Source organism: Crinia signifera, chromosome 1 (genome assembly GCF_055691185.1).
Source record: "Crinia signifera chromosome 1, ASM5569118v1, whole genome shotgun sequence".
Classification (NCBI taxonomy): Eukaryota; Metazoa; Chordata; class Amphibia; order Anura; family Myobatrachidae; genus Crinia; species Crinia signifera.
This window is the reverse complement of record NC_139217.1, coordinates 460,891,017-460,963,105: the sequence shown is the minus strand read 5'-3', so window position 1 is coordinate 460,963,105 and position 72,089 is coordinate 460,891,017. Positions and strand designations below refer to the sequence as shown.

At 46.8% G+C, this 72,089-nt stretch overlaps 2 protein-coding genes across 2 annotated transcripts in view; both read right to left on the bottom strand.

Annotated features, from left to right (window-relative positions):
• Positions 1–6,480, bottom strand: part of GRP (gastrin releasing peptide) — an 11,031-nt gene extending 4,551 nt beyond the window's left edge. The window contains exons 1-2 of the mRNA XM_083155275.1: positions 5,912–6,480; positions 855–1,099 (exon numbers count right to left, since the gene is read on the bottom strand). Coding sequence (XP_083011401.1) covers positions 855–1,099; positions 5,912–6,074 — 408 coding nt within the window. The 5' untranslated portion in view covers positions 6,075–6,480. The remainder of the gene's footprint in view (positions 1–854; positions 1,100–5,911) is intronic.
• Positions 6,481–31,279: 24,799 nt separating this feature from the next.
• Positions 31,280–62,236, bottom strand: SEC11C (SEC11 homolog C, signal peptidase complex subunit). The gene is made up of 6 exons (XM_083155274.1): positions 62,077–62,236; positions 50,806–50,915; positions 45,913–46,062; positions 44,593–44,712; positions 38,098–38,155; positions 31,280–31,562 (listed from the first exon to the last, which is right to left on the bottom strand). Exons 1-6 carry the CDS (start codon positions 62,116–62,118, stop codon positions 31,509–31,511), a joined length of 534 nt encoding a protein of 177 aa, XP_083011400.1. The 5' UTR covers positions 62,119–62,236; the 3' UTR covers positions 31,280–31,508.
• Positions 62,237–72,089: the final 9,853 nt, after the last annotated feature.

The window sequence follows — 72,089 nt, the reverse complement described above, 5'->3', positions numbered from 1 at the left end:
GGAAGATAAACGCCTGTTATGCCCAGTTACTAACACTTCCGTCTATTATGGTACACAATATGGTTACTGGTCTCAGAGATCCAGAGTTTAAGATCCAAATTGACCCTTTAACACAGGAGAAAACCCAGTGTAATAGAGCAACTCTCCTGGTCTAAATTTAAGACTCAGAGATTTGCTCTCCTGTGTGAAAGGGGGCCTGACAGTGGCGACAGAATAAACCGGTGTTTCAAAAGCCGGGCAATTGCCGCTAATTACTGGATTATTCGGTTGCCGCTGTCTGAAAGACCCATGTCAACATTTTCCCATGTTGACCGAATGACTGTCAACCATCATGCTGTAGACCATATGACCGCATCCCTTCTGGAATTAGTATACGTTATATTATTGGGGCATATTAAATACTGTGTGGGAATGATGTGTAAAGGGGCACTAGTACTGTGTGGCATGATGTGTAAGGGGCACTACTGCTGTGCGGCATAACATGAAAGGGGAACTACTGCTGTGTGGCATACCATGAAAGGGGCACTATTGCTGTGTGGCATAACATGAAAGGGGCACTGCTGCTGTGTGGCATAATGTGTAAGGGGCACAACTCTGTGGAGTAATTGGAATTAGAGGTACTACACTATGTCCATGCCCCTACAGGACTATTCCCCCTTTTCAGCAGGCATGCTTTCCTTTTCCAAATGGGTGGGGGAGCAGCAGTCCCCTATACGGACCCCTAGCTATAACCTTGGTTTCTACTCTACTTTTTGCCACTCGTCTTCTGGCAGCTTTATGTGTATAGTTCTATTGGCTGTCATACATTGCACACAGGCATTTCTGATCTCCACTGACATGAAAGGATTAATCACCTCTTTGTAGTTGTTGTTGTTGTTGTCCTCGGAGTCCCAGAGCTTCCTGTTATATAACTTTGTGTCTCTCATTGTCTGAGTGTTTCTGCTGTCCCTGGCCTCATACATCCTCAATAAACTGAGAAGCGCCTCTTTCCATTGTTGAGAGCCATCCATTGGCTTGTCCCCTTCGGAATACCCAGTGGTCCTGTCTTCATCATACATATACGGATATTCCTCTATACTCTTTTTACCCATCAGGTGACCTGGACAATAACAGAAAAGAAAGACAGTTAAACCCTCCATTAATCAATATTAATGGCATCACTCCATGACAATGAGAGCGCAGTGTAGACCGACTTGTGAACTACAGGAGGTACAGTTATCAAAGGCCAATTTCTATTGATTTTAAATAACAAAAATCTATGAAAATGATCTTTAGTAAATAAACTTTCAGCTCCAATCCCAAGTGCCCTGAACAGGACATGTTTTCGGGATGTGCAGATGCTGGGTGCAAGCAGCCATGGCAAATTACATGTTCGCAGTACCCACTTGCACCTAGCAGTGCAGGCGGTGGATGAGGGGCGGTGGCTGGGGGTATAGCGTTTCATCCACATGCAAAGCTGCGAAAATCGCAGCTTTGTGTGTGAACCAGAATAAGGTCCCAACCACCTTTAACCACCTGTAAGTCACTAGGTATTTTTAAAATTAGGACACTGCTGGAGGGGAGGGGAAGCTTAAGGACCAACACTTGGGAAATACTGTTATTTAGGGTCTGATTCAGACTTGCTGGCTAGGCTGCTTATATTTGGAGCCTAGCAAGCCGGTTAACGTCTCCCCGGCGACCGCACGCCCCCTCCCCCTGCTGGCCGGATCCCCTGTCAGCGCTGTCAGCTTACACATCTGCTCGGACAGAGGATAAATCATTGGATGGTTGCTCTCCTCTGCTCGGGTGTGGATCAGAAGGTCAACACCCTCAAAAGGTCGCAATGGGGTCATTATGTTGATACAAGCATTAGGTCGACATGGGGAAAGGTCGACAGGCAAATGGTTGACAGGGGTTTTTCAGGGGTGGGGGGGGGGGTGTTTGTCCCGAATATCAACACAGTCGACATGGACACCGTATCGGTGCACTGTGTCCCCTCGTATGGCTGGCTGCACTCACCGTGCTTTGGGCACGATGCTTTGCTGGGTCCCTGCAGTGGTCTGAGCCGTCAGCGGCGGGGTCCCTGCAGCGGATGAGAACTACTGTAGTAGCCAATATCGCTACTAGTTCCCATCTGCTGCCGGGACCCCGCCGCTGACTTCCCATACACTGTCTGCAGGGACCGCGGCGCTGACTGCTCACTCAGACCACTGCAGGGACCCCCAGTGCTGCCCAGGTACCAAGGGGGGATGTGGTGTCTGCGGGGGGGATGTGTGTGGGGGGGGGGGGGTATTGTGTCTGCGGGGGGTGGTGTCTAGTGTGTGTACCTGTGTTTAGAGTAGATCAGATGTGCCTAATTGTTCTTATCTGCCTTTCAATCCTGTGTCTTTAAATATTGGAGCAACACACCTACTGCAGGACCAGGTCCACACAAAAAAACAAAATTGTCTTTTGGCATATTTAAAGGTTGGAAGGGCAGACAAGGAGGAACCTCGAAAGTGCTTCACACTCTTTTGGCAGTGTCAGGGAACCTCAACAGCAATGTCTCCTCTAAACTGAGTAATCCAGATAGGACCCAGTAAATAGCCCAATCTAAGCAGGACCATCCACATATGCTGATGACTTTTCCCTATCTGCTCCAGATTAAACCTATCATTTCCAGGTTGCTCAAATTACAGGGACAGTAAGATAGAATGGGATATGGTTGTTAGGTCGACATGGGAAAGGACGACATACATTGGGTTGATAACTGAAGGTTGACATGGTTAGGTCGATGCCTGAAATAGGTCGACATGCTTACGGTTGACGTGGAAAGAAGGTCAACACAAGAATGTGGTTGACACTGGCTAGGTCGACAGTCAAAAGGTCGACATGGGGTTTTTCACTTTTTTTGAGCCGACATGTGCTGACAGGCGGTATTTCATGCCCTACCATCCACTAGGGTGTGGAGGCAGAATAGAATAGTGTGCCAAGCGTAGCAAGTGTCCACGTCGACTGTGTTGACATTGGGATAAAAAAGTGTAAAACCCATGTCGACCTTTTGACTGTCGACCTAATGCTTTTGTAGACCTTCCATCTATGTCGACCTTAAGCATGTCAACCTATTTCAAGTGTTGACCTGACCCATGTCGACATTCAGTGATCGACCCAATGTACGTCGACCTGCAGTTGGTCGACACATACCGATAGAACTTATTTTAACGTCAGCAATTTGAAATATATTTAAAAGGGAGCACCAGCCTGTTTTAAATATTTTTACTACTGCATGTTGGACTATTGGATTCGATCACCTTGGATATACTGGTCTAAGCCTGACTCTACCTGCATAATCAGCCGTGCCAAATACTTTATACACAACTGGGATACCACCACCTGCTCAACTCTTGGATTGGACTGAGGATACCTCATTACAAACCGAGGACATTTCATATTCCTCCAGCGCGCATGAACCTTCCTGCCAGGTTTATGGATTCCCAATTTCTTTAAGCACGGACTGCCTCAGGAGTCACTTGGCATCATATAAGCAGGGATCGCTAACAGTGCATAAGTATAATATATCCAACTGTCCCACATGAATTTTAATTGAATTTTTGCTGATTTGTACCAATGTTGATATAAAATTGTTGAATTTTATTCTTTATATTTTATTAATAATAAATTAATTGTAATACCCAATTGATCCAATTAGCTCATTAGCGCTACACACCCTTGTTGTTTTTAGAGCTGCTGCACATGCCCAGAGTACCAGCTTCTACCACATTTACTGTATGTGTGGTTCTGAAAAACATCGCAATGGACCAGATAGCAGCTGCCAGGAGGAAGAGACAGGAGCCTTACAATTAAGTGGGAGATTGTGAACTTAGAAAGTGCAGTACTGGTTCCATTATATTTGTGTATTTATTTATTATGTTTAACTTTTTCCTGACCACTTATCTTATTTAAATGTTTGAAACAGCCTGTACTATAGACCATATACAGTATATATACTGTTAAATATTATTCCATACAGTATTCATATGTATAAAAATACCAATTTTCTGGGCAGTTACCGCTCCCCCAGACTCCCGTAGGCTCTCCAATGCGCTGCAGATTGAGAGATTCGTTTTATTATATTTGGAAACCCCCCTCTTAAAATCCTGCTGGCGAGTTTTGGAGGAAAAAAAAAATATATATATATATATATATATATATATATATATATATATATATATGTATATATAGAGTGCGAGAGGGATAGCACACCGTATACTTAGTATACTGTGCTCTGGTGCCAATCCTGGGAGACCAAGTGTAGGTCTACCGTGTATACGTACAAAGCGGCGCCACCCAGAGGCAATAATGGTCAAGACTGCAGATATGATCAAACGTTTTCGATGTATTACATACACATCTTCATCAGGATGAATATATATATATGTATATATATATATATATATATATATATATATATATATATATATAGTTATATAACACATACACACTTGTTCTATATTTCAACATGGCTTAGGAGAGAGATTGAGAGTTATTTTTTGCTACTTACTGTGTATGGAAGAACTGTCCCTATATGGGGAAATTACAATTTCTACACTTAATTGTGCTGCCAATAACATCTGTCAGAGCTGACAATGCTGATCGGGCGATACTGCTCTTACAATGTAGCATTGCTTTATGTGGCAGATCTGCTGACAGCACTCACACAGATATACAGAATGCTGGATGTTTGTGTCCGATAACTGGGATAATGGGACGGTATTCACCACTGCTCGCCTTGTACCTTCCAAGTGAGTTATCATTACTGGGCGATGCCTCGTTCTAATAGTTACTACAACTACAGTATAACACTGTATAAAACGCTTATATTAGATGATAGTGTTACTATAGTGTGTGTGTGTGTATATATATATATATATATATATATATATATATATATATATATATATATATATATACAGTATTAGTTATGTACGCACAAAAAAAAAATATTGACAATAAATATATACTCAAACAAACAAAATAAATTAAAAGAAACAAAATAAATTGAAAGAGTTACTAGATAGGGTGCCGATAGCGTCAGGAGTATACTGTATATCCCCAATAACTGGGTTTCCTAAATGTATTTCTTGCTTTTGAAAAGTAAATATTTCTCTCTCACATTCTCTCTTTAGTCCCCTTGTTATAATACAATACATCTACTTGTATATAAAATATACAGGTGGCTCTGTAACGTCTTCAAACGCAGTAATTAATGTGTCATTAAATCAAAGAAGCGATCATTTGTATTTCCTTAATGCATCTATAATATCTGTAGCAACCATCAGTTTCCCTTAGGGTTTGCCCTGTTTGAAACCGATGTTACAAGGATCTCCATTAATACCTTTGGTCTGTTTCCCTTTGTTCAGAGAGTCTCTGTACAACGCGCGCCTACCTATAGCGCAGCGCAGTACATCCGTAGTCAGGACGGTTCCTTACTGCAAAAAGCCAGGGTACGTCCTGTAAGATGCTATATTCAGGAAAAATATCGCTGAGAAGTTCACATGTTTGACACATGCTTGTACAAACTGTATCCCCAGAGAGTCTACAAAGTCCCATGTTTCCTATGCACTCACTGACTCTGTGTGACATACCTACCCTGTTACCGCAGTCATTTTACGCATATGAGCATCAGGCAAATGTGCCAGAATCATAAATACTATCGTTAATTCCGTTAGTGCTATAGACAACGCTTATTGTACTTGTACAGACTTTCTACTTAATCCGGAGATGCAGGCAATCTGGCTCTCCAGAGGCTGATGAACTACACCGCTCAGCAACAAGGACCTGCTGGGACTTTTAATTCAACAAAACCTGTTGAGCTGCAAAATTGCCAAAACCTGCTTTAATCCACTAATATAATAATAGGAATAAGTAAAGAAGTTGTTTCTTGTGCACTTACCCACAGCCCAGTGGCTGCCCCGGGGATATATTTTGGAGGAAGGAGCTGTCTCTGGATGCTGCTGGGAAGGCGCTGCCTGGGAATGCACCTTGAAGAGGATCAGGGTGCAGAGAATGAGGGAGAAGAGGGTGCGGTATCTCCAGAAGACGAGGGCTCCTTCCATGGTGGCTGCTGCTGTCCAAGGTTACTGAGTTTGGGTGGTTAGACAGGACGCAGGAGCTGTCGGAGGTGCTGAAGCCGAGTACAGGAGCTGTCCGGGGTCCTGAAACGGGTCACAGGCGCTGCTGTCCTTGATGCTCAAGCTGGGGGACAGTCGCTGTCCAAGGTGCTGAAGCTGGATACTGGCGCTAGCCAAGGTGCTGAAGCTAGATACGGTCGCTGTCCGAGGTGCTGAAGCTGGGTGATCTGCTGTCTGGGGTGCTGAATCTTACAGTCTCTGCAATTGTTGCTGAATGTGAAGGCTTCACTTGGACTGACTGGGAAATGTCTATTTGGAGATATTGCTATATCCCCACTGGAATCTGTGTTATTCTTGTACCTAGCTCTCACTGAGCATTTATAGTGAAGGAGGAAGGACTTGTGCCAGATTTTATCAGGTTGCCACCTACTGCACATGACCCTCTCTGACCTCAACAATGCCCCATCTGAGTCACCTATGCCAATAGCACCTATAATCCATGTCAATCAATTCTTATTACTGTTTCCTACCAATAATAAATCTTCCTCTTCTATCCCCTTCCGTATTGAGGTCAGATTGCAACCTCCTATGTAAAACCTGACACCTTTCACCAAATGTTCATCATGCTGGATGGCAAATGTTTGCTTGAATGACACAGCGCTAATAGTTTAGCTGTTGTTAGAAAACACAGAATTTATGAATGAATAAAAAAGTTTACAAGTGATACTGTAGAGATACCCTGTGACATTTTGTAATTAAATTAGCCTCACTGACTCACTGGAACACTATACACACAACACAGGCTTTATCTCCGCATACACATTCTTCATTCTACGTCTGTCAGTGGGAAATGTCAGACGTGTCGATATCTCTCCGGAGTAATATTGTCTCCAGAGTGCGGTTATGTGTTTTTCTCTGTGCTAATATTAGGGAAATGGCAAAACACTAGAAAGAGAGGTTAGTTAGTTGATGATACGGTACATTAGACCACAGGTAGCTCTTAGAGGTTTTTGGAACAGCAATTCCAACATAACTACAATTCCCAACAAAAACTAGCTAAAACACACACTATAAAATAAAAATATAGTTTCACTGTCTGAGTTGAACCAGTTGTCAGTCTGTTTTTGTGCCAAATACAGCTTTAGTCAATCATTACGTCAGGTTGTATGCTGACAATTCACTTCTGTTTCAGTTCATGTTTTAACCTTATTTGGCAATTTTTACATATTTGCTTTTGTATACAATATAATCTTCAGAAGTATGTTGGGTGTTTGTTACTTGAATAGAATAATATGATGGTTTTAAAAGGACAAGAAGGGTAAAATATACATATATTATCTTATAGGGTGATTTAAAATGTTTGCTCCTGACAAATATTTTCTCAAAGGACAAAGGCCATGGGACCTGGTTCTGTTTCAGTCGCGAAAGAAAATTATTTCAAATGGACAAAACCATGTGCACTGCAGGTGGGGCAGATGTAACATGTGCAGAGAGAGTTAGATTTGTGTGTTATTTTGTTTCTGTGCAGGGTAAATACTGACTGCTTTATTTTTACACTGCAATATAGATATCAGTTTACAGTACAAACCCCACCTAAATCTAACTCTCTTCGCACATGTTACATCTGCCCCGCCTGCAGTGCACATGGTTTTGTCCATTACAGAGATCATTTGCTTTTGTAAGTGAACCAGAATCAGGCATATTGTCTGGTTACATGAGACCAAACCAGACAACTGGTGCTAACATGGGGTCTGATTCAAACATGTTAGTAAGGCTGCAATTTTTGCAGATTTTGCAGATTTACAAAGCCATGCTTCACGGCAGGTGGGCAGATGTAACATGTGAGAGAGTTAAATGTGCAGAGTAAATATTGGTTGCTTTATTTTTACACTAAAATTTAGATTTAATTTGAACACCTCACCCAAATCTAACTATGTCTGCCTTGCTAACCCGTCTTAATCAAGCTCTATGTTAACATTAGAGTCATTGGGCCTTATTCTAGTTCACTCTTTCTGACAAAATCCTTCTTAGATGGACAAAACCATGTGCACTGCAGGTGGGGCAGATGCTACTTGTGCAGAGACAATTAGATTTGAGTGGGGTTTTACTTCAAAGTGAGATCTATATTGTAGTGTAAAAATAAAGCAGCCAGTATTTACCCTGCACAGAAACACAATAACTCACTTAAATCTAATTCTCTGCACATGTTACATCTGCCCCCCCCCCCCCCCCTGCAGTGCACATGGTTTTGTCCATCTAAGAAGTATTTTGTCAGAAAGAGTGAACTAGAATAAGGCCAATTGCTTCATAATCTAGGGAAAATATTGTTCACCTTGTGTCTTAAATCTATATAATCTATATAATCCATGTTATACCTGGTATTTAGATGTTATTTCCAACATTCAAAATTGAGGCAACAGTGCTCCCTAATGGTTTTTAATACCATTTATTTTACATTACAATTTAAACTTTGGAACTATGAAATAGCTTAATAAGGAGTTCTGCGACCAATATAAGATGTACTCTGTCAGTGTTAGATAGCCTCATTGTCTGGATGAAAAAACTGACTGCACAAGTGCCAGGAAGACCTGAAAAAAACTCAGCCTCTTGACAAAGAGGGTGGGGCTACTGAGGTTGCTGATGTGAGTGCTGTATTGGACATCTGCTGAACCAAAAACCTTAGCTAAGTATTCAATGTATTCATATTTTTATATTTAAGTTATTTGTTAAGTACTATTTTCTAGAATCCACCCATCTGGCTTCTCCTCAAATTTAACCTACTTGAAACACAAACGTAAATGCCAAATATGTGCCTGGGGAATGAAGAAAGCACTTTACACTTTACAGCTTTGACTCCAAAATCAGAGTGTCCCAAGCAGTCCACTAGTGCATGCAACTGTCACCTTTATCATCATTATCATCTTTATTGTATTTGCAGCTGGTCCTGACCAACCAGAAATAGTGTTGTATCTCTGTATAACTAGCAATTGTGTGCACCCTTCCTGCACTCTTTTTACAGATGGGTGGTGTACATATCCCTGCACCATTTGCTGTGTTTCATGCATGCCACATGGTCCAATGCTCTGGAGTTTGAACCATTCCAACTTTCGCTCAAGCTGAAGTAAACCACTCAGTGTGCTTGAACACCTTAAGGCAGTGATTCCCAAATGCGGACCTCTACAGTCCTAGTTTTTGGTACCACAGTCAGTTGTATTATATAATTTGTTCACAAGAAGGGATATCTTTAAATCCTGGACTTTCGGGGTGCCTTGAGGACAGCATTTGGAAACCACTGCCTTAAGGATTGTAGTGTCAGGAAGTGGTAAGGAAGTGACTCAAGATATGCTTCTTATTTTTTTATACAATGTTTTGATACCAATTCTGACACGGAAAGTGGCAATTAATTAAAGAATAATGTACACATTTTATCAGTGGGGGCTCGATGGGAGGGGCTGCTGCACCGTTCAAAATCCACATAGTGGAGCCACACCCACTGCCGGTGAGGCAGTTTAGAATGGAAGTCGGTGGCAGTGGGTGTGGCTCCCCTATTTGAATTTTGAACTGTGCTGCAGTTTCTGATGCTGTCATTGCTCAGAGCTATACGTCGGAGCTATATATATAGAAATAATGAAATATTTAGTAATTTACTGTTATCCACCCTATCACCCTACCAAGATTACCTTGGTAAATAGGTCATTTCTTGATCACTCAAATGGTTTGCTAAGCTCAGCACACTATTCTATTCTCCCTCCACGACTTAGTGTGGGGGGGGGGGGGGGGAATAGGACATAAAATACCGCCTGTCAGGACATGTCAGCTCAAAAAAAAAAGTGAAAAACTCATGTTGACCTTTTGACTTTCGACCTAGCTAATGTTGACCTAATGCTTGTGTCAACCTTCCATCCATGTCAACCTTAAGCATGTAGACCTATTTCTGGTGTCCACCTAACCCATGTCAACCTTCAGTGGTTGTCCCAATGGATGTCAGCTTTTCCTATGTCGACCTAATGACTGTATCCGATCAATAATGGGACTGTCCCATTGAGTTGCTTTGTAAGTGATTGCCCTTTTTAGAAAAACCTCCCAGTTCTGCAGGCAACCTATGCAACCCGTGGTGTTTTGCATATAAGATACACTTTTGACACTTATTGTTATCATGATGAAATAACGATGAAATACATGTTCTGAAACGTTGACATTAATATTTGGGTTCCGTGTCCATTGAATGACAAGTCGTCCTGGGCGTCTATCTATCTAGGGGGTCAACTTTGTGACTTATTCTTAGAGGGCACCGGACTCAAATGTATTTGATACTGCTTATATGTATACAGGGCCAGTGCAAGGTTTCTTGGCACCCTAGGCAAAACTTCAGCTTACAGCTCCCCCCCACCACCCACGCACCAATACCTACTCTCCAGAACCTCAGGTAAAAGTGTCGAGGTGGCTTCATAGTCATTCAATACCAGCCATTTGCATTAAATAACGACAGGGTCTGGTCCCTATTTTTTTAAAGGACAGCACCAAACTCGGACTCGCCTCCGGACGACTGGGATAAACTTACATCCCTGGTAGCCCCAAGCATCTTATTGTGTTATTCCCTGAAGACAAAACTGCAAATATTGGGGGTGATTCAGCATGGGTCAGTAGGCAGCCTAAATTCGCTGCTTACCAAGCAGCTAAACGAATGCCAGCCACCCCCTGTCCAGGGGCAAACGCAGGATTTTCAGAAGGGGGTTTCCAGAGGGGCGGAGCAAAGCTGGGTCAGTTAAAGTATTATAGATAGACCAAATGTATATAAATAATAATAATAATAAATATATACTGTATAGTGGAGTGGGCTTATTATTCATAATTTTCTGGTGGGAGGACAGCTTGCTTGACTGCAGATATCTCCAGTTCCCGGAAATAAATTTCTTAGATTTTAATGGAATTAAAAACTAGAGAATCCCACCTACCAAATGGTATTGGGGACTAGGGGATCAGAGTTCAGGAAGCAGAGTAATCTGCCAACGAGTATATAAAACTACATACAGGTGTGTGGAGCTGGAGCAGTAACCAGCTGCTGAAAGGCTGATATCTCTGGTTCTGGGAACAGTAGAGACAAGCTACTAGTGTCCAACAATGGGGGAGAGTCCCAGCTTTTGGAATATACCCTCAGAAAAACTCCAAGTCAGAAAGAACCTGAAATTTCTGACTGGGAATCGCAATTAACAGGCTTGAATGGGGACCACTGCTTTAAAGTCAGATATCTCCGGTTCCCAAGGGCCGATTTTTAAAATTCTTGTACCCATGGAAAGAGGGGACCCTCAGCTTTCAGCCTAGGGTCCTTAGACTCCTGGGGGGGGGTGTTTTCTGGGTACTCAGAAACCCCCCCTGCGTGCGCTACTGGCCATGCCCCCATTTCCATTGGCAACAATGCAGGGGCCCATTCTGTGTCACAGTCCGTCCCCGAGTGTAACTAAAGAATTGATCTTCATATACATTCTATAGCTGGCCCAATTTTAGTAGATAAAGGGGGGTATCTATGCAATCCCAGGTGTTGTTCCGCCCCGACAGCAGTGACCCTGGCCCGTTTTAGTTTTGCTCGACAGCAACTCGCCCGGTGGGATTCAATGGGCTGGTCGACTCCTGGGGGGGTTTCTGGGTACTCAGAAACCCCCCCTGCGTGCGCTACTGCTGTCCGCATGTGCAAGTGAATGGATGTGTTCGCTGGGGCATCCATTCGGATGTGGCCGTACGGGACGCAGATGAGAGTCATTCTGATCTAACTTTTATCTGGGCCGGAGATGGCCGAACAGGGGCGGGTGCTGATGACATTGGGACGCTCACCATTTTTCTGGGCGCACCCATTGTGGGCAGGCTCAGGAAATGGGCATCCCCATGCACCATACCCCAGTCCCTATCCCGTCACTATATATTGTGATCAATGTGTACAATATAAAACATACATCACAATATTATACGCCACTACTGTGTTTGTTATACGAGTTCCACTGAGCAAAAAAAACATGCATGCAAGCGAAGCCATGGGCAAACGCTAATTAATACTGAATATACATTAATTATTTCGGTACTTGTTTCCTAGCACGGCCACAATCTTAAGTAATCGTGTCCCTTAATTAAGGGACACGATTACCCCGATGGACCCGATTTCTTTTGAAATCAGGTCCATTTTGCCGGCTAGGAAACAAAAATCGGGGGCATCGCGTCGGTCGGGACCATTAACATTGGTCCCGACGCGACCGACGCGATGCCCCCGATATTTGCATTGACTTCAATGTTAAAAAAAATTTTAACATTGAAATCTTGTCGGGAACGGTAAAATATCGGGGGCATCGCGTCGGTCGGGACCATTAACATTGGTCCCGATGCGATGCGACGCGATGCACCCGATTTTTACATAGGATTCAATGTTAAAAAATTTTTTAACATTGAAATGGTGTAAAAATGTAAAAAAATGTGAAATGGGTCAATATGACCCATTTCACATTATAAATGTCCCCGTCGTCGCCCCACGATAGACGGCAACCCGAAGCGTGGCGAGCGCAGCGAGCCCGCGAGGGGCGGCGGTACGCGTCCTCCGACCTTTTCATGCCCTACTATCCACTAGGGCGTGGAGTGAGAATAGAATAGTGTGGCGAGCGCAGCGAGCCACCGAGCCCGAAGCGTGGCGAGCGCAGCGAGCCCCGCGAGGGGACGCGGATACCTTCACAGGTAAACGCGTCCCTTCGCGGGCTTCACAGGTGTCCGTGGCGACGCGGACACCTGTGAAGCCCGCGAAGGGACGCGATTACCTGTGAAGGTATCCGCGTCCCCTCGCGGGGCTCGCTGCGCTCGCCACGCTTCGGGCTCGGTGGCTCGCTGCGCTCGCCACACTATTCTATTCTCACTCCACGCCCTAGTGGATAGTAGGGCATGAAAAGGTCGGAGGACGCGTTACCTGTGAAGGTATCCGCGTCCCCTCGCGGGGCTCGCTGCGCTCGCCACGCTTCGGGCTCGGTGGCTCGCTGCGCTCGCCACACTATTCTATTCTCACTCCACGCCCTAGTGGATAGTAGGGCATGAAAAGGTCGGAGGACGCGTACCGCCGCCCCTCGCGGGCTCGCTGCGCTCGCCACGCTTCGGGTTGCCGTCTATCGTGGGGCGCTGTGTACGCGCTTCAATTTGGGGGGGGTTTGGAATTTTTTTCATTCAATCCAATGTAAAATTGGGTCCCAGGGACCCAATTTACATTGGATTTAATGAAAAAATCGGGTCAAAAATCGGTCGGTCGCGTCGATCGCATCGCATGCGACCAAATCGCATGCGATGCGATCGACCCGATTTTTTTCAGCACGACCACCCCGATCTTAATCGGTGTGGCCGTGCTAGGAAACAAGTACCATTATTTCATGTATGATCATAATTAGATAAATAATAAGAAGTGGCGTGACACACAACAGACCTAGTCATCTGCTCTGGGGCACTTAAACTGCGTACATCATCTCCCCCGTAGTCTATGGTCCCGGGACTGGGCGTCATACGTTTGCACAGTACAAGCATAGCATTGCCATTACGTTTAGCCTTTGTCACGAGTCTCAGTATATTCCGCCATATTTAAACTTTCACTGGTAAAACGAGCTGTGACGTTGTATCGCACAAAAGTCTACGCAAGTGTTGCTTCTGTTTGTCTTGATTAATGTTGCTCATTGTATATCATCACGATGATTAGGGAAATTGCTGAGGTTCTTTCAATTAAGAGCCACAACAAATGTGTAAAATTCTTTTTTTGTTAAGTCGTTAACTGCTGCAGCCCATATATCAGGTGGATTAACAAGCTGCTCAATGCTATCTCCCCCCTCCTAACATTCTATCAGGGGAGACAGAAGCATCGTGAATGTTCTCTGGCAATACACAATGCCACAGTACAGATAAATTACTGACATAAGGTGATGACTATCTGCCCCGACTAGGAGAAAGCCAAACCACACCCTGCCCTCACAGAACCTTTACACACTAAGTAGTCACACACACACACACACACTAAGTAGTCACTAGGATCATCACACATACACACTAAGTAGTCACTAGGAACATCACACACACACACTAAGTAGTCACTAGGATCATCACACATACACACTAAGTAGTCACTAGGAACATCACACACACACACTAAGTAGTCACTAGGAACATCACACACACACACACACACACATAGTAGTCACTAGGAACATGACACACACAAACACACACTAAGTAGTCACTAGGAACATCACACACACACACTAAGTAGTAACTAGGAACATCACACACACACTAAGTAGTCACTAGGCATATCACACACACACTAAGTAGTCACTAGGAACATCACACACACACACACTAAGTAGTCACTAGGAACATCACACACACACACTAAGTAGTCACTAGGAACATCACACACACACTAAGTAGTCACTAGGAACATCTCACACACACACACACACACACAAACACACACTAAGTAGTCACTAGGAACATCACACACATACTAGGTAGTCACTAGGAACATCACACACACACACTAAGTAGTCACTAGGAACATCACACACACACACACTAAGTAGTCACTAGGAACATCACACACACACACACACACACACACATAGTCACTAGGAACATCACACGCACACTAAGTAGTCACTAGGAACATCACATACACACAAAGTAGTCTCTAGGAACATCACACACACACACTAAGTAGTCACTAGGCACATCACACACTAAGTAGTCACTAGGAACATCACACACACACACACACACACACTAAGTAGTCACTAGGAACATCACACACACACTAGGTAGTCACTAGGAACATCACACACACACTAAGTAGTCACTAGGAACATCACACACACACTAAGTAGTCACTAGGAACATCACACACACACACACACACACACACACACATAGTCACTAGGAACATCACACACACACACAGTAGTCACTAGGAACATCACACACACACACACACACTAAGTTGTCACTAGGAACAGCACACACACAAGTAGTCACTAGTAACATCACACACACACTAAGTAGTCACTAGGAACATCACATACACACAAAGTAGTCACTAGGCACATCACACACACACACACTAAGTAGTCACTAGGAACATCACACACACACACACACACACACACACACTAAGTAGTCACTAGGAACATCACACACACACACTAGGTAGTCACTAGGAACATCACACACACACACACACACTAAGTAGTCACTAGGAACATCACACACACACTAAATAGTCACTAGGAACATCACACACACACGTAGTCACTCGGAACATCACACACACACACACACACTAAGTAGTCACTAGGAACATCACACACACACACGTAGTCACTCGGAACATCACACACACACACACACACTAAGTAGTCACTAGGAACATCACACACACACTAAGTTGTCACTAGTAACATCACACATACACACACACACACACAAGTAGTCACTAGTAACATCACACACACACACACAAGTAGTCACTAGTAACATCACACACACACACTAAGTAGTCACTAGGAACATCACATACACACAAAGTAGTCACTAGGAACATCACACACACACTAAGTAGTCACTAGGAACATCACACACACACTAAGTAGTCACTAGGAACATCACACACACTAAGTAGTCACTAGGAACATCACACACACACACACACACACACTAAGTAGTCACTAGGAACATCACACACACACACAAAGTAGTCACTAGGAACATCACACACACACACACTAAGTAGTCATTAGGAACATCACACACACACTAAGTAATCACTAGGAACATCACACACACACACACACACACACTAGGAACATCACACACACACACTAAGTAGTCACTAGGAACATCACAAACACTAAGTGGTCACTAGGAACATCACACACACTAAGTAGTCACTAGGAACATCACAAACACTAAGTAGTCACTAGGAACATCACACACACACACACACTAAGTAGTCACTAGGAACATCACACACACACTAAGTAGTCACTAGGAACATCACACACACTAAATAGTCACTAGAAACATCACACACACACACACTAAGTAGTCATGGAACATCACACACACACTATGTAGTCACGGAACATCACACAAACAAATACACTAAGTAGTCACTAGCAACATCACACACACACTAAGTAGTCACTAGGAACATCACACACACACACACACACACACACACATTAAGTAGTCACTAGGAACATCACACACACTAAGTAGTCACTACACAAGTAATCACTAGGAACATCACACACATACACACGAAGTAGTCACAAGGAACATCACACACACACTAAGTAGTCACTAGGAACATCACACACACACACACTAAGTAGTCACTAGGAACATCACACACACACTAAGTTTTCACTAGGAACATCACACACACTAAGTAGTCACTAGGAACATCACACACACACTAGGTAGTCACTAGGAACATCACACACACTAAGTAGTCACTAGGAACATCACACACACACACACACACTAAGTAGTCACTAGGAACATCACACACACACTAAGTAGTCACTAGGAACATCACACACACACACACTAAGTAGTCACTAGGAACATCACACACACAAGTAGTCACTAGGAACATCACACACACACACACACACACTAAGTAGTCACTAGGAACATCACACACACACACACACACACACTAAGCAGTCACTAGGAACATCACACACACACAAAGTAGTCACTAGGAACATCACACACACACTAAGTAGTCACTAGGAACATCACACACACTAAGTAGTCACTAGGAACATCACACACACACACACACACACACACTAAGTAGTCACTAGGAACATCACACACACACACAAAGTAGTCACTAGGAACATCACACACACACACACTAAGTAGTCATTAGGAACATCACACACACACTAAGTAATCACTAGGAACATCACACACACACTAAGTAGTCACTAGGAACATCACACACACACACACACACACACACACACACACTAAGTAGTCACTAGGAACATCAAACACACACTAAGTAGTCACTAGGAACATCACACACACACACACACTAAGTAGTCACTAGGAACATCACACACACACACACACACACACACACACTAAGTAGTCAATAGGAACATCACACACACACACACACTAAGTAGTCATGGAACATCACACACACACACACACTATGTAGTCACGGAAAACATCACACAAACAAATACACTAAGTAGTCACTAGGAACATCACACACACACTAAGTAGTCACTAGGAACATCACACACACACACACACACTAAGTAGTCACTAGGAACATCACACACACACACACGTAGTCACTAGGAACATCACACACACACACACGTAGTCACTAGGAACATCACACACACACACAAGTAGTCACTAGGAACATCACACACACACTAAGTAGTCACTAGGCACATCACACACACACACACACTAAGTAGTCACTAGGAACATCACACACACACACACACTAAGTAGTCACTAGGAACATCACACACACACACACACACACTAAGTAGTCACTAGGAACATCACACACACACACATGAAGTAGTCACTAGGAACATCACACACACACTAAGTAGTCACTAGGAACATCATACACACACTAAGTAGTCACTAGGAACATCACACACACACACACACATAGTCACTAGGAACATCACACACACACGTAGTCACTAGGAACATCACACACACACACACAAGTAGTCACTAGGAACATCACACACACACACACTAAGTAGTCACTAGGAACATCACACACACACTAAGTTTTCACTAGGAACATCACACACACTAAGTAGTCACTAGGAACATCACACACACACACTAAGTAGTCACTAGGAACATCACACACACACACACAAGTAGTCACTAGGAACATCACACACACACTAAGTAGTCACTAGGCACATCACACACACACACACACACTAAGTAGTCACTAGGAACATCACACACACACACACACACACACACACTAAGTAGTCACTAGGAACATCACACACACACACACACACACACACTAAGTAGTCACTAGGAACATCACACACACACACATGAAGTAGTCACTAGGAACATCACACACACTAAGTAGTCACTAGGAACATCATACACACACTAAGTAGTCACTAGGAACATCACACACACACACACAGGGGCGGATTGGGAATTAAAACCAGCCCGGGAAATATCTTGAAGCAGCCCCAACGGGGGGAGTGATGTTGCGCGCCGAAGGCGCGCCCGTTTTTTTTTAAGGGGGCGTGGTCTATCAATATGGGGTGTGGCCTATTTCAACGAGGCCACGCCCAATTTTTGCCGCTGTAAGGGTATGGCTAGTGGCTCTCTGAGCTGCTGGCTATGTCCCCAGCCCCTCAGGCTGCAGAATAGGCGCATGCGTACAGCGTTTATTCTGCAGCCTGTGGGGCTGGGGAGATAGAGACAGGGGGTGGGTGACAGGGGGTCTCCCAACACAGTAGGGTGGCAGGGTGGAGGAAGATGCAGGGAGGGAGGGGGGGAAAGAGGGTGGCGTAGAATGCTGGGAGGGGAGATGCAGAGTGTGAGAACGAAGGGAGTGAGGACTTACACAGGGTGGCACAGGACGCAGAGTGTGAGGGGGGCATGGTGGCACAGGATGCAGGGTAGGAGGGGGAATGCAGAGTGGCAGGGGATGCAGGGAGGGTAGTCACAAAGTGGTGGAGGATGCAGGGACAGTGATGCCCATTATACATATGCCACACACCGTGATGCCCATTATACATATGCCACACACGGCGATGCCCATTATACATATGCCACACATCCTGATGCCATTATGCATATGCCGTACACCGTGATGCCCATTATACATATACCACACACCGTGATGCCCATTATACATATGCTGCACACCCTGATGCCCATTATACATATGCCGCACACCGTGATGCCCATTATACATATGGCGCACACCCTGATGCCCATTATACATATGCAGCACACCGTGATGTCATTATACATATGCCGCACACAGTGATGCCCATTATAGATTTGCCGTACACCGTAATGCCCATTATACATATGCCGCACACAGATGCCCATTATACATATGCCGCACACAAATGCCCATTATACATATGCCGCACACCGTGATGCCCATTATACATATGCCGCACACAGATGCCCATTATACATATGCCGCACACAGATGCCCATTATACATATGCCACACACCGTGATGCCCATTATACATATGCCACACACCGTGATGCCCATTATACATATGCCACACACCGTGATGCCCATTATACATATGCCACACACAGATGCCCATTATACATATGCCGCACACAGATGCCCATTATACATATGCCGCACACAGATGCCCATTATACATATGCCGCACACAGATGCCCATTATACATATGCCGCACACAGATGCCCATTATACATATGCCGCACACAGATGCCCATTATACATATGCTGCACACCCTGATGCCCATACATACATATATATATATATATATATATATATATACATATATATATACATATATATATACACACACACACACATATATATATATATATATATATATATATATATATATATATATATATAGTATATGTATATGTATATATTTTGTGTGCATTATAGTTTTAATAATTAACACATTAGTGGCAGTGGGCGACTACTCACTTTGTGATGGTTTATTTTTCTTGTGTTCCCTGCTGCTGCGGGCAGGTGAGCTGGCTGGTGAGTTTGGACGGGCAGGAGTAGGCGGAGCAGCAAGCGGCAGGGAGGGTGGGCGCCGGGCGGACTAACTGACAGTCAGGTCAGTGAGGAGGGTGGCGGACATTACTCACCGAGTCACCGCCGCCGCGCTTCCAAGTTCCGTCGGCATCCAGCGGCCGCAGACAGTACAGCATTGCCCAAAACAAATATGGCCGCCGCATCTGTGCATTTAATATATGCATATATGCGGCGGCCATATTTGTTTTGGGCATTGCTGCCGTTGGTGACCAGGCTGGGCTGCGGCAACTTCTAGCAAAGGTAAGCGGCCCAGCCTGAGTGAAATCTGGTCCGGCCCACCGGGAAACGGCCCGGTTTCCCGGTGGGCCAATCCGCCTCTGCACACACATAGTCACTAGGAACATCACACACACATGTAGTCACTAGGAACATCACACACACACACAAGTAGTCACTAGGAACATCATACACACACACACACGAAGTAGTCACTAGGAACATCACACACACACACTAAGTAGTCACTAGGAACATCACACACACACACTAAGTAGTCACTAGGAACATCACACACACACACTAAGTAGTCACTAGGAACATCACACACACACACTAAGTAGTCACTAGGAACATCACACACACACTAAGTAGTCACTAGAAACATCACACACACACACTAAGTAGTCACTAGGAACATCACACACACACACTAAGTAGTCACTAGGAACATCACACACACACACTAAGTAGTCACTAGGAACATCACACACACACACACACACTAAGTAGTCACTAGGAACATCACACACACACTAAGTTTTCACTAGGAACATCACACACACACTAAGTAATCACTAGGAACATCACACACACACACACACACACACACACACACACACTAAGTTTTCACTAGAAACATCACACACACACTAAGTACTCACTAGGAACATCACACACACACAAACACACACTAGCATAACGGAAATAATTTTAAAAAGACAGTAGTGCCATCTAATAATTTTATAAATTTGTATATTGGGCCCGATTCACACCTATTCGTTAGGGTGCAAATTTGTCTCCGTCCCCAGCGTTCACACTCGCCGAGCCATTCGGAGCGGGTAGGAGGCGGCAGCAGGGGAATGCCCAGCATTTTATGGGTGTTCCCGAGAACACAGGCATGGCAATGCCTGCTCGGGACTCACTGTAGATGTTGACACTGGCGTTTTGCGGGTACCATTTAATGAAGCTGCCAGGTGAGGACCTGTAAGATGTCTATTTCTCAAACTAGAGATGCTAATGTACTTGTTTTCTTGCTCAGTTGTGCATCGGGGCCTCCCACTTCTCTTTCTACTCTGGTTAGAGCCTGTTTCTGTTCTCTGAAGGGAGTAGTACACACCGTTGTAGGAAATGTTCAGTTTCTTAGTCTTTTCCCGAACGGAATAGCCTTCATTTCGAAGAATAGACTGTCAAGTTTCACATGAAAGTTCTCTTTTTCTGGGCATTTTGAGAGTATAATCGAACCCACAAATGTGATGCTCCAGATACTCAACTAGCTCAAAGAAAGGCCAGTTTTATAGCTTCTCTAACAAGCAAACCCATTTTCAGCTGTGATAACATATTTGCACAAGGATTTTCAAAGGTTTTCTAATCATCCATTAGTCTTCTAACACGATTAGCAAACACAATGTACCATTAATACACTGGAGTGATGATTTGCAGAAGAATGAGCGCTAAATATAAAATAGAAGAGAAAGTTAAAGATGTAGAGTAAGTTAAAGATGTAGAGTAAAAGATAAGAAAGCACCTAAAAAATAAAATAAACGTTATTAATAATGTTTACAGCCCCTTTGGGGCGTCCGTGTAAAAGTCTGTGGGGTACCTGCTAGCTGTCCCTACTTCTTTAGAGCACGGAGCGGGAGACTGGGAGCCAGGCGGGGAGACGGAGGTAGCGTCTCGCTGATGTTCTGAGAAGCCGCTCGTCTCCGTCTGTAGGTGACGTCACACGGTGCCGTGAAAGCCGTGTAGCCGGCGATGGTTCTTCGTGCTCCCGCTTGATGGAAGGAACTTGTAGAGGTCAGGGTAGCGTTCTTGCAGGTACTTGCAGGTATCCACAGGCAGGTCTTCAACGCGTTTCGTGCAGTTAAAGCACTTTTTCAAGAATGACAGTCTGCTGTCCATAATGGTCCTTTTATTCATTTTTTTTTTTTTTTTTTTTTTGAAAAAACTTTATTAAAAAACGGAAATGAGCATAAAAATGGTGGGAACCTCATGGAAAGACCTATATAGGTAAAATTGAAGGTATACGGTGCTTTATAAAAATAGAAAGAATGAAAGAGAAAAAGAGAGAATAATGAAAAAGGAGGAATTATATTTATAAATAATATAATAATAAGTGGATTGAAAAAATGGTATTTAAGATAAATGAATTATAATAGTAGTTATAAAAATGCATTAAGTTCAAAATCAATATTTAATCCTTTTGGCATCAGGGTTTGCATGGCATATATCCACTTTGTTTCGGTTTGTTTAAGTGTTTTAATAAAATCGCCCCCTCTCCAATCTTGGTTGATTTTCTTTATGCCGATGCAGTTTAGACCTGCGGGGTTTTTATTATGCACTTGTAGGAAATGATTAGATAAGCTGTGGGTAGTCAGTCCCTTTTTTATATTATAGATATGTTCCGAGAACCTGATTTTTAACTGTCTTTTGGTTTGTCCAATGTATTGTTTTCCACATGGGCAGCTTAAAAGATATATTGCGCCTTCTGACTCGCATGAGATATATTCTTTTATATTATATTCTTTTTTGGTAACACTGGATACAAACTTTGTGGTGGGTTTGGTAGAAATGCTGTTTTGATTTTTGCAAGCTTTACAGTTAATGCAATGGTGAAAGCCTTTTGTAAGTTGGTTTTTTTGTTGAATTTTTGGTTTGATGAAGCTGGAAACAAGTTCTTGTCGTAGATTTCTTGCCTTTTTGTAAATGATTTTTGTTTTTTCAGTCAATAGAGGTTTTAGATCTTCATCTAAAAGGAGAATTGGCCAATTTTTTTTCAGAATGTTCTCAAATAAATGGTGATAACTGTTAAACTGGGTGATAAATGTAAGGTTTTCATTAGTGGTGGGTTTTTTGTTTTGATATTTGATTGTTTCTTGACGGGGGAGATCAGTAATGATTGTCAGTTGGTCTCGCAAAGTTTTTTCATTATAGCCCTTTTGTAAAAAGTTTTGAGTCATCTTTTCACTTTGTTCTAGAAAAGTGTTTTTGTTGGAGCAGTTTCTGCGTAATCTTTTATATTGCCCCATTGGGATATTGTTTGTCCAATTCCTGTGGTGATTGCTTTGGATTGGGAGTATATTATTGCCATCCACCGGTTTGGTATACGTTTTTGTGATGACTTTCCCTTCTTCTATGGTGATCTCAAGGTCCAAAAAGATTATTTTTTCCTTGCTTGTAACTGTGGTGAATTGAAGATTGAGTAGGTTAGTATTAAGATAACTGCAAAATTCTTCTAGTTCAGTTTCGGTACCAGCCCAGACGAAGACGATGTCGTCTATGTATCTTTTCCAAAGTTTTATATTGTTTTTGTGCTTGTTTTCCGACCATATCCAATCTTCCTCCCATTTTGAGACAAAGAGATTAGCATACGACGGCGCAAAGGGCGTGCCCATAGCTGTTCCGCACGTTTGAAGGTAGAAGGTGCCGTTGTCCCAAAAGAAGTTATGTTGTAGGATGAACTCTATTCCCTCCATGATAAAGTTTATTTTGTTGTTAGGTAATGCTGTTTTAGTAAGAAAATGGAGAGTATGGTCACACCCTTCTTTGTGGCGAATGGAAGTATAAAGAGAAGTGACGTCACTTGTACACAAAGTATATTCTTCCTTCCATTCGAAATTGTCCAAGATCTGAAGGATGTGGATGGTGTCTTTTAGATAACTGGGCTGGGTGGATACTAAAGGTTGAAGAAATGACTCAATGAAAACTGAAAGATTAGATGAAATTGAACTGATTCCGGAGACGATCGGGCGACCAGGTGGATTAGTGGCATTTTTGTGTATTTTAGGCAGGCAGTAAAACGTGGGTATTTTGGGATGGTCTATTTTAATGTATTTATATTCATTGTCATTGATGATTCCTAAGAGAAGTGCTTCATCCAGTATATTGGTGAGCTTTTTTTGAAACTTCATAGTCGGATCATTAGCAAGAGTCTGGTATGTGGATGTGTCTGATAGCAATCTGGATACTTCTTCTTCGTATGTAGTTTTGTCTAAAATCACTACTCCGCCACCTTTATCCGCTGGCTTTATTATTATGGTTTCGTCATCTTTTAGCGATCTTAGAGCTGTTCTTTCTCCCGCGGATAAATTAATTTTCTTTTTAGGTTGATCTGGAATATTGTCTATGTCTCTTTCTATTGCTTTTTGAAATGTTTCGATATGGGGTCCTTTACAAAAGGAAGGGTTGAAAGTTGATTGTGGTTTGAAGGCGGTGTGTTCTTGGTTAGCAAAAGGTTCTGTAATTGTTGGTGTTCGTTTGGAGAAAAATTTCTTCAGATTTAATTTTCGAATGAATTTGTGAGTGTCTATATATAAATTGAATTTTTCAGTACTGGAATCGGGTGCAAATTTGAGGCCTTTTTGTAGTAGTGATAACTCGTCTTTGTTAAGCTCTTTTTTACTGAGATTGAAAATCGTTATTCTGCCATCTTCAGTCTTTTTTATATTCTTTTTGGACCCACCTCTACAGCCTCTTTTTCTTTTTCTTTCAGGTTCCTTTGTCTTTTGTTTTTTGGGGTTGTGTCTGGTGGTTTTTTTTATTCCTTGAAGATGGTCCAAAAAATACTCCTCCTCACTTGAACCTTCAGAGTCTTCAACATAGGTTCTTTTGGATTGTGTCTTTCTTCTTACTGTGAGATCTTCTTGTGGGTTACTAGAGATTTTTTCAAGAAGCGTGTTGAATTCTTGATTCTCTTCCGATATTGCATCTCTTTGTCCTTGATTGAAAGAGGATTTTGCTAAAACATTTGCATATGATGGGTATGTGAAATTGTTTTTGTTGTATGATTGATATGTTCTTTTATTGGTATTAGGCGGGTTTTTGATTAGTGGTTCTCTATGTAGTTGTTGGTTCTGGACATACCTTTGTCTACTTATTTGTTGTTTTTGTTGGTGTGTGAATACTGGTTGCTGCATTCTGTCTTTCATGTCTCTCATATTTGTGCGGTTGTTGGTATTGCGGTATGGAGGTTTCCTTTTTTCTTCAGGGGGATAGAGTGTCAGTTCTTCTGTGTCTCTCCTGAATTTCCTTTGTTTAATGTGGATCAAATTATCTTCAATCTTTGAGATCTTTTCATTAGTCATTTTTATGAGGCTTTTGAAATCTTCCATGCTTGCAAGTTTTTCAAAGCGTTTTTCGTATATGGCAATATTTTCATTAATTTGTACTAAACTGTGTGTTCTGTCTTCAATAATGAGTTTGATAAGTTCATTTGAACAGTTATCCAATATTGTATTCCATTTTGTGTGAAATTTCGGTTGTACCGGCTCAAAGGTGACATTTTTGTTCATCCTAAGTCCCCTTGGAATAAGTTTATTCTCCAGATATTTTTTTAAAGTGGTTATTTCCCACCATTGCCGTACTTCTTGACTATATAATTTTTCTAATTTTAAGTATTGAGTTTGGAAACCATCTTCCTCATTTATTGGTACTGGTGTTGGATTTTCCTTAGAAAAAATATTTTCTATATCATTTCTTTTTTGTTGATATGTGAGATGCAAAGATTTATATTGGTGGGTCATGTTTTTGAGCTGCAGTGATAATAAGGGAGCTAGAATAAAATTTCTACCAAACCCACCACAAAGTTTGTATCCAGTGTTACCAAAAAAGAATATAATATAAAAGAATATATCTCATGCGAGTCAGAAGGCGCAATATATCTTTTAAGCTGCCCATGTGGAAAACAATACATTGGACAAACCAAAAGACAGTTAAAAATCAGGTTCTCGGAACATATCTATAATATAAAAAAGGGACTGACTACCCACAGCTTATCTAATCATTTCCTACAAGTGCATAATAAAAACCCCGCAGGTCTAAACTGCATCGGCATAAAGAAAATCAACCAAGATTGGAGAGGGGGCGATTTTATTAAAACACTTAAACAAACCGAAACAAAGTGGATATATGCCATGCAAACCCTGATGCCAAAAGGATTAAATATTGATTTTGAACTTAATGCATTTTTATAACTACTATTATAATTCATTTATCTTAAATACCATTTTTTCAATCCACTTATTATTATATTATTTATAAATATAATTCCTCCTTTTTCATTATTCTCTCTTTTTCTCTTTCATTCTTTCTATTTTTATAAAGCACCGTATACCTTCAATTTTACCTATATAGGTCTTTCCATGAGGTTCCCACCATTTTTATGCTCATTTCCGTTTTTTAATAAAGTTTTTAAAAAAAAAAAAAAAAAAAAATGAATAAAAGGACCATTATGGACAGCAGACTGTCATTCTTGAAAAAGTGCTTTAACTGCACGAAACGCGTTGAAGACCTGCCTGTGGATACCTGCAAGTACCTGCAAGAACGCTACCCTGACCTCTACAAGTTCCTTCCATCAAGCGGGAGCACGAAGAACCATCGCCGGCTACACGGCTTTCACGGCACCGTGTGACGTCACCTACAGACGGAGACGAGCGGCTTCTCAGAACATCAGCGAGACGCTACCTCCGTCTCCCCGCCTGGCTCCCAGTCTCCCGCTCCGTGCTCTATAGAAGTAGGGACAGCTAGCAGGTACCCCACAGACTTTTACACGGACGCCCCAAAGGGGCTGTAAACATTATTAATAACGTTTATTTTATTTTTTAAGTGCTTTCTTATCTTTTACTCTACATCTTTAACTTACTCTACATCTTTAACTTTCTCTTCTATTTTATATTTAGCGCTCATTCTTCTGCAAATTATTAACCCATTCATTGAGCAGCTTATTTTACATAGTTTTTAGCGCAGTGCCCACAATTTTATTTTTACACTGGAGTGATGGTTGCTGGAAATGGGGCTCTATACACCTATGTAGATATTCCTTAAAAAAAACAGATGTTCGCAGCTAGTATAGTCATTGATCACATTAACATCATATAAAGTGTATTTCTGATTAATTTAATATTATCTTAAATGGAAAAAACTGTGCTTTTCTTTAAAAAATAAGGAAATATTGAAGTGACCCCAAACTTTATATAGATTCCAGTCCTGAGCCCTCTTTCTGTATAGACCCCCCCCCCCCCCCCCAAGTAAAATTCACCACCCAGCTCAGTGTCAGTGAAGCCAAGTACAGTCTGTGAGACTGCACTGGCATCATGGTAACTGTCAGTGACATCCTATTGTCAATCACAGACACTACGGCAGTTCCTTCATCCCCCCCCCACACACACACATTGCATTAACTTGTATTGATAATGAAAATCGTCAAATGATTAACAGAGGGACCCGATGAGCTGCTATGTAACAAATTGCCGGTGTCCGCTGTTGTTTTGACACCTGTCTCATGTTCCCGCGTGTTTAGTGCATGACAAAGAGGGGGAGATAGATACATTGAAAGCTACATGGATAGCGCAAGGTCAGGAAGCACAGGAGGAAGTAGGGACATTTCAACACCCGAATGACACCAATGACAGACTGCACCAAAAGCAGCCAGGGTCAGCACAGCGACCATGGATACACGCAAATATTTTTTTTGCTAATTAAATACAGGGTTGGGTATTGTTGACATCTCACTTCAGGAAAGGGAGGTCAGGTGTATCTTATCTTAGTGGATAGAAATAGAGGAAGCCACAAATCCATCAACGTTATTTAACACCAGGGCTCCAGATTCAGTATAAAATAATCAACTGCGCAGTTTATTAAAGCGTTCTGTTTCAGCAATATGATTACTGTACGGTTAGTGGGTATGGGTAACAGTCTGCATAAATGTCTCAATTTCATTTGTTTTATTCCTGCTGTTAATATTAATGGTTGGGCCTCATCTTCAGGGCCAGCGCCCAAATATTTGTTGCTATGCCGCGTTCAGGAAGTATTTTGGGTACTCTTTACCTAGAAGGGCGCCCACGATTTTGATCGTGGGCATCGTTAGTAAAAAATCGCGGGCATCGCATGCACTAAAAAATCGCATGCGCTGCGACCGACGCGATGCCCGCGATTTCCCATAGGGAACAATGTTAAATGTCCCAATTGACCCGATGTTCCTGTTCAATGTCTCAATTGACCCGATTTTTTCATAGGAAACAATGTTAAATGGCCCACAGAGGCCAAATAGGCACCCTGAAGTGTGAAATGGCCCCCACAATTGTTAACGCCACCCCACGATCAACGTGAACCCGAAGCGCAGCGAGCCCGCGAGGGGCGGCGGTACGCGTCCTACAACCTTTTCATACCCCCACTATCCACGCCGGCGTGGAGTTGAGACTAGAAAGTGCGCAAGCCACTGAGCCCGAAGCGCGGCGAGCGGACGCGGACAGCTGTGAAGCCCGCGAGGGGATGCGTATACCTGTGAAGGTGTCCGCGTCCCCGCGCACCACGCTTCGGGCTCGGTGGCTCGCTGCACTTTCTAATCTCAACTCCACGCCGACGTGGATAGTGGGAGTATGAAAAGGTCGTAGGACGCGTACCGCTGCGCTCGCCACGCTATGGGTTGACGTTGATCGTGGGGTGGCGTTAAAAATTGTGGGGGCCATTTCACACTTCAGGGTGCCTATTTGGCCTCTGTGGCCCATTTAACATTGTTTCCTATGGAAAAATCGGGTCAATTGAGACACTGAACAGGAAAATCGGGTCAATTGGGACAGTTAACATTGTTCCCTATGGGAAATCGCGGGCATCGCGTCGGTCGCATCGCACCCGATTTTTTAGTGCATGCGATGCCCGCGATGGGCGCCCTTCTAGGTAAAGAGTACCGTATTTTGTATTATCACTGGTAACTAATGGTGCTGTACCAGTGGCGTAACTAACTGGCACATTGCCAGGGGCTTCTTGGTCATTGCTAGGGGCTACATTCTTGTTGCCAAAGGTTACATGCTCACTGCCAGGGGTTACATACTCCTTGCTAAATGTCATAGGATTGTTACCAAAGATTGCATGCTCGTAGCCAGGGGTTTGTTGCTCGTTGCCAGGGGTTTCTTACTTGTTGCCAGAAATTACATTCTCGTTGACAGGGGATTTTTGCTTGCTGCCAGGGGTTACATGCTTGTTGCCAGGGATTTCCTGCACATTGCCAGGGGTTACGTGATTGGTGCCAGGGATTACATGCTTGTTTCTAGATGCCACATGATCATTACCAGGGATTGCATGCTTTTTGCGATGGGGTTATTGCTCATTGTCAGGAGTTTCTTGCTTGTTGCCAGGGGTTTCCCGCTCATTGCCAGGGGGTTACATGCTCATTGCCAGGGATTACATGCTCGTTGCTAGATGTCACATGACCGTTACCATAGGTTTATTGCTTGCTGCGAGGGGCTACATGCTTGGTGCCAGGGGTTGCCAGCTCAATGCCATGGTTTACATGCTCGTTGCCAGGGGTTGCATGTTTGTTGCCAGGGTATAGTGCTCACAGACTCGCCAACACTTCCAGGGAGCGCTATACTTTCTGCACTTCCCTGGCAGACACTATACATCCAGGTGAGACAGTCCCTGAAAATTGGGATGAAGTTTAGGTGACATAGGGTGGGGGAGGTGGGGGACAGAGAGAGTTAGATTTGGGTGGGGTTTGTACTTCAAACTGATATATATACTGCAGTGTAAAAATAAAGCAGCCAGTATTTACCCTGCACAGAAACAAAATAACACCCAAATCTAACTCTCTCTATATATGTTACATCTACCCCACCTGCAGTGCACATGGTTCTGTCTTTTAGAGAGAGAATTTGTTTTTGGAAGTGAACCAGAATCAGGCCCGTCATGTGTTACTGGACTAATATACAAGTGCATACAGTGGTACATAAGGTGCGAACGCCTCTAGTCATTTTGAATGTTCCATCGAATCTCATTCCTGCATATTATAATACACAAACACTATTTGCTAAATTTAACAGATTGAAAACTAATACACAACTGTAACTGTGGCGTGTGCAAAGGGTTGGCCATCCTGTAATCAATAACATTAAAGTCTAGGGCCTGGCTGTGTAGTCCATTCCAAACCCTCATCTTTTGTTTGTCTATGTCCTACAGTTTATTGCCCTGTGAGTTATCAGTACTGTCTCACATTGCTGGGGTCATGGGGTCACTCTCCTCCAGGAAACTACCTATGAGAAGGTTCTATTGTTTCCACATTGTTTGTGCAATTTTCCTCTGACAATCCAAAAAATGTACTTGGTGGAACACTTGGCCTGAAATTAACCTGTGTATCTTAGTGTGGTAGGGAACATAGACTGTGATCTCCAGTGGGACAGGGTCGGATATGAATGACTTAAAAATAACCTGTACAGACTGGTGTATGGGCGGAGTGGTGTATGGAAGAGCCATGGGCGGAGTGGTGTATGGAAGAGCCATGGGCGGAGTGGTGTATGGAAGAGCCATGGACGGAGTGGTGTATGGAAGAGCCATGGACGGAGTGCTCTATGGAAGAGCCATGGGTGGAGTGCTCTAGGGAAGAGCCATTGGCGGAGTGCTCTAGGGAAGAGCCATTGGCGGAGTGCTCTAGGGAAGAGCCATTGGCGGAGTGCTCTAGGGAAGAGCCATGGGCGGAGTGCTCTATTGAAGAGCCATGGGCGGAGTGCTCTATTGAAGAGCCATGGGCGGAGTGCTCTATAGAAGAGCCATGGGCGGAGTGCTCTATAGAAGAGCCATGGGCGGAGTGCTCTAGGGAAGAGCCATGGGCTTAGTGGTGTATGGAAGAGCCATGGGCGGAGTGCTCTATAGAAGAGCCATGGGCGGAGTGCTCTATGGAAGAGCCATGGGCGGAGTGGTGTATGGAAGAGCCATTGGCGGAGTGCTCTAGGGAAGAGCCATGGGCGGAGTGCTCTAGGGAAGAGCCATTGGCGGAGTGCTCTAGGGAAGAGCCATTGGCGGAGTGCTCTAGGGAATAGATATGGATAGAGTTCTAGCTATAGATGGAGAAGTCTACGGAAGAGCTAAAGATGAAGCGCTCTACAGAAGAGCCCTGGGTGGAGTTTGTGCTGCAGGCCTCCCAGCAATTTTTAAGATCACATACATAAAAAAAAATCATAATCTGTGTAATTCCCTTTAATAAACATGGAGCAAAAATATTTTGCAGCAGTCTTTGGCAGATAACCAGTACAATAGTTGATGCTGTGTTATTTTGTCCCATCTACACGTAGTGCATTCTGTTTCTGAGAAATGAATGTTAATAAAATAATGAAAATAGGATCGATATTTGTGTATTTTATTGGGTCACATTTTTAGAAAAAGCATTGCGTCATAAAATCTGACTTGGCTCGATGGAAAGAAAATCCGCTCAGAAAAAATAAATAGATAACGAAAGCGGTGACTTCTGTCGGTGAGAGCTGGCGTCCGCTTGCTCCGGTGCAGACATAGAAACCATGGAATATATTAGATTTAGCTGTTCCCTTCTTCATCCTGTCTGGGTTTTCCCTTGTTAGGATTCCCGTTTTAAAAGTACAAAAGCGCCCATTATTGCCAAAACCGCGTACTGAAAACAAACACACAAAAAAAGACTATTAATATCACAAAAGCATTTAAAGAAGCACAGGCGGTATACAGAGGAATACAATATAACCATGGTCTCTTATACTACAGAACTGGCAGACAGAAGACAGAAATGTAGGAGCCTATACCAGATGGAAATCATTTAAGTATTGGGGCTATTTAACGCAGGTAATAACAGAAGCTTCAAACAGTGATCATGTGGAGAGTGATAAATAGCTCCTAATTGCCATGTCACAGGCTGGGTTTGAAAAACAACAGGTAGGAGCTGATTGGCCGGTTGTTTATCACTATCAAAATGTATGCGTTTCCATGGGGATGATGTACTACTAGGTGATTCATCGCGCCCTACGGGCGCTCTTCACACCGGCGTAAGGGGCTACGCCCCTTAATTTGTGAACATTTGTATTGTGAGAAATATGGTTAGAATTGTATGAAAGATGCCCTGTATTGCAGCTTCTGGCAATGGGTGAGGGTCCAGCGTGGCAGCACAGGAGTACCGGACGGTGGCCCTGAGTCAGTGTCTCCTCCTACTGGGTGGGAGTTAGGGTGCATGAGAGCAGGAGGCTGGGATATGAGGCATGATAGGGGTATGTGGGCAACACAGCGTCAGCGATTACCCAGTGGTGGAAGTTACGGTTCAGGAGAGCAGGAAGCTGGGTAGTGATAGGGGTGTGTGGGCATACGGGGGACTAAAGAGGGTGGTGGACACTGTGCAGCTTCTGCCAGTGGGTGAGGGTCCAGCGTGGCAGCACAGAAATACAGGAGTCAGTGTCTCCTCCGACTGGGTGGGAGTTAGGGTGCATGAGAGCAGGAGGCTGGGCGGTAAAGCATGATAGGGGAATGTGGGCAACACAGGGTGAGCGGGTCTCCAATGGCGGAAGTTACGGGGCAGGAGAACAGGAGGCAGGGCAGTGTCCTCCCACATTGATGGCAAAAGTATTCAACATCGGCCATAAACCATCGATTATTTGAAAATCATTGATGGTCGATGGGCATCCCTAGAACTGGAGGAGGGTGGGGGACAGTATGCAGCTCCCGGCAGTGGGTGAGCGTCTCCTCCCACTGGGAGGGAGTGAGCGTGCATGAGAGCAGGAGGCTGTATAATAGTGGTATGTGGGCAAGACATTGATAAACGTTGTGGCGCTGGTGCAGAGGGCAGTGGGGAAACCTGCAGTGCGGCAGCCAGGGCCGGATTTCCCACCTAGGGGCGGTACCTGCTTGTGGTGGTACAGGATCCCCCATTGTCACGGGGGTACGTGAAATGCGGGAGCGGGGGCCGCAGTGGTAAGCTGGGGGGTGGAATTGCCGGAAGGGGGTCTGCAAATTGCGGGAGGGGGGGTGGTGTGTGGGGATCCGCGGTTAGCGGGAGGGGGCGGGGGTCCGCAAATCGTGGGCGGGGGCGCGGGGGGGCTTGAATCGTGGGAAGGGGGGTCCGCAAATTGCGGGAGGGGGGTTGTCGGGGTTAGTGAATTGCGGGAGGGGGGGTTGCGGAGGTCCGTGAATTGTGGGAGGGGCGCGTGGGGTGCCGTGAGTCAAGGGGGGGTGGTGCGGGGGTCCGTGAATCACGGGAGGGGTCATGAATCGCAGGAGGCGGGGGTCGTGGGGGGGCTGCGAATCGCAGGAGGGGGGGTGTGGGGGGTTGCCGTGAATTGCATGAGGGGGGCGTGAATCAAGGGAGGGTGGGCGCAGGGGGGTGGTGCGGGGGTCCATGAATCGCGGGAGGGGGCATGAATCGCGGGAGGGGGGGTCATGGGGGGTTCCGAATCGCAGGAAAGGGGGTATGGGGGGTGCCGTGAATTGCGTGAGGGGGGCATGAATCGCGGGAGGGGGGGTCCCCGAATGTGTGAATTACGGGGCGGTCGCAAATCGCGAGAGGTGCCGAGGGGGCCCGCAAATCGCGGGAGGGGGGCGCTACGGGGGGTTTCGTGAATCGCGGGAGGGGGGGTCGTGAGGGGTTGCGAATCGCAGGAAGGGGGGTGTGGGGGGTGCCGTGAATTGCGTGAGGGGGGCATGAATCGCGGGAGGTGGGGTCCCCGAATGTGTGAATTACGGGGCGGTCGCAAATCGCGAGAGGTGCCGAGGGGGCCCGCAAATCGCGGGAGGGGGGCGCTACGGGGGGTTTCGTGAATCGCGGGAGGGGGGGTCGTGAGGGGTTGCGAATCGCAGGAAGGGGGGTGTGGGGGGTGCCGTGAATTGCGTGAGGGGGGCATGAATCGCGGGAGGTGGGGTCCCCGAATGTGTGAATTAGGGGGCGGTCGCAAATCGCGAGAAGTGCCGAGGGGGCCCGCAAATCGCGGGAGGGGGGCGCTACGGGGGGTTCCGTGAATCGCGGGAGGGGGCGGCGCGAATTGCGGGAGGGGGGTCGCAAATCACAGTAGGGTGGGGGGGTGCCGTGAATCGCGGGAGGGGGGGTCGCGGGGGGCCCGCGAATCGCGGGAGGGGAGGATGCAGGGGTCCTGCGAATCGCGGGAGGGGGCTCGCGGGAGGGAGGGGTCGCTGGGGTACCGCGATTTGCGGGAGGGTCGCGGGGTCCCGCGTTTCGCGGGAGGGGGTGGTCGCGGAGGTCCAGCGAATCGCGGGAGGGGGTGGTCGGGTCTGGGACGGATATTAGACAACACTTACATCGACAGCCATTACATCGACACCATTAGTTCGAAAGCTCAATAGGTCGACATGGTTTTAGGTCGACATACCATTAGGTCGACATGTCATTAGGTCGACAGCTCATTAGGTCGACAGCTCATTAGGTCGACATGTTTTTAGGTCGAAACTGCCATTAGGTCGACAGAGTCTATGTCGACAGTCAAAAGGTCGACATGGGTTTTTTCACTGTTTTTTGGCCGAAATGTCGACACAGTCGACATGGACACAGTTTGAAGTGTACCGCAGCCGCTCGCTATGCTTCGGGCACGGTGCCTCGCTGCGCTCGGCACACTATTTTTTTCTCCCACCACGCCCTAGTGGATAGTAGGGCATGAAATACCGCCTGTCGGCACATGTCGGCTCAATAAACAGTGAAAAAAACCATGTCGACCTTTTGACTGTCGACATAGACACTGTCGACCTAATGGCAGTGTCGACCTAAAAACATGTCGACCTAATGAGCTGTCGACCTAATGAGCTGGCAACCTAATGAGCTGGCGACATAATGACATGTCGACCTAATGGTATGTCGACCTAAAACCATGTCGACCTATTGAGGTGTCGAACTAATGGTGTTGATGTAATGGCTGTCGATGTAAGTGCTGTCTAACAATAGTCCGGATACCGGGGTGGTCGCGGGGGTCCCGCGAATCGCGGGAGGGGGGTCGCGGGGGTCCCGCGAATCGCGGGGGTCCCGCGAATCGCGGGAGGGGGGGTTCGCGGGGGTCCCGCGACTTGCGGGAGGGTGGAAAGCGGGGGTCCCGCGAATCGCGGGAGGGGGGGTGCGGGGTCCTGCGAATGGCGGGAGGGGGGGTCACGGGGGTTCCGCAAATCGCGGGAGGGGGGGGTCACGGGGGGTCCCGCCAATCGCGGGAGGGGGGGTCGCAGGGTTCCTGGCAGAGGGTAGGGATGTGCAGGAGTAATGGTGGATGGTGGCTGTGGAGTAATGGTGGATGGTGGGCGTGTACTGTAGCCCTGGCTGGGCGGGGGGAGGTGATGTCAAGGGGGTGGAACGTCAGACACATGAAAGTGAAACTGTTCTACACAGGAACGTTCTCCACAGGGGTTGAGTGACAGATCTGGCTAAATATATAAGAGATGTATATCAGCAGCCGCTGGAAGAAGGTATGGCAGCCTTCGAGAATGAACTATAAGTAACACGAATCCAGTAGCGCTTAGTATTACTTGCTTGAACAGCCTGATTCTAGATTCGATGCCCCATCATGCAAAGACGGCTCATCTCAGATATATAGAGGATTACAGCTGCAGAATAAGTTATTTTTACCCAGTAAATAATAAATAGGCCCCAAATTGTTTCAGAAACAGTCACAGCCGTTACCAGATGACGTCAGGTCCAAATGAGGTTAATCTAACATCACTATTGATCTGCTAGTGAAAGGACTGTGCCAATCATTAAGATCATGGGTGAGATTTTTTACTTTTTATTAAGTCAAAGCATCAAATCAACACAAAATACATTACTGTGCATTCAAGCATGTGAATCAAGTATCAAAAATTGAAATACATGAACATGGGTGAGACTTAATAGTATGAGAGATTCAGAAAGTGAGAGATTTGGGGTCGGAAAAATCGCATCGCATGCAACCAAATCGCATGCGATGCGATGAACGCGATTTTCCCATAGGATTCAATGTTCAATGCTCGCCACGCTATATAAAATCAACTCCATGCCCACTTGGATAGTGGGGGTATGAACAGGACCATTTAACATGGAATCCTATGGAAAATTGCGTCCATCGCATCGCATGCGATTTGGTTGCATGCGATGCGATTTTGCTGAAAATCGCGTCGCATTGCATATGATTGTATGCCTTAAGTCAGTGGTTCCCAAACTGTGTGCCTAGGCTCCCTGGGGTGCCTCGGGACACTTGCAGCGGAGCCTCGGGTTGGTCGTCCAGGATCAATTCAAATTATTTATGATCAATTATTTCTGGACAAAACCAGTGCTGGTGGCTGCCAATCATAAAATGTGTACAATCAGAACCAAATCCTGCCCTTTACCACATAACTGAACCTAAGAAGCACATATAAACACAATCTACTTCATTTTATATATATTTATTGGGGCCTAGGGGTGCCTTGGAAAAGTTCTGATACTCTAGGGTGCCGTTATTAGAAAAAGTTTGGGAACCCCTGCCTTAAGTTAAGGCATACAATCAAATAATCGGGTGCCCAGATATTACACAAGTGCCGAAATCTCCAGTTTCTTTTAAAAGCAGCAATCATTTACACTGCAAAATCTAACTGGTTTTGCAGTGTAAATGATCGCCGCTTTAAAAAAACTGGAGATTTCTTACCAAATCTCTCACTTTCTGAATCTCTCATCCTATTAAATCTCACCCCATATGTTAAACTTCTGTCTAGAATGCTGAGACCAGTAGCATACAGTACTTTTCCATGGATTTTGCAGGCAGCCAAACATTGCTAAACATGGAGGGCGAATCAATATGAGCGCTGTGTGAATGGGATTGTAAGGCTAAACATCCATTCACAGCCCAGCGGATATGTCCAAAACTCATCGGAAGGCTCAGATTGGCCCTGGACTTACTCAGCGGTGCGATGGAAACAGGCGTATCCGGCCTGGAGCTGACATCACACACCTTCCCTTATAAGGCTCAGGCACGCCCAGCGTTTCCCTTGACACTCCCACTATATGGCTGGTTACCACCCCCATGTGCCTACTTCCTGTTATTCACTTTGCAGACGGCAGAATAGAAAAGTAGCAGAACGTCATCGCAGGATGGGCTCTCGCATACGTACTGTGACCGATATACATGCATCTTCTATCGAATATCTCAGCCGTGCGATCAGGACTGAATTAACCCCATGAGGCATGCGTGGATCAGTCAGAAGTGTCCAGTGCTTCTGCGTATACGTGTAAAAAAACATGCGTGACCTCCCCATTAGGCCCCACCCACCTCTGGAGCATGAGAAAAAAAAATACAGGGGAAACCATGGGTATGGGTCATTGGGTCGACCAAATAAAGGTCGACATACACTGGCTCAACACATAAAAAAGGTCAACATGCCTAAGGTAGGCAGGCTCAAAAGGTCGACACAAGCATTAGGTCGACATTGGGAAGGTCGAAAGTCAAAAGGTCGACATGGGTTTTTCACTGATTTTTTTTTTGTCCCGAGTCGACATGGACACCAAAAAAGTGCACCGTTGCGCTTGCCGCACTACGCTCGGCACACTATTATATTCTGCCTTCACGCCCCAGTGGGTGGTAGGGCATTAAATACGCCCATCGACACATGTCGGCAAAAAAAAAAAAAACTGAAATATCCATGTCGACATTTTGTCTGTTGACATTCCCAATGATGACCTTTTCACCCTGTCCATTTGTAGTCTGCCGACCCAATGTATGTTAACCTTAATGGTGTCGACCTAACAACCATATACCAATGCCGCAGCCGGTGAGCATGATAATACCGGTCCCGGTGGCTGTAGCATTTGTATTTGCGCAGCACGTGTTGATCAGGACGCTCAGTCTATCCGAGTCACCTGGGACCTGGCACGTAGAGAGGGGCCACTATGAAGGCTGTAACTAATCTACCCACTGCGTGTTAGAGGGTGCCCTCTGTGAAAACACTGGGACCGCCACAAGCCAATAGTGGTGATGAGAGAGAGTCGTGTCCTATTACCCGGAGATCTACAGAGATGAATCTACTCCACTCACTGCGGGCAGGTTAGTACCATACTCCCATTTCTGTCCTACTCATGATGGCTGCGGTCTCCAGGAACATGGCTCTCTCCGGGCAGCCATTCTTATATGCAGTGGGCAGGTTGGACAGACAGGTTTTGGCCCAAGCTGGAATTGTATTATAAGAAAAGTGTGTGCCATTTTTCCTACCTTAAATTTGGGGTAATCGTTCATCACTATAGTCACCATTCCAACGTATGGTAAGAACCTAAAAGTAAAACAAAAAGTTGAAGATCAGAATCATATTGTACTATACAAAGCGCCACCCGTATGTTGGTCAAACACCCAAAAATCAGTCACCATTGAGACAAAAGAACGACAGGGATATAGCTACTGCAGCCTGATTTATGAGTATTTTGGGAGGTATTCAATTTTTTCCCCACCTCCTCACACCCATGCATGCTCCCATGCTATTCAATTGTTTCTGCCAATGGGTGACCTGAAATAACTGAAAAGTGACCCGTTTGAGCGCTTGAACAAGACTTTTCACCTTGCGCCCATTACCTTAGTCCCATTTAGCCGCTTAACATGGCTACTCCCCCAAACTAGAGCGCTAGAAGAGAACCGAATGTCGGCCCACGATCTCCAATCACTTTAGACGGGAGATAAACAATCGAATACCCGCCATCATGGTGTTTTAGGAAGTATGACCAATTAATTTATTAACATTTTAACACAAAGAACCACGTGAAGAGAAAGTGCCTGTTTCTGACTTAATTTGCAGATTTCAAGATTACTGGGTGAATTAAACTTCAACGGATATGTACGGACGAATCTGCCCCACACCCGGGCATTTTACAGCAATTGGGATCTTACACAAAAGCGTTCACTACTCCACAAGGTAGCGGGCGTTTAAGGCAAAACGAGGTATGAAACGTGCCTGACAATTGAATTGCAACAGTAATTTGCCCATAAGTGAATCCCCCCCATATATCTTCAGCTGTACACGCTAATATACTCATTTTGGTTCATATAGAATATGTATGTGCCATACACAATGTCATTTGTAAAACAGTAAGATAACACCCTTCACTTTTTCACCATCAAAAGCCAAATAATACCCCTTTTACACTGCTTAGCCAGGTCGCACCCTGGATTTTGTATCCGGCTCCCACCCAGGTGCGAACTGGCTAGAGAGAAGTACCTCCAGTGACCTCTCAACGGACAAAATTACTCCTTTGTGTGCTAAAAAGACGTCCTAACAGAAAGTGAAAGCAATTTTTACAGGGACACAGATTTGTTTCAAACTTACTGGATATGGAGAGAGGGAGCTGTGAGAACAGAGATAGGAGGTAGGAGCAGATAGGGACTGGGTGGGGTGGAGAGTTTGTGGGCTAAAGACTGTCACAGCTCAAAGTGAAAGTACATTGCAGAAGCTGTCATTTTTTTTATGGGATTTTATCTAGATATATATTAGCAGAAGAACCTCCTACATGGTGCTGATCAGAATCTCTCTCATGTTGATGCAGCATCTGCTTGTAGGTATGTCTACTGCCTGGCAATGCCCTTAAGGTGCCTACACTACTGCAATGTATCGCAGCAGCAGTGTATGGCCAACTCCCCCCCCTCCACAGTACAAGATCAGAAGCAGTATAAACGGAGCAAGAAATAAATGGTGTACAGTACAGAGTATTTCAGGAGATGGATACGATTTATAAACACCGCTGTGCCAGTGGTCATACTCGTACCAATAAGCAGAAGGGTGGAAGAACCCAAAGGTTTGGCCGTGGGTTTGACGTTAACGGTATAGGTGAGGGAAGAGGGTCCTGCTCGTTAGAGCTTACAGTGTGGTTTTCTCACCATCCAGCGCTGCCCTACCCAAAATCTGAATTGGACACGTTCTTCTGTCAGAAATACTACAGATGGCCATACACTAGGTGGATATATATTTGTGATTTGGTAACTTTTTGTGCGATTGCGGCAATCAATCGCATTAAAAGCGCACAAATCGCATGAATTTGACAGCAGGTCCGATGCGATGCGAGGTCCTGTGCACATCGCATTGGAGACTGCAAGTCACATTGGCTACAGGAGAGATCTGTCGGATTACAGCCAATCCAGGCAGGCAGGCTGGGATCCAACGCAATCTATCGTATCCAAAAGGACTGCATATGACATATCGCATGCAGTCCTGCCATCCTGGAGGTTGATGGGGGCTCAAAGGGGGGGGATCATGGGTGACTTCACCACTTAGAGAAGTCACCCTAGTGTATGGGGACTTAGGGCAGATATTTCAAATGCTCTATTGGGTTAGTATGTCTCTGCCCACTTCAAAGGCAGCCTACCTGCTCTGCCAACCAAAATCTCACAATGTGAACAAGTATAATGTGGCAATACCAGTAATTCTCCCTCATTAACAACAAGCATTAATGCAGGAAAGGTAATATCAGTGTAACAAGGCTCCTGCATCCACACACGGGCAAAACAGCAAAGCCAATTACAGAGATTTGTCTATCTTTAGATAGTATTGCTGCGTAGCTTCGGGGTTACATGTAAATAGTTTTAGAAGGTTCCTTGGGGAAAGCAGAGAGCGCCTGCTGTGTTTTCTTGAAGGCCCTTTGTAATGTTTGGTAAGTAGTTCACTCTGGATTCTCCGTAAGCGAAAATGTCTTTGCAAAGCTCTGAAGTTGTTTGCTGAGCCGTGATTTATACAGTCATTTGGTGCAAGGCTGCCGTTTCATTGCCGGCTCTGTCAGCGGAATGTACTTTGCAGAATCTTCCATTTCCACAAGGACTAGATAACAAATAACGGAGCGCTTGTTTAAGCCAGTCTGAGTCTAGCGGTGCTGCTGGGAGTACAGAGCAGCGCGGATCGGCCATCGTAAGAGTGGATGTTTATGGAATATAAAAAGTACATTCCCAGTGACTTGTAGTTTTAATGAACATGTATGCAGGATCACCACCGATAATGTGGCAGCCACAGTTCTGACACTTGTGCCGGATTATCCGTTTTGTTGGGTTATCAGTGGCATCTAGAGTCAGCGCGGCCCCCCACATCCCAAAAACCTTTACCCCACGCAGCGTGACTCCCTCCCGCTGCATGTCTCACCATCGCGCTCATCCCCCGCCCACCAGTCATCTCTCCCTCCTGTAGAGTGAACCCCACCAAAACATGACTCCCCGCCCACCCCCACTCGCTACTTCGATAAACCCTCCCATCCCAAAATCGGTGGTGAACCGGTATAACACTTGTATAAAGCCTGTCCCAACCTGCATGAGCTGTGAAACCAAGGGCACATCCGCCTAATAGCTCCCAAAGAGACAATGATGGCCAACTAAGACGCAGGGAACAAGGTAAGTATGGTAGCCGAAGACGAAGGGGGAGGAGCAAAAGATAGAGTGAGCAGTGCAGGGCCGGATTAAGGGTCACACGGGCCTACAGAAGAAAATGTTCAAGCGCCTACTGCGAGAACCAGAGGTCATATGACTAGTGCTGTGCTAGTGAGATTAATGCTGAGTAGGCGTGGTCAGTGATATGTAGGTGTGGCCAGAGCCATGTGCACTGTACACCCCCTACATTATCAGCTCCAATGTGGTTAACCATCATAGGTTGTCATGAGAACGCAATGTGGCGAAACGCGTTTAAATATTATGCGTGTGACATCCAATGCGGGAGGACAGGTTGTTCGCACAAAGGAGGAGCGTGCAGTCTAAGACGGGCATGGCTGTATGGATAGGGGCATAGCTGTGTGGTAAGGGGCGTAACCTGACAGCCCAAACTCCCGCCTTCGCCAGTCCTGGTGTCGGGCAGATGCCCCCAGAGGCCCCTTTGTGTGCAGTGCTAGCTCCAACACCGTGACACGAACCGGTACTGGACGCAAAGTTAAAGTGCAGCACCCGGCAATTTGTTGTCACCCCTTGGCAGGTGACACCCAGGTGCGGCTCCACCCCCCTGCACCCCCCCCCCCCCCCCCCTTAGTGATGCCACTGAAAGACTGTGAATGAGGCCGGTTTTTAAATATTTGATTTTCATTTAAAACGGTTTCATTCAAAATCTCTGTTGTGTTACGAACATGCGATACTGTGTTGTTTCTTCATTTATCATATGGATATTGAAGGTGGGCCTATTGACAACAAACTGGAAGCAAATTCTTAGCGGGTAAATGGGTCTTTAGAAAAGCACTGAGTACCCACTTGAAGAGGAAAGAATTTAGTAGCTGTGTAAATGAAGCTCCGCAATTGTTCTGCTAGCGGCGGGATGAGCTGAAGGAGCCACTAAGGCTGAAAATGTGTTTTGTTGTAGTTCTGCTCAGAAGGATTTCTCTGCTTACATAACGCTGGCACGCAAGGCTGAGGAACATAAGAATACAATTTCCTTTATGGATGGCTCAATGAATGTTGGAAGGGCTGCAAAGATCTTTATATCTGTGAGGATGTGCTGGGGCGTACAGAGCAAAAAAGAGGTTTAATGAAGAATATCAACTGCATAACAGCTTTATACAGTCAAATAATACCGGCTATGTAGTTACAGGCTCTTAAAGTGGAACCAACAGTTAAAAATGACACCAATCACTGTTACTAGGACATGCAAGCGGAGGGGTGGCTGGGCGAGGGGGGGGGGGGGTTGAGAGAGGCTGTGATCAAGCAGGTAGGGGTGGTCATAAGAGGGTAGGGTGGACATGTAAAAGATGACATCATTAGAGCTGGTCACGTTGGTACGTCGCTGAGGCTTTCGCTCAGTAAGGGGAGGGAAGGGGGCGCGTAGGAAACAGGAAAATGCCCAGCGTTTTATTGGCGCCCCCCATAAAAACACTGGCCATTCCCCTGCACACGTGTCGATGCCTGCTTGAGCAAATCCAGCTAGAAGAAGCAAAAACCATGTTGTGCTATAGGGATAGGGTAGGTTATGCGTTGGAAGGGAGGTGCGTTGTGTGGAACTGAAACGCCATATGCTAAAATAAAGTTGTAGTTTTGCAGAGTGGAACACAGCTTGGTTCCCAAATGCTTCCGCTTCGGATGAATGGGGAAAAAAAGATCTCAGAGACTGCACTGTCGATACAACGCGTTTCACAGCTGTCAGTTCTATTAGACAGCAATTCTGTTGCCTCCTTCGGTCATTACCTACGTGAGTACACCGCGTCACAGCCCAGTTACGCCAACTGCAGCACAATGAGACGGAATGCTCTGCATCCTCCGGAGATGGGTGTTTGCTCCATCTGACTTCGGCTTCATCGTATGCTACATGTTAGAGCAGGCAAATCCAAGGGACATTTTTCACCCCACGCATCACGATTCTAACAGGGGCAAATATGAACCCTATAGCTGCATCCACTGCGCTCTGTTTGAATGGGGCCCAGGGTATTGCTGCTGTGCAACCTCCGAACCCAGAAGCAGCAGGGAAGGAATGAAAGAACTGAATAGGCGGGACAGGAATAAAACGTACATTCAGTATGATCAGGAAATATGGGGGGGGGGGGCACCTTGGATGCACATTATTGTACCAAACAGAACGAGAAGTTCTACCATGCTGAGACTTGTAGTTCCACATAGAAAGAAATAGCAAACGCAGGTGCACACTAGGCGCCTGATTCAGGTTGGCTCGCTCTTTCTCGAATTTTGACCAATGTTGCGGGTCTGCGCATGCGTATCAGCAAAAATACACATGCGCTGGCCAGCTGCGCGAACGCCTTCAGCAAGTATCACCCTCGCCGAGCCGTCTGCACAGATGGGGGAGGTCAGAGGGCGGATAGTGGGCGGTCGCATGGGAACGCCCACAAAAACGCTGGGCGTCCCCATGCAACCGCAGGTGGATTGAAGTCTGCAGGGCGCAAGCAACTAACGTCACATGGGGTCAAACCCGCATTCGCCCATGTCCGAGGCAAATAAAAAAAAGACAGCCCAGACAGACCAACAAATGATTCTTCGCCCGTACAGCCGCATGCACATACATTCGCTGCCGGGGGGGACATTCGCATGGCTACGTTTACGCTGCTTAGCCAGCCGACCTGAATCCCCGCCCTAAGTACTAATAATGCCTAATCAGAATAATTATATCAAACTCTGCAATAGAACAGAGTAAAATAAAGATGCGAAGCATAAGTTTGGCCAAAAAACCCGACCCATCAATGGCGGCCAGGACTCCCAATGCCTGGGGGTAGGGCTTAACTGTATAATGCGTTATGCTGATTCCCGGGAGCAGCAGGGTGGCCGGGAATCAGCACTGATCCCGGGGAACCTCGCTGGGGATTACGGCTGTTGATCTGTGAGCAATAACTTCTCAAAAATCGTCTAGTTTGTATGAGGCTGGACATTCCTGAAGGTCCAAGCCCAGAGGACGGGACCCCCAGACCAGCACAAGCCAAATGCCCCAAGACATCGCATTATGCCAAGCACCTCAATGTTACTCTATGTCATGTGATGCCAACCGCCCGCCCTGTGCAGGCTTCGCCACGCCTTTGTGGGCACTCCTGGGCGGGACCATGCACCAGCACCCTGTCCATCCACTACTTGCCCTACCGTGTGCGAACACTGCGGCGACTGGGATAGTTCGCACATCAGGTCTTCACGTGTGTATATTTGCCGGTATGCAGGCGCAGACCTCAAACATCGGTCTTCGCAGGGGACGGAGCCAATGTGAATCAGGCCATAAGAGTGTGCGATCTACATGACGTTGTTACCAGATACACATGCCAGCCCCCAGCTCACCCTCTCGCTCTGCCAACCACATCCTTCTTTTCCAGCCAGTTCTGTCCTTCCTTATAGAGACCTCGGTCGTCAACCTCATTGTTATCGCCCTTAGTCAGGAACTTGATATCTCCGTTCTCTCTGAAAAGGAAACATGAAGAATAAGAACTGGCGATACATGGAACTGACAGTTCTGCTGGGAACTACGTCTGGATCCGGTTCATAGGTCAACTATCCATAGGCCTAAAACACATTTAAACTTTACATCTGCCTTCCTAGGATGCCATTTAAGTTACTCAAAGGCCCTTATTCCGGTTTATACGCCCCTCGGAATACACAACCCCCCATTGAGCGAATCCCCGCACTACTACTCAAATGCGGATGCACGGAGCAAAAATCGATGGTCGCTCACTATCGAATAATTTTTCCTCTCTTCGTAAATAACAGTAAGTCTATAGTAACTTTTATCCTGGACTGTGGTGGCCGAAATGGGGGCAGGCGCTGAGGTCATGTGACACCAGCCGCCTACCCCAAGCAGGCATGGACACGCCTGCGTTTGCAGGTGTCCGACCAGTGTTACCAATAGGTGTGCCCACCGGTTTTGTGGGTGCACCCAGGCGACCTCCCCCTGTCTGCCCATTGAGCGAATGCACCGGTAAGTGTGAAATTCGCCAAAGCTGTTCACTCCAGGGGTTTGCATATTCGCATGCCCTAACTCCCACCACTGGCCGGGGGAGTGAATTCAGACCACATCGCACATGTCTGAATCGCCCCCCTAATGCAGCAGGCCTGTGGTCTTATCCTAGGCCAGGCATAGGCAACCTGTGGATCTCCAGCTGTTGTGAAACTACAAGTCCCAGCACCCCTTGCTACAGTTTTGCGAGTAGGGTGTGCTAAAACTGTGGCAAGGCATGCTGGGACTTGTAGTTTCACAACAGCTTGTCTAAGCCAACGACATAGGTGAGTGCGGGAGCCAAGACCGGGGGTTCCACAGCAGAACTTCCCCATCCATTTGGAACATAGACTACACACCTGGGAGGCCCAGGTGAGTAGTCCGCGTCCCAGAGTGGGGGTGGAGGTGGTTATCCGTGACCTGGTGGAGGGGGAAGCCCCATCTTGGCTCCATGCCTATGGTCAACAAATAAAATCACGTTTCGCAGGCAATAGAATCCCCTCAGAGCAGAGTTCCTCTTTCATGAACCTCAGGGACACCTACGGCATTTGGAGGAGATTGATAATTGCTAGTTATGTAATCACTAATGACTCATCCTAACTAGAACATTTGGGAAATGATCCTGGCAGAGCGGCAGTAATACAGGAATAAACCGCATTATACTTTACTTTTCGTGAACTTTGATGACTCTGTGAACTATCGGGATATCTCGGCCTTCAACCTTAAACACCACGATCTCTCCGGCTCGGATGGGGTCTTCCTGGAAGTTAGTCAGGAACAGCAGGTCTCCCCGATGAAAGGCCGGCTCCATACTGCCACTGTGTGAGGTCACAATACAGACAGGGGTTAGCAATCGTGAGCTTGGATCTCGCTCACATTTAGTTTAGGCTAGTTTAGGCTGTCGAAATAAAAAAAAGTTTGAAATTATTTTTGTCTGGTGTCAATGTCGACACCCGAGTATGTGTACCCCCAAATTAGTGTACCGCTTCGCTCTACATGCTCTGCGGCAGTTTGCTCCTCAAACTGTACCGTTCCCAGTCGGAGTTCAGTGGAAGGTGAGGTATTAAAAAGTTTTTGTTTTTTTAAATCCATAAAAACTTATGTCGACCTACTGCTGTCAACATAGACATTATCTGTGGAAACAACAGGTAAACAGTTCTAGTGTTGTTGCTGAGCTTCCAATTAAGGGGGTATTTATTTCCGGCCCTGCCTATTCAATGCTGCCGTTACCGGCAGTTTCAGACAAAATAGTACGGGGCAGTACATATGGTGTAATGGTTAGCATGGTGTAATGGTTAGCACTGAGCACTCACAACGCTGAGGTCATGGGTTCTATTTCCACCATAGCTCTAACTGTGTGGAGTTTGTATATTCTCCCCGTGCTTGCGTGTGTTTCCCCCGGGTACTCCGGTTTCCTCCCACAATCCAAAAATATGCCGGTAGGTTTATTGGCTCCCAACAAATTAACCCTAGAATGTCTGTGTGTGCGTGTGTATATGTGGTAGGGAATATAGATTGTAAGCTCCACTGGGGCAGGGACTGATGTGACTGTTCAAATATTCTCTGTAAAGCGCTGCGGAATATGTGTGCGCTATATAAGAAACGGTTAATAAATAATAAATAAAAACAGCAGAATTTAAAACTAGTCGGATCTGTATTTATCGGAAATGGTCACGGATTGCCATTTTTCGACAATCCGCTGCCTTTTCCGCCAAACTTTCCGATGCTCGACAGCCAGAACATTGAATTTCGGCTGTCGAGTTGCAGTCGAGCAGGCAGAAAACGGCCTGGTATTCTGACTGTTGTGACGCTCCGACAGTTGGAATCCTAAATTGAATACCCTCCAAAGAGCTTACTTTATGCTAACTGTAGCATCACCGCTCATTATATCTATAGACGCCCGATACAGCTGTATACAGTACTGCAGGAGTCACTAGGCAACCATAATACTTTTGTACCATGTGACTGTCTAAAAAAGATGCTGACATAAGGGCTGATGTATCAAGCAGTGAAAGCCAGAAAGAAATAGACCAGTGGAGATGTCGTCTTTAACAACCAATTAGCCTCCACCGATCACTTTATAGGGCGAATTTGATAAATGCTTCCTGAAAGCCGATTGGCTGCTATGGACAACTTCACACTCTTCACTTACTGACCCATCAACCCCTGAATATAACGTCGGCCGTTCAGGATTCTGCATGTGCAATCAGTAGCGCCTGTGGGTATAGGCTTCCCATACTATGGGGGCTATGTATGAACACTTGCAGTTAAAATTCCAAGTCATCAGCTCCTAGCTGCCAGGTTACAGGCAGTGTTTGGAAACTGCCAGTTAGAGGCTGATTGGGTATAAGACCCCTATCCTAGTGTTCATTCTAGCACCCACCACCTTTGAAAACCCATGCAGTTCATCTTCCCTGCCTGGGGTGTCGCTGTCTGGCATAGTGCTTCCAGGACAGTGTGGTCTGTATATCAGCACTGATATGCAAACCAGACCTGTGCTAGAAACACCACAGCAGACAGTGACACCCCAGGCAGGGAAGAGGAACTGCATGGGTTTTTAAAGATGGCGGGTGCTAGAATGATCGTTATATCCATATAAAAAGGGTCACGTGGTTGGCTGCCTGCACCTGGATTTAATCAGCTAGAGAACCTGGCTGCACCCGGGTACCCCCCGCCGAGGTGCGACACCAAAAAGATGTCTCCTGCTCAGTGACCGGAGCCCGGTGCTGTGCTGAAACATTCCGTGCAGCTCCCAGCTCCCGTCACAGTGTAGGAGCCGGTGCTGTGCTGAAACGTTACGTGCAGCTCCCAGCTCCCGTCACAGTGTAGGAGCCGGTGCTGTGCTGAAACGGTACGTGCAGCTCCCAGCTCCCGTCACCATGTAGGAGCCGATGCTGTGCTGAAACGTTCCGTGCAGCTCCCAGCACCCGTCACAGTGTAGGAGCCGATGCTGTGCTGAAACGTTACGTGCAGCTCCCGTCACAGTGTAGAAGCCAATGCTGTGCTGAAACGTTCAGTGCAGCTCCCAGCTCCCGTCACAGTGTAGGAGCCGATGCTGTGCTGAAACGTTCCGTGCAGCTCCCAGCACCCGTCACAGTGTAGGAGCCGATGCTGTGCTGAAACGGTACGTGCAGCTCCCAGCTCCCGTCACCATGTAGGAGCCGATGCTGTGCTGAAATGTTCCGTGCAGCTCCCAGCTCCCGTCACCGTGTAGGAGCCGGTGCTGTGCTGAAACGTTACGTGCAGCTCCCGTCACAGTGTAGGAGCCAATGCTGTGCTGAAACGTTCAGTGCAGCTCCCAGCTCCCTTCACAGTGTAGGAGCCGATGCTGTGCTGAAACGTTACGTGCAGCTCCCAGCACCCGTCACAGTATAGGAGCCAATGCTGTGCTGAAACGGTACGTGCAGCTCCCAGCTCCCGTCACCGTGTAGGAGCCGATGCTGTGCTGAAACGTTCCGTGCAGCTCCCAGCTCCCGTCACAGTGTAGGAGCCAATGCTGTGCTGAAACGTTCCGTGCAGCTCCCAGCTCCCGTCACAGTGTAGGAGCCAATGCTGTGCTGAAACGTTCCGTGCAGCTCCCAGCTCCCGTCACAGTGTAGGAGCCAATGCTGTGCTGAAACGTTCAGTGCAGCTCCCAGCACCCGTCACAGTATAGGAGCCAATGCTGTGCTGAAACGGTACGTGCAGCTCCCAGCTCCCGTCACCGTGTAGGAGCCGATGCTGTGCTGAAACGTTCCGTGCAGCTCCCAGCTCCCGTCACAGTGTAGGAGCCAATGCTGTGCTGAAACGTTCCGTGCAGCTCCCAGCTCCCGTCACAGTGTAGGAGCCGATGCTGTGCTGAAACGTTACGTGCAGCTCCCAGCACCCGTCACAGTATAGGAGCCAATGCTGTGCTGAAACGGTACGTGCAGCTCCCAGCTCCCGTCACCGTGTAGGAGCCGATGCTGTGCTGAAACGTTACGTGCAGCACCCGTCACAGTATAGGAGCCAATGCTGTGCTGAAACGGTACGTGCAGCTCCCGTCACAGTGTAGGAGCCAATGCTGTGCTGAAACGTTCCGTGCAGCTCCCAGCTCCCTTCACAGTGTAGGAGCCGATGCTGTGCTGAAACGTTACGTGCAGGACCCAGCACCCGTCACAGTATAGGAGCCAATGCTGTGCTGAAACGGTACGTGCAGCTCCCAACTCCCGTCACCGTGTAGGAGCCGGTGCTGTGCTGAAACGTTACGTGCAGCTCCCGTCACAGTGTAGGAGCCAATGCTGTGCTGAAACGTTCAGTGCAGCTCCCAGCTCCCTTCACAGTGTAGGAGCCGATGCTGTGCTGAAACGTTACGTGCAGCTCCCAGCACCCGTCACAGTATAGGAGCCAATGCTGTGCTGAAACGGTACGTGCAGCTCCCAGCTCCCGTCACCGTGTAGGAGCCGATGCTGTGCTGAAACGTTCCGTGCAGCTCCCAGCTCCCGTCACAGTGTAGGAGCCAATGCTGTGCTGAAACGTTCAGTGCAGCTCCCAGCTCCCTTCACAGTGTAGGAGCCGATGCTGTGCTGAAACGTTACGTGCAGCTCCCAGCACCCGTCACAGTATAGGAGCCAATGCTGTGCTGAAACGGTACGTGCAGCTCCCAGCTCCCGTCACCGTGTAGGAGCCGATGCTGTGCTGAAACGTTACGTGCAGCTCCCAGCACCCGTCACAGTATAGGAGCCAATGCTGTGCTGAAACGGTACGTGCAGCTCCCGTCACAGTGTAGGAGCCAATGCTGTGCTGAAACGTTCCGTGCAGCTCCCAGCTCCCGTCACCGTGTAGGAGCCAATGCTGTGCTGAAACGTTCAGTGCAGCTCCCAGCTCCCTTCACAGTGTAGGAGCCGATGCTGTGCTGAAACGTTACGTGCAGGACCCAGCACCCGTCACAGTATAGGAGCCAATGCTGTGCTGAAACGGTACGTGCAGCTCCCAGCTCCCGTCACCGTGTAGGAGCCGATGCTGTGCTGAAACGTTCCGTGCAGCTCCCAGCTCCCGTCACAGTGTAGAAGCCAATGCTGTGCTGAAACGTTCAGTGCAGCTCCCAGCTCCCTTCACAGTGTAGGAGCCGATGCTGTGCTGAAACGTTACGTGCAGCTCCCAGCACCCATCACAATATAGGAGCCAATGCTGTGCTGAAACGGTACGTGCAGCTCCCAGCTCCCGTCACCGTGTAGGAGCCGATGCTGTGCTGAAACGTTATGTGCAGCTCCCAGCACCCGTCACAGTATAGGAGCCAATGCTGTGCTGAAACGGTACGTGCAGCTCCCGTCACAGTGTAGGAGCCAATGCTGTGCTGAAACGTTCCGTGCAGCTCCCAGCTCCCGTCACAGTGGAGGAGCCGGTGCTGTGCTGAAACGTTACGTGCAGCTTCCAGCTCCCGTCACAGTGTAGGAGCCAATGTTGTGCTGAAACGTTACGTGCAGCTCCCGTCACAGTATAGGAGCCGGTACTGCAGCCTACACCATAACTGGGGGGGGGGGGGGGGGGACCGCTGGAGTGACAAAAGACAATGAAATGAACCAGTAAGAAAAGTTGTTCACCTTAATACGACCACAATGGGACTCTCGCTCCCGGTAACCACGATCAAGCCTTTCCATATCATAAGGGCAGAGGATACTATCATAGCAAAATTCAGCACTTGATAGTACAACTGTAGAGACACAAAGAGAGGAAAATAACAGGATTACTATGTGATAAAGATGCCTGGAGCCAGAGACTGTTATTGCCCAACCTTCCCCAGGAAACAGAACAGTAACGCTGACAGCTGCTGCTGTGGATGCACCGAGACTCCTGCCAGTGATCACCCATCCTCTAATCACTGCATTGCAGCCTGAACAGTTGGACGGTCTCATACTGAACCCTGGGGAATGAAACGGGTGAGATACAATGGGCCGTGTGTCAGTCACAGCTAGAACACAGGATTGCAGCTAGCCATCATGGAGAGAACAGACCAGTGCCAAAGAGCTACCCAGGAAACGGACGTCATGCCAGCCCATCTGCGGCACAGCCTGTGCTACACATCCTTGGCCTCCTCCTTGTGCCATCATATACAGTAATCTAACCTACGTACCCAGTACCCGATTACACTCATCCCAGGTACAACACCACGTTTATCATTTGGATTATAACCGTCTTACAAACGACTTTAACTACTTGTTAATATAGATTTGAGTATAGAGGAACATTAAAATGGGTTCAAATAACAAAGCACAAGGGAAACTGATAGTCCATATGTTGACACCACAATGCCGACGCGGTTGTAATACTACATAAAGCGTTGTAACCGAGTCGGCATAATAACATTAAACATTCTGCTCTAGCATGAGGTTTATAAGTTGTAATGCCAGCCCTGTTAAAATGCTTTAAGTCCCACTTCAACGGCGTCGGCATACTGGCGCTGGTGTCAGTGTCGACATACAGATTTTTGAAAAACTGTTGGTACACCAGTAACATGTCGCTGTATCCCATAGCAACCAGCCCGTCATATGCTATTGTCCAAATGTGCTTTAGAACAAGAAGGCAAAGTTATAAGCTATGGAATATGTTTAGTAAATAGGTCTTTCTAAACCAATTGTAAGGACTGGGTGTGACTTGTACTATGGATAACTATATCGACAAACCGTCCCTGGCTGTCTAGTGGTGTGTTATCTGCTTCTGCTAAGGTAGAGAGGGTTGGAAGGTTGACACAAGCATTAGGTTGACAATGGCTAGGTCGACATGAGTTTTTTCACGGTTTTCCCTGAATGTCGACACCGTCCGTGCGTGCCATGCTTTGGGCACAATATTCTATTATCCCTCCATGCCCTATTAGATGGTAGGACATGAAATACTGCCTGTCGGCAATTGTCGGCTCAAAAAAGTGAAAACTCATGTCGACCATTTGACTCTCGACCTAGCCATTGTTGACCTAATGCTTGTGTCAACCTTCCAACCCAGGAAAGAGGAACTGCAGACCAGAGCATGCTAGAAGAACCAGAGCAGAGAGTGACACCCCAGGCAGAAAAGAGGAACTACAGACCAGAGTGTACTAGAAGCACCAGAGCAGAGAGTGACACCCCAGGCAGAAAAGAGGAACTGCAGACCAGAGTGTACTAGAAGCACCAGAGCAGAGAGTGACACCCCAGGCAGAAAAGAGGAACTACAGACCAGAGCGTACTAGAAGCACCAGAGCAGAGAGTGACACCCCAGGCAGAAAAGAGGAACTACAGACCAGAGCGTGCTAGAAGCACCAGAGCAGAGAGTGACACCCCAGGCAGAAAAGAGGAACTACAGACCAGAGCGTGCTAGAAGCACCAGAGCAGAGAGTGACACCCCAGGCAGAAAAGAGGAACTACAGACCAGAGCGTGCTAGAAGCACCAGAGCAGAGAGTGACACCCCAGGCAGAAAAGAGGAACTACAGACCAGAGTGTGCTAGAAGCACCAGAGCAGAGAGTGACACCCCAGGCAGAAAAGAGGAACTACAGACCAGAGCGTGCTAGAAGCACCAGAGCAGAGAGTGACACCCCAGGCAGAAAAGAGAAACTGGGGTACTTATGTAGTAACTGGGCTGCCGATTTCTAAATCGGGTCGGATCGGGAGATCGCATCGCATCGCATGCGACCATGCGATTCGATGCGATGCGATGCGATGACCCGATTTTTCCATAGGAATCAATGTTAAAATGGACTGAGTCCATTTTAACATGGAATTCAATGGGAAAAATGGGTCCTTTTCATACCCCTACTATCCAAGTGGGCATGGAGTTGGATATAAACCTGTGGCGAGCGTAGCGAGCCACCGAGCCCGAAGCGTGGCGAGCGAAGCGAGCCCCGCGAGGGGACGAATACCGTCCCCTCGCGGGGCTCGCTTCGCTCGCCACGCTTCGGGCTCGGTGGCTCGCTACGCTCGCCACAGGTTTATATCCAACTCCATGCCCACTTGGATAGTAGGGGTATGAAAAGGACCCATTTTTCCATAGGAATCATTTTAACATTGATTCCTATGGAAAAATCGGGTCATCGCATCCGATATCGCATCCGATATCGGATGCGATGCGATGCGATATCGCATCGCATCTGATTGTATGCCTTAACTTAAGGCATACAATCAAAAAATCGGCAGCCCAGATACTACATAAGTACCGAAACTGCAGACCAGAGCGTGCTAGAAGCACCAGAGCAGAGAGTGACACCCCAGGCAGAAAAGAGGAACTACAGACCAGAGCATACTAGAAGCACCAGAGCAGAGAGTGACACCCCAGGCAGAAAAGAGAAACTGCAGACCAGAGTGTGCTAGAAGCACCAGAGCAGAGAGTGACACCCCAGGCAGAAAAGAGGAACTACAGACCAGAGTGTGCTAGAAGCACCAGAGCAGAGAGTGACACCCCAGGCAGAAAAGAGGAACTGCAGACCAGAGCGTGCTAGAAGCACCAGAGCAGAGAGTGACACCCCAGGCAGAAAAGAGGAACTGCAGACCAGAGCGTGCTAGAAGCACCAGAGCAGAGAGTGACACCCCAGGCAGAAAAGAGGAACTACAGACCAGAGCGTGCTAGAAGCACCAGAGCAGAGAGTGACACCCCAGGCAGAAAAGAGGAACTACAGACCAGAGCGTGCTAGAAGCACCAGAGCAGAGAGTGACACCCCAGGCAGAAAAGAGGAACTGCAGACCAGAGCGTACTAGAAGCACCAGAGCAGAGAGTGACACCCCAGGCAGAAAAGAGGAACTGCAGACCAGAGCGTGCTAGAAGCACCAGAGCAGAGAGTGACACCCCAGGCAGAAAAGAGGAACTACAGACCAGAGCGTGCTTGAAGCACCAGAGCAGAGTGACACCCCAGTCAGAAAAGAGGAACTACAGACCAGAGGAACTGCACGGGTAGCAAGAGGTGCAGGGTGCTAGAATGAACACTAATTATATGTGTGGTATTAATAATACGCCATATCTACGCGTTTGTCCGACTCTTACAGCCCGCAATCCCATTGTCCCGCCTTCTCCCATGTGCAAACACTCCCTTCCAGCCCTGTTACACTTCATCAGCGGCAGCAGACAAATGCGTCAGCATCTGCACCTCCAATACCTGCGTAGCTCAGCGCACCGCCAATACCTGCATATGTGTGTTCAGCGCCTTTACATATGTTGCATGTGGGTATCATGGATATTAGCGACAGAGTGGAAGTGCGATGGTGACAGGCGCCGTAACTAGGCAGCGGTATTAGAGAAAAGCCATTAGCAGTGGCACCGCGGAGAGATGAGTGGGAAAAGAACAGGAAATAAAAGCAAACACTCCGACGTTACCTGCATTGTAATGCGGCTAAATACATCAGAAAATGAATGCTGGCCTGCTGAGATTTCCCAAGCTGCTAAGAGGGCTCTGATAGATTGCCTATTACCAGCGGAATCAGATGGGACCTTAATCACAGCGTACGACAGACGTCTAGGCACGCGCTGCTGCTTACAGGACTTGCAATGTAAGACAAGGGCAGTGCAGGAGCAGAATGCACAATATTCCGCGCAGCGAGCAGTAATCAGACTCTAAGGTGGTAGAACAGCAACGTCGCGACTCACATTTACTAAGTAACAGGTCTTTAGTGGTTTTTGAGGCCGCGGGAGAGTTAAAAGGAAACGGAGTGCGGCGTGGATAATGTGTGGGTTATGTGAATTCAAATAACCAGAGGCGCTGGTCTGCAGTGCTAAATCACTGATCTATGGGATATGTAATGACACCGCACGTTACACACTCCGGGTCAGCGAGGGGACTACAGATCTACAACTAAACAGGTACAGGTTGAGTATCCCCTATCCGTGCATCCCGTATTCGAATTATTCCAAAAAACCTGTTTTTTTGGAACAATTTAAATTTTTATATTTGTTCCCCCCCCCCAAACTTTTTTAGACTTACCAATTCCGCCGGCGTCCATGGCAGGCCTTCAGCATCCTCTCCGGCGTCTCCAGCGGTCCCAGGAGTGCTTCGCACGAGTGCGCGCCAGTGATGTCACCGGCGCGCCTGGGAACTCGCGCAAAGCACTCCTGGGACCGCTGGAGAATGCGCTGAAGGCCTGCAGTGGACTCCGGGGGAAAAATGATTCCTAAGAAAGAAAAATTTACTCCAAAAAACGGAAAATTCCCTTATCCAGAATGCTCGTGGTCCCGAGCATTTCGCATAAGGGATACTCAACCTGTAATATATACGGACTGCAAAAAACTGTGGACGCGCCAAACTTCTGCACTTGTTATCTGCCCCCACTTGTAGTACATCAGGCGTATTCTAAGGCGTATCCCCAATTCTAGACTGACATAAGGTGGAAAATTTAGGCAGATGTCTCACACAACTGCACTTTATTATTTATAAATGTATTCAGAATTATATTGATCTCCAAATCAGAATAGACTGGGTATAATCTCAGAATATGAATCTTGCAGCCATCTTGTTACACGGAGAGCCCAACTACTGCCAGCCACCTTGTTACATGGAGAACCCAACCACTGCCAGCCACCTTGTTACAGACACTGCAACCACTGCCAGCCACCTTGTTACACGGGGATCCCAACCACTGCCAGCCACCTTGTTACATGGAGAGCCCAACCACTGCCAGCCACCTTGTTACAGAGACTCCAACCACTGCCAGACACCTTGTTACATGGGGAGCCCAACCACTGCCAGCCACCTTGTAACACGGAGAGGCCAACCAATGCCAGCCACCTTGTTACACGGAGAGCCCAACTACTGCCAGCCACCTTGTTACATGGAGAACCCAACCACTGCCAGCCACCTTGTTAGACACTGCAACCACTGCCAGCCACCTTGTTACACGGGGAGCCCAACCACTGCCAGCCACCTTGTTACATGGAGAGCCCAATCACGGCCAGCCACCTTGTTACAGAGACTCCAACCACTGCCAGACACCTTGTTACACGGGGAGCCCAACCACTGCCAGCCACCTTGTTACACGAGGAGCCCAACCACTGCCAGCCATTGTAACACGGAGAGGCCAACCACTGCCAGCCACCTTGTTACACGGAGAGCCCAACCACTGCCAGCCACCTTGTTACACGGGGAGCCCAACCACCTTGTTACACGGGCCTACCACTGCCAGCCACCTTGTTACACGAGGAGCCCAACCATTGCCAGCCACCTTGTTACACGGAGAGCCCAACCACTGCCAGCCACCTTGTTACACAGAGAACCCAACCACTGCCAGCCACCTTGTTACACAGAGAGCCCAACCACTGCCAGCCACCTTGTTACACGGAGAGGCCAACTACTGCCAGCCACCTTGTTACAGAGAGAGCCCCACCACTATCAGCCACCTTGTTACACGGAGAGGCCAACCACTGCCAGCCAACTTGTTACATGGAGAGCCCAACCATTGCCAGCCACCTTGTTACACGGAGAGTCCAACCACTGCCAGCCACCATGTTAGAGACCCTGAGTACTGTTAGCTCCAGGTGTACAGCGACCCCACCATCCACCCTCGCTACTTACTGCTAACAAGTGCAGCCGTCACATCCACTGTTAGAAAATGGTGGTCAACTCCAGTGGTTCCCAACCCTGGTCCTCAAGTACCCCCAACAGTGCACGTTTTCCAGGTCACCCAGCAGGTGCACAGGTGCACTCATTATTCAGGCATATTATAACCCCTTTCCCGACATTGCCTTTTATGTTAATTTTTTTTTTTTCTTCCTCCTTGCGTTCAAATAAGCGTAACTTTTTTAATTTTCCGGCTATATAGACACATGAGGGCTTTTTTTTTGCGGGACAAGTTGTACTTTGTAATGGTACCATTTACTATACCGTATAATATTCTGGGGAATCAGGAAATAATTCAATGTGGGGTAAAAAAAAAAAAAAACGCCATTCCACAATTTTGCGCTGGTTACGTTTTTTTTGGAGTTCATAGTTCGTTTAAAATGATGGGTTATCTTTATTCTATGGGTCGTTACGATTCTGGTGATACCAAACTTATATAGTTTTCGTTATGTTTTACCACTAAAAAAAAAAATCACAACTTTTACGGTTTTTCTAATTTGCGTCGCGTCGCCATGTTCTGCGGCTTATAACTTTTTTATTTTTCCACCTACGGACCTGGGTGAGGGCTCATTTTTTGCGGGCTGAAGTGTACTTTTTAATTAATTTAATTATGGGATATGGGCGACTTTCTGATCTCTTTTAGTTATTTTTTTTGGGGTACGCGATGCGACCAAAAAACGTAGTTTTGGCGTTTGGAATTATTTTCCGTTTACGCCTTTAACCGTGCGGGATAACTAATGTTATATTTTAATAGATCGGACTTTTAGGAACGCGGCGATACCAAATATGTTTATTTTTTTTATTTTTTATTTATTTTTATTTGTGAAATGGGGAAAGGGGGGTGATTTGAACTTTTAATATTTTTTTATTTTTAAACTTATTTTTTTTTTTTTTTTAACTTTTACTACAAGGCCCCCTAGTGTACTTGACCACTAGGGGGCGCGATCGCCTGTACTAGGTTCAGCCATAGAGCTCTATGGCTGAACGTAGTGATTTTCAGCACTTTCTATTACATCCTGCCTCAGGCAGGATGTAATAGGAATACTGACACGGCCAGCACAGGGGTCTACATTAGACCCCTGGCTACCATGGCAACCGATCGGCACCCTCCGATCTCGCCGCGGGGGGCCCCGATCGGCGCCGGAGGGGGGCGCCCCCCCTCCGATCAGCTATTTATGCACTGCGGTCGCTTTGCCCGCGGTGCTTAAAGGGTTAAACGGCCACGATCGGCGAACTCGCCGCTCGTGGCCGTGAGAGCAGGGACCTGGCTGTAATATACAGCCATTACCTGCTCTCTTTCAAGCCAGCTCACTCCGTGAGCTGGCTTGATTCCCCCTCAACCGACATATGACGTAAATGTACGTCATATGTCGGGAAGGGGTTAAAAGATCCACAGGTTGAGCTAATTACATCAAATGTGATTCTGTGTGGAGACCTGGAAAACATGCACTGTTGGGGGTACTTGAGGACTAGGGTTGGGAACCACAGGTCTACTCCATCACATCCATACTTTCTGGTCGTGATCTGCAGAGCAATGACCTGGTAGTCTGCTACTGACCACTCGAGTTAGAGGTTCTGTCTCCATACTTACACGAAGGGTGAAATGTAATAGGATGAGAGATTCTGAAAGTGAGAGATTTTAATAAGAAATCTCCAGGTTTTTTTAAAGCGGCAATAATTTACACTGCAAAATCAAACTGGGTTTGCAGTGTAAATGATTGCCGCTTTTAAAAAAAGTGGCGATTTCTTACCAAATCTCTCACTTTCTGAATCTCTCATCCTATTAAATTTCACCCAAAGTCTCAAAGGCCACCTTTTTTAAAATGTAATTATTCTTCCTATTGCACCCCATTAAGCAGCACATGCTGAAAATTCCACCAGCTAACCAAGGTGTCACCCTGATGTCCCCTTCCCTCCTGCATGTCACCACTCTCATAACACATTCTAGGCTACAGAACCATGCGAAGTGCAGAAGCCAGGGCCATGCAGGCTGGTCACCATTGTAGTATAGTGCAGAAGCCAGGGCCATGCAGGCTGGTCACCATTGTAGTATAGTGCAGAAGCCAGCGCCATGCTGGCCGGTCACCATTGTAGTATAGTGCAGAAGCCAGCGCCATGCTGGCCGGTCACCATTGTAGTATAGTGCAGAAGCCAGGGCCATGCAGGCCGGTCACCATTGTAGTATAGTGCAGAAGCCAGGGCCATGCAGGCCGGTCACCATTGTAGTATAGTGCAGAAGCCAGCGCCATGCAGGCCGGTCACCATTGTAGTATAGTGCAGAAGCCAGGGCCATGCAGGCCGGTCACCATTGTAGTATAGTGCAAAAGCCAGCGCCATGCAGGCCGGTCACCATTGTAGTATAGTGCAGAAGCCAGCGCCATGCAGGCCGGTCACCATTGTAGTATAGTGCAGAAGCCAGCGCCATGCAGGCCGGTCACCATTGTAGTATAGTGCAGAAGCCAGCGCCATGCAGGCCGGTCACCATTGTAGTATAGTGCAGAAGCCAGCGCCATGCAGGCCAGTCACTATTGTAGTATAGTGCTGAAGCCAGGGCCATGCAGGCCGGTCACTATGGTAGTATAGTGCAGAAGCCAGGGCCATGCAGGCCGGTCACCATTGTAGTATAGTGCAGAAGCCAGGGCCATGCAGGCCGGTCACTATGGTAGTATAGTGCAGAAACCAGGGCCATGCAGGCCGGTCACCATTGTAGTATAGTGCAGAAGCTAGGGCCATGCAGGCCGGTCACCATTGTAGTATAGTGCAGAAGCTAGGGCCATGCAGGCCGGTCACCATTGTAGTATAGTGCAGAAGCCAGGGCCTTGCAGGCTGGTCACCATTGTAGTATAGTGCAGAAGCTAGGGCCATGCAGGCCGGTCACCATTGTAGTATAGTGCAGAAGCTAGGGCCATGCAGGCCGGTCACCATTGTAGTATAGTGCAGAAGCCAGGGCCATGCAGGCCGGTCACCATTGTAGTATATTGGGGCATACTTGTTTTCAGTACCTCATTTGGGCGAGCAGTTGGAGACATGAGATTTATATTTTACTTAAAAGAATAAATCAGTGACGCTACACTTTAATGTACATAACTAGACATACCCCGGGGCTTCGTGGGAGTGATTAGTGACCGTGTTCTGAAGCAATAACACTGCACAGTGCGTAAATGACTTCCCAGCAGGACAAGGAATATAATCATACACTTTTAATTGGAAACAATCACTTCAACGTAATAAAAAAAGGGATCAAATTGTAAACGCGCGTTGTATATATATCTTATATCAGGGCTCGACAAACTCTGGTTGCCAAACCACCATAGAGATGAAGATTTTAGTCCTAGCGACGAGCATCTTCTGTGCTGGGACGTCACCTGTCCATAGAGTCTAACTGCTAGGGAGATGGGACAGACAGAAAAGGAGGAACCGGCTAGCAACAAGGAACGGGTATGGGTAAAATCCGGAATCGGATAAGAGACCGGAATGCCGGACTGGACATCAAACTCTGCATTCCGGAGCTTGTAGTATCCGGTCTGGGGGTGTCCTGTCCGGGGGTGCTCCATCTGATGGGGCTGCTCTCGCACCTGTCACCTGGGAGAGGAGAGGGGGGAGAATACAGCCTCACCGCATGGTCCGGGGGTGTAATAAAAACTGGAACGGTCCAGACCACACAGGGAGGCTGTAATCTCCCCTTCCCCATGTCCCTGGTGTGAGCAATCACAGGCATCCCCCCGGACAAGACACCCCCCGCATGGGACACCCCTCGGACCAGACACTATAAGCTCCGGAATGCAGAGTTTGTTGTCTGGTCCGGCGTTCCGGTGTCTTATCCGGGTCCGGTTTTTACTTAGTCCCACAAGGAACGGGTTAAGCATAGGAGAGGGGAGGAGGGCAGAGCAGCAGAAAGAGGGAGGTAGAGCCAAACAAGGCAGGGGTGGTACGAAATGGTGCATACTCTGACAGTGAAATGCCGCCTGCATGAACGCCCCACCCCCCCAAAAGTCTGGGCGTTCCCATTGGCGCAGCCGCCACCCCACCCTGTCCAAACTGATAGGTGCAAACGGGGTGGCGAACTCGCACTATATACTGTATGCGGGGTATGTATATAGATCACAGGCTATTAAGTATCTGTAGTTGTAGCAATATGTGTGAGCTTTATACTAATGGTGTCTACACACGGTACTATGCTTGGATGCTTTTTGAACTTTTTAGTTCAGAACGCATCACGTGTAGTGTTTCCATATGGCTTGCGATGTATGTGTAGGCAGTACTTTCTGTACTTAAGCTTTTGCGTAAGTACAAAACGCACAGCGCACATATCACACCGTGTGTGTGGGCAACTTTCGTTTCCTGCATTTTAACTAATTAAATGATAGCTATAATTATAATATTCCTGCCCATAATGTCACATGCAGTCATTCTAAAAACATACATGAGGGCTGCGTATCCGTTTGACGGATCGACCGTGTCTAGATTGACCATGTTAAGGTCATTCGCGATTAGTCAAACGCATCTAGCTAGACGCTTAAAGATCGTCGACAGCATCTAGATCGTCAGAAACAAAAGTTAGATGCCAGCGTTAGGTCGTCGGGAACGTGATCGACAGACAAGGCCGACATGAGTTTTTACCTTTTTTGTTTTTGCTTTAGACTGGCTTGGGTCGCACGTTACCACCAAAGTGGGCACAGAGTTAGATTATATTAGTGTGCCTGAAGTATGGCGAGAGGACACTGTACACTTGTTTGCCCTCCGTGTTGACCTATGCCACCAAAAACCACATGTTAACGTTATCACTGTCGATCACGCCCCCGTCGACCTAACACTTGCGCCTAACTTTAGATACTGTCGATATATACACTGTCGACTTTCTTTAGGCGTCTAACTAGACAGGTTCAACAAAGCGTGGTGGACCATAAAATAATTTCAGGCATGTCCAAACTGTGGCCCTACAGCTGTTGTGAAACTACACATCCCAGCATGCCTAGCAATAGTTTTGGCATTCCCTAATAGCAAAACTGTGGCAAGGCATGATGGGACTTGTAGTTTCACAACAGCTGGAGGGCCATAGTTTGGACATGCCCATAACCGGGGGCTGTGGGACCCCTAATTGTCTGTCTCATGTTATTATAACTATACCCTGGAAATGACCTGATAGAACTGCATATAACACAGGATAATGAGTATAAGTGAGGCATGAGGTACTGGATAATGCCCCATTGACGTACCACAGTGATAAAAGTTACTGGGTGCTAATACATGTGGCCCCCAGCTAGGCACCATATGGAACCCCCTGGGCAGCCATGGCTTTCACTCACCTGCCTCTTGTTCATCCTCCGCAGGTCCCCGAACACGTCCATGGCTAGGGTGCCCGCCTGGGATGGGGGTGCATGGGGTGAGAGCCGGGGGAGAGGTGCCAGCTGCTGCCACCACCACAATACAGAGGCTGGCTGGCAGCACTGGGAGGAGGGGCTTGTTGCCAGGATACCCTCCCCGGTTGCCCCTGTTCCATGTGGTGCTCATTCATAGGCCGCTGGCACGGCATGACGGGATATGTAGTCCTCAGGCCGGCGTTCTACGTCTACGGAGCGCGGCGGGGACTACATGTCCCGTCATGCTTTGAGCGGGGTTCTCGAGATAAAGAAAGCTAAGTCAGCTAGGAAGACCCTGCAGTAATGATACATATATTATTAGCTAGCACTACTACAACTACAGGTGCAGCCCTCGGGGTCATGGCACAGTCACTGCATGTAAATGGTAGGGGAATGACACAGTTCCTGCAAATAGACTGCAACAACAAAATGACAGTTCCTGCAAAAAAAAAATGACACAGTTCCGGAAAATAAAAAATGACACAGTTCCTGCAAATAAAAAATGTCTGTTCCTGCAAATAAAAAATGACACAGTTCCTGCAAATAAAAAATGTCACAGTTCCTGCAAATAAAAAATGTCACAGTTCCTGCAAATAAAAAATGTCTGTTCCTGCAAATAAAAAATGACACAGTTCTGGCAAATAAAAAATGACACAGTTCCTGCAAATAAAAAATGTCTGTTCCTGCAAATAAAAAATGACACAGTTCCGGCAAATAAAAAATGTCTGTTCCTGCAAATAAAAAATGACACAGTTCCGGCAAATAAAAAATGACACAGTTCCTGCAAGTAAAAAATGTCAGTTCCTGCAAATAAAAAATGTCTGTTCCTGCAAATAAAAAATGACACAGTTCCGGCAAATAAAAAATGACACAGTTCCTGCAAGTAAAAAATGTCAGTTCCTGCAAATAAAGGGCAACAAAAAGTGACAATTTCTGCAAATAAAAAATGGCACAGTTCCTGCAAGTTCTATTGAAGGTGGGATGTTGCCCATAGTAACCAATCAGATTCTACTTCTTATTTAGTTAGCACCTGCTAGAAGATAATATAAAGAAATTTATTGGTTGCCCATAGCAAGATGCCATCTTAAATAAAACTCCCACCTTAGTAAATAATATAATGAGAATTATATTTATATAGCGCTCGCTCTCTAGTAGGACTCAAGGCACTGAACAGATAGAATAAACGTAATACAGTACAGGAACAATGAAGTACAGGAAAGCTTCATAACTTACACAGAGCATGGAGGTACTTAAGGGAATTAAGAAAATCCTTGAGTAAACAGGAAAGTCTTGAGTCTCTTTTTGAAGGATTCTAGAGTGGGGGTCTCTTGAACTGTGCAGGGAAGGGAGTTCCGTAGAGTTGGAGTCGCATGGCTAAAAGCTTGACCTCCAGGTGAATTACGGGAGATCCTAGGTACTGCTAACAGTCCTTCATCTACAGATCGCAGTAATCGGGTGGGACAGTATGGAATCAGAAGCTGCTTCAGGGACCTTGGGCCTTGGTCATGTAGGGCTTTGAAATTCGGTAAGTTGATCTTGAAACTGATTCACCATTTTATGGGCAGCGAGTGAGGGGAGTAGAAAATGGCAGTTATGTGTCTAGAATGGGGGCTGGTTGGGTAACACCCTGGCAGCTGTGTTTTGTACCTCACAGTGTCTAGATAGGCAGTCAATAGGTTGACCCCAAAAGGTCAGCATGCAATAGTTTAACAGGGTCAGAAGGTCACCGGGGTCAAAAGGTTGACAGTGTCAAAATGTCAACAAGTACAGATACAGGAAAAGGTTGACATGAATATTTAAAAAAAAAATTGTGTCAGTGTGGAGAACCGTCGACACAGACCCCTAATTAGTGCAGGGTTGACGACTCGTAATCTTGCATTACGAGTTTGGGGGCGGGGCTTAACTGTGACATCATTAAGCCCCGCCCCCATTACGGCAAATAGCCAAAATGACTGGTAACCATGGAGGGGGCGGGGCTAAAATGACACGATTGTGCCGTTTTAGCTCCGCCCCCTCCCCTGAGACCCACGGGTTGCGGCATATAAATGCCGCGATCGGGGGGCTCAGTGGGGGTCCCCCTGATTCCGGGAGGGTTGCCCACTCTTCCGGGGGCCGGGAGGAAGGACCCGATTTTCGGGAGACTCCCGCAAATTCCCGGGAGGGTCGGCAACCCTGAATTAGTGTAACTCGTCCCCTCACATGGGCCCTTATTCTGATTGACGCGTACTTTACCGCATACTTTCGGATGGCGTCTTTACGGCGTCTGCGCATGCGTGGAGAACGCAACGCGCATGTGCCAGGCCTTGACTCCGTACCAGTTCGGCCAAATCCCGTCCCAAACTGTTCCCCGCAATCAGTCGGGAAATATGGGCGTATTATGGGCGTCATGCGGAATGACACATGGGCGTAGTTTCAAAGTGGGCAAAACGGGGCGGAAACATGGGCGGACACGGGGGAGTACACTTATGTTGGGGGGCGTACATTCGGATAGCACTCCGAATGCACGCGATCAAAAAGGGAAGAAATGTGCGGTGTCCACAAGTGTACTATTGCTTTGCGGACACCACTCGTTCATGCGGTAGGCGAACGGACCGCCTAATGACTACAAGCATTAACACCTGAACCCAATAGAATCGACTCCTTTACTCATTACTCACTAATAGGACGCTTGTCAGTGCTTTAATTGAAACCATTGCACTTCAATTGCTGTAAGGGTTAATGTGTGCAATGCATGTGTTAGGCATGCTTGTAAGGATATATTGGCATCTAATTGATTCCAATTCCAAATAAGCAGTTTTTTATGAGGATAGGTAATTGAATAAGTGGGTCATGTGATGTATTGCAGAAGATACATAATAGTGGGTTGTTTGGCGTAAATACTCCGCTTACGGGCGGTAGCACCGCTTGGCTCCCGTTCGGATGCGGTATTTCCGAGCATACTCTGTAATACTCTGTAATACCGTGCAGAATCGGAGTGTTTCTCCCGCACACGCATGGTTTGTATGTCGTCCGTAAACACGCCCTGTTCTTAAAGAGTGAGTCCGTCCGAATGCGGAGGACCCGTGGGCGTTTCTACGGACGATGGCCGCACGCGGCAAAACACCGTGGCGTGCGGACCGCTCCGTAAGAATGCGGGAATATCCGCACCATTCAGAATAAGGGCCATGGTTCTCTTCACTCTCCATGCTTCGGGCTCAGTGCCTCCCTCTACGCCGACATGGATGGGGAAGTAAGAATCTAGACACTGTGGGGGAAATTTAAGATGTCTCTAAGATGTGAGATCTATTTCATATGGGATGTTGCTATAGGGCAACCAATCAGATCCTATCTATGATCTTCAAGAACGAGCTAAATAAATAAGTAGTACATTCTGATCGGTTGCCCATAGCAACAACCCGTGTGAAATCGGACTTACATCTCAGTAAATTTCCCCCTCTAGATCTGTCACCCGGAACCATTGAAATATTTTCGCTCCTTTGCATTTTTAACTCATTAAAACTGTTTAAATGATAATTATAACATATTAATTACCATAAATGCATATGCAATCAGATGGGAGCCAAGGGAATTTGTAATTGCAGGATCTTTACTTATTTTGCCTACATCCTAACTAAAAAGAAACACAACATGGACAAAGTATCGCCAATGTTTCACTACACAAATCAGTGGTGTAACAATAGCGCCGCAGACCCCGCGGCGGTGGGGAGGCGCCAAGTAAGTGTGGGCGCCGTGATCTGCGGGGGCTATTGTTACTCTACTGATCCCGCCGCCGCCACGTCTGTATTCGGCCGGGATTCGGGACCACGGATCTACTAATCTGCATCCCAGCGCTCCTCCAGGCGCCGGGATGCAGATTAGTATATCTGCGGTCCCAACTCCCGGACGAATACAGACGCGGTGGGGGAGGCAGGGTAAGACAGGGCGGGGAGGCAGAGTTAACTTTAGGGAGGGGGCGCCAATATTATCTGGGGGGGGGGCACAAAAATTGGCGCTACACTACTGACACAAATGATTTTGTTTTTTTCTAAATTGTTTTGTCTATTTATAATTATTAAAAATGTTCTATATCCTGAGTGCAGTTGTTTTGAGTATTGAGCAGCGCGGCCCTCTATCCGAGATAGTAGAAATAGACTGTGCTGTACAGTGTATTTCTACTTTCTATTCCGAAGCCGCAGGGCCAAGCGTTGGGATCGAATCGCCATCGGTGCAGCTAAACACGGTCTGATTTGCACTAACTTGCTATCGATTTTGTCTATATAGTCAGACTCAACACACCATTAGGTCTACATTTGCGGCTGGTGCTGTGTATGTCCTAAAGCAGACAGGGAACAGGCAGACGAGGAGGGAGCGTTACAGAATGCTGATCACAGGTACTTTCAGGGACACTTACCAGTATAGTCACCCTGTAGTTTGGTCAAGTAGGGCCAGATTAACACCGAGGCAGATGGAACTGCAGCTCCAGGGGGTGTGGATCGTTTTATCGACCACACTTAGGTTGACAGTCATTAGGTCAACACCGTTGGGTCGACAGGGGGAAGGTCGACTGGGTTCTAGGTCGTCATGGGTCAAGGACAGGTGTTTAGGTTGATATGGGACAAGGTCAACATGGGTTTAGGTCGACATATGCGTTAGGTCGACAGGCCGTTAGGTCGACATGGGTTTTTGCACTGTTTTTTTTTTTACCCGAATGTCGACACAGTCGACATGGACACAGTTGGAAGTCAACTGCAGCCCCTTCGCATTGCTCGCTTTGCTTGCAATGCTTCGAGCACGGTGCCTCGCTGCCCTCGCCACACTATTTTATTCTCACACCACGCCCTAGTTGATGGTAGGGCATGAAATACCGCCTGTTGGCACATGTCGGCTCAAAAAACTCTGAAAAAACCCATGTCGACCTAACCCATGTTGACCGAAAGCATATGTCGACCTAAACCCACGTCGACCTTGTCCCACGTCGACCTAGACACCTGTCGACCTTGACCCATGTCGACCTAGAACCCTGTCAACCTTCCCCCCTGTCGACCCAACGGAGTCGACCTAATGACTGACGACCTAAGTGCTGTCGACAATATGACCGTATCCCGCTCCAGGCCTCCACATAAAATTAGGCCCATCACCATGACAGTACGATGATCACCAGACAGACACCAGCCGGTCACATGGGTGGCCATAAATCATAAGTATTAATATTACGTTCCTATTTTACACATTTATGCAATTTGTGCACTTTTATATAATCTATGGAGACATTGGGGAATATAGTGTATGAGGTCTACATGGCATTGACCTCACCTCCTCTTATCATAATAGGTCCTTGAACATTTTCAGCTCCAGGCCCAATAGGCCCTTAATCCGTCCCTGCATTTAAGGGCTGCTTGGTTGGTATTTTAGCTCTCACCACTTTATCACTCTCCAAGGCTTAGTACATCTGCCCAATCGGGAAGCAGGGATGCCATCAGGGGGGACTGTTGGGACTCCATCCCTGAGTATGGACCGCGAAGGGGACCTGTATTGAGGTGGTGTGGACCGCATCGCACTGCAAGCATCCATAAAGGGGCGGCACATTTAGAATATGTAGCTGGCCACGAGCCAATCAAATCTTGCAAAGCGGCAGCCAATCAAAGGCTGCCACTGTAGCAAATTTGAAATGCCGCTGGCGCTCTCCCTCTTTATGGCTGTCTGCAGGGCCGGACTGGGACCAGAAATCAGCCCTGGCATTTTGAGCACACAGGCCTACCTGGCAGGTGGGACCCTTGCGCGGCAATAAGGGGGTGTGGTCTTATGGAAAGGAGGCGTGGCAACACAAAAAGGAGGCATTACACATTATGGCATTACACATTATGGAACACACCGTAATGCCCTTGTAAAAAAAAAACAAAAAAAAACATTTTGGTTGGATAGTGACAGTAACAAGTATAATTGCAGATGTGTACTGCTACTGTGTACTGCTACTGTGTACTGCTACTATGTACTGCTACTGTGTACTGCTACTATGTACTGCTACTGTGTACTGCTACATCTGAGACGTGTGATAGGATGACTTACATCCAAACGTAAATAAGCAGTTTGTAAATAACCAGAGCAGTTTCTCACCTTTTAATAATGGGTTTGTTCCAAAAAAAAACCTAGTTCTTAATTTTGTAGTGTAGTGTTTATTCAGATGTGAAAAGGATCACATACAGGGCCTTCACATTCAGATCTGACCTCAGTACAAATTTGTTTGGAAAATGGGCAAAACCATGTGCACTGCAGGTGGGGCAGATGTAACATGTGCAGAGAGAGTTAGGTTTGGGTGAGTTATTTTGTTTCTGTGCAGGGTAAATACTGGCTGCATTATTTTTACACTGCAATTTAGATTCCAGTTTCAGCACACCCCACCTGCAGTGCACATGGTTTTGCCCATTTTCCAAACAAATTTGTCTTCTTTATTTCCAGCAGGTAGACAGCATACAGGTGATTATACAGCAGCGTAACTAGAACTGTAGCTCCCCACTTCCCCCAAAAATTCTGGCTCCCTCCCCCTCCCGCCGCCGCCAAACACCTCCACCGCCAGTAAACACTAAAGGAGCCCATACACGCTCCGTTCTGGGCGTCCGTTCTGTACTTTTAAAGTACACATCTTATCGCATTGCATGCCTTGTGCATTCATTGTGCATGCAATGCGATGTGATACGATGTTTAGCTAGTACAAAAAGTATGTGCAGCACATACTTTTTGTACTGTACTCTGAGATGCGCGGGAGCGCGCATCTCAGAGTACAAAACGGACGGAGCAGGAACGGAGCGTGTATGGGCTCCTTAACAGCGCAGGTACAGACTGAACAGTACCTGCGCTGCTTTCATCCATCGGGGCCCGTGAGAAGAGCATCCTGCTCTCTACAAGACGGCGATGCAGTCAGGAAGGGGGAGCGGCGGGCAGGGTGGCTGTGTGAGGACACTCGCTCATTAACCCGCCCCATGGGCGGTTCATGGGGCGGGTCACCGAGCATCCTCACACAGACAGCCAGAGAGAGAGAAGGCTGCATATCCAACCTTATTGGCTCCTGCTTCAGACTCTGCAAAGCTCACACAGGCTCCTGGCAGCCTCCGTGAGTGCCGTGACCCTGCACCCCGGAGGCGCCTGCTCCCCCCCGCCACCGCTAGGGCTGCAGGGCCCTAATTACGCCACTGTGATTACAGCTTGGCAGTTCAGATCACAGCTTAACATGTTTTACAGCAAGCAATACACAGGTTTCATAAGTGGGTACAACAATCCAGAGGTCCCTAGCATAGTCTCCACACCCCAGGCCTATTGCCCAGCCACTAACAGGCATTGCAAACACTGACCCTATGCCCTGAACAGATATTTAACAGCAAACAACAGGTGTTGCTTGTGAGGTTACCGGTTCCTCAATCACTCAGACACCGAGCAGATCAAACCAAAATACGGTTTATTTTTTCACAGCACACACAAGTAGATAAAGACAGGAACAAGAGGCAAAATGTAGCATGGAAACATCCAGGTAGCAGTTCAAGTCCATGTAGCATCACAGTTCCAAATCACAAAACTATCACTCTCCACACAGCAGTGATAGCAGAAACCTGTATAAGTCCACACAATAGCGTAGTAGGATGCCCACCCCGGGCAAACGACGTGTTCCACAAGATCCAGTGGAGGGTATGACCCCTTAGCCAGGATTGCGACTAACATCTCAAGCTGGCATGTGTACCAGTCATTTTAAAACCTTCTAAATTCCCACGGTGCCCGAACTATCAGTGGGCTTGTACTGGGTCCGGATTGGTGGATTCAAGAGTCAGGTATATCCCCCCCTTCAAGCTGCAGCTGTCCATCTGCTACTGCCCCCCCTGCTGGGTCCGGTTCCAGTGAGTCTGCTAGAGTCCAGAGATGCACAAAGAAGTGCAAATAAGGAGGAACAATCACAAGGTAATTTGGTTATGTCCTGATTACCCCCTGTGGACATAACCTTCCTGTAAATAGCAGGGGAATTGGATCACCCCCTGTGGACATTTCCTGTCAGACCATATATGGGCAACAGCATCTGATCTACAGTCTAATGCTGGCCACACATCAGAGCAACTTTCCTCCAACCATCCAACTAGGTGCTTGGATGGAATAAAAATATGGTACTGGATGGGAGCAAATGTAACATATTTGCTCCCAAAATCTGGAAAAGCCTGAACCTGTTTAATTTTAACAATTGGACTGCATGTTTTTGTCCATTTTCTTGGGTTTGTGAGCACATTTCTGATTGTCCTTTGCTCCCATCCAGAACCAGATTCTTATTCCATCCAAGCAAGTAGTTGGATGGTTGGAAGAAAGTTGGTCTGATGTGTATATCCTATAGATTGTAAGCTTGCGAGCAGGGCCCTCCTACATTTTAACTGTCTGTAAATACCCTGTTTTGTTGTATCACTGTCTGCTATTGTAAAGCGCAACGGAATATGCTGCGCTATATAAGAAACTGTTAATAAATAAATAAATAAATGTGTGGCCAGCATTATACTATGGTTCTGGAAATACACACACATATGGGGAATAGAAACATCTACGGAGAACAAGAGGGTACAGACGGACTAAAAAGAACATTAATCACTACACATAATAAAATATAATAATTACAATCTTACTGTGAGTCTGATAACCTCACATTGCTAATAAGCCAAACCAGGATTTACATCAGATCTTATGCTGGCCACACATCAGACCAACCTTTATCCAACCATCCAACTAGTTGGTTGGATGGAATAAAAATCTGGTGCTGGATGGGAGCAAATGTCAATGAGCAATTTGCTCACAAACCCCCAAAAATGGACAAAAACATTCAGTGAAATTATTTAAATCAAATAGGTCCAACTACATTACTTTGTCTGAGCGACAAGTTTTGTCCGTTTCCAGATGTTTGGAGCAAATTACTGATTTACAAATTACATTACAGGGTTGGAGCGGATGTCAAACACATGCTCCACTGCTTTCCCTGCCCGTCGGAATAGGGGATGAAGGAGAAAAAGCGGGTGATTGTAGGTGAATGCAGGCAATAGGGGAGATGCTCTAAAGGGAAAATACGGTAAAAAAAACCATTATCGGGTGCGCATGCGCAGTATGTATGAAGTTACTGCGCAGGCGCTGGCCTCGTGCAGGGGACCAGCGGCCGGGACGGCGGGTGCAGGAAGCATGGCAGCGGAGGGGGGATAGCCGATAGCAGGCACTGGAAAAGTCAGTTCGATAGGCTGCGAACATATACACAACCTAGCGAACAGGTCATGAATCAGGCCCATGGCACAAAATGATATCGTGCACATTAACCAGCCGAACTGGCATATAAGGGTCACCTGTGGTAATCAGGTTATTAATTCCTGCAGCCCAAACTTCTGAAGGTAGAAAACGGAATGTAATGATGTCAGCGATGACATCATGACGAGACAGAAATAACTGGACATAGATCTACTCCCAGGACATGGCTGTTGGATCAATGCTGCAGGGCCGTGACTAATTGTTATGAGCTACTGCATGACATTAATTAGATTTATTGCAATTATACTCAGACACGGACTCTGATCTGCATAATGGAGAGATGTCCGGACACATAGGAGGATTCGGTTTATTAAACCGCGTTACTTAAGGCGCGAGTAAAGCTGCGCATCACCGCGTCGCCAGCCTGTGGCCATTCATTTTAATAACAGGTTTTTCTCAGAAAGGGAACAGGAACGGTAGAGTCGTTAGATCGACACATATAATGTCGACAGGCATTGGCCCGACCCCTGAAGGTCAAAATGGCTTAGGCCGACATATAAAATAGGTTGACATGCTTAAGGTCGATGTGGTTGGAAGGTTGACACAAGGGCTAGGTCAACAGTCAAAAGGTCGACATGGGTTTTTCCCTTTTGTGTGTGTGCCGACGCTAGAGCGTGGAGGGAGAATATATAGTGGGCAGAGCGTTGTGAGGCTCCGTGCCCGGGGGG

Coding starts and splice junctions, on each gene's coding strand:
- SEC11C (XM_083155274.1), bottom strand. CDS start 62,118: ATGGACGTGTTCGGGGACCTGCGGAGGATGAACAAGAGGCAG. Junction 50,916..62,076: donor GGAGGATGAACAAGAGGCAG/GTGAGTGAAAGC, acceptor GTGTCTCTACAG/TTGTACTATCAAGTGCTGAA. Junction 31,563..38,097: donor ACGATTACCCCAAATTTAAG/GTAGGAAAAATG, acceptor GTTTGTTTTCAG/TACGCGGTTTTGGCAATAAT.